At 53.2% G+C, this 71,057-nt stretch overlaps 1 protein-coding gene across 1 annotated transcript; it reads right to left on the bottom strand.

The window, feature by feature from the left end:
- Positions 1-51,011: 51,011 nt before the first annotated feature.
- On the bottom strand, positions 51,012-70,809 carry TENT5C (terminal nucleotidyltransferase 5C). Its single transcript, XM_079761747.1, has 2 exons — positions 70,715-70,809; positions 51,012-56,515 (listed from the first exon to the last, which is right to left on the bottom strand). The coding sequence occupies exon 2, from the start codon at positions 56,487-56,489 to the stop codon at positions 55,314-55,316; it is 1,176 nt and encodes a 391-aa protein (XP_079617873.1). The 5' UTR covers positions 56,490-56,515; positions 70,715-70,809; the 3' UTR covers positions 51,012-55,313.
- Between the last annotated feature and the right edge of the window lie 248 nt (positions 70,810-71,057).

The following is a 71,057-nucleotide window of genomic DNA, read 5'->3' as shown; positions in this document are numbered from 1 at the left end:
ATTTCTAATTTTCTTGCATACGTTGTTAGAGAACATAACCTGAATGAGGCTGATTCTGGTGGCTTCTTTAAGGACTTAATACGCGGGCAGGTTTGTAAACATCCCAGGTGTGCTCAGCAGCGCTATCTCTCGGTGCTTTACATCGTCGATGGCGAAGGCTAGACACAGGTGGATCTTATGTCTCTTCCTCACCAGCAGGGAAAGCAGGTCTTTATTGTTTTTAAAAAATATTTTTATTGATTTTAGAAAGGAAAAGATAGAGATAAAAACATCAATGATGAGAGAGAATCATTGATGGGCTGCCTCCTGCATGCCCCCCACTGGGGATTGAGCCTGCAACCCGGGCATGTGCCCTGACCAGGATAGAACCGTGACCTCCTGGTTCATAGGTAGATGCTCAACCACTGAGCCACACCGGCCAGACAAAAGCAGGTTTATGGGAAGATGTGGAGCTGGGCTCAGTTGGCACCTGGCATCCCTTTTGCCATCAGAGTTTTCCAACTTTCTAGCGGGAGGGGATTCACGTCTTCAATGAAGGTCAGAGGTCAGAGAGCAGAGCACAGGAGTGCAGAGGGTCCAGGCTTGAATTCTGTGTGTAGGGCTGTTCTCAAGAGGGTCCCTGCTCACTTATAACCTCCGGCAACTTCCTTTCTCTCCCTGAGCCCGTGTTCTGAACTGTAAAAACTGGGATAATTTTATCTGCCCAACCTAAATACCAGGGCTGTGTGGGTCCCCAGGGAGGGTGTGTGTGTGAAAAAAACAGAAACGGGGCCAGACTGTAGCCAGGCCGCAGTCTCTCTCCACACGCCTTCGTTCCGGGCACTCGGTTGAAGAGGTGCGACCCAGGCCTTAGGCACCGTGTGGTGGAAGCAGAAGCTCGGCTGTGGAGCTCTGGGTTTTTCTGGGTCTGAGGCCGTCTGCTCCCTTCCCGCTTGCTGTGGGTTTGGGTCTGCTCGGCTCTGCTGAGCACGGGCCTCTTTGAATGATTATCATGTTTGAAGGATATTTTATTTAATGACGTGTAAGCTGGACTGGGATTTAGCTGCTAATGTCTCCAATGTTTTTTACAGTTGCTGTTAAGAATTTTATAACCAGTTTTATGCTTTTAATAATATTCTCTCTCTACGTCTAGAAGGGCAGCCCAATATCTGATGTCAGGCCTTCTGTGCATCTCAGTCTTGGGCAGTAGGAGGAGGAGGAGGAGGAGGAGGAAGAGGAGGAAAGAGAATATGAATATGGTTGAGTCTTTACGGAACTCCTGTATATGAAATTTCATTCACACCAGTTGAGTCCAAGCACATTCTTAGGTTCTGAAGGAAAGAGACACACTAGCTGTTCACGCTGCTTTTCCCAGGAAACGCACTTAGCAGTTCATTTGCTTCGCCATTTGCGAGTGTGTTCAGGCTAATATCCATACAGGCAGCCCCTGAGGCATAGACACCGAATTCATCAACGACTCTTCCCTAAGAGTGGCCACCACAACATCCAGCTGCCCTCCCGCTGCCCCAGACACTCCTGAACTGTCCCAGGTCCCCGGGCCGGTCGTGTATTCATTCAACACACACGGTAAGAGCAGCCGGTCCAGCTCCACAGGCAGTGTGGGCCGCGCCTGAGGTTGTGGGTTCTGGGCCTATCGTTGGGGTCGACATTCTGGCTGAGCAGCTGTGAGACCTTGGATAAGTGGCTCTTCGAAGACCGACTGGAAATACCCCCTTTTTATCTTAGTTCTGCAAATAGCTGTACTTCTCCCTTGAACTTGATACTCTACAGACACGAGGCATCTTGAAAATGGGGTGACTTTCCCCTTGCTGTTGATGACCAAACAAAAGCTCTGAGCTGACTAGGCATGTGGCTTCTCTCTGGTAACCGGGACTCCCTGACAGCGATCCGTTAGCAATGCTGTACGTGGTGGTACAGACATGCACTGATGGAGTCACCACTCCCGCTGTCCCCAGAGCCCAGCTTGGTCTCTACAGCTGCTTGGAGAGGTTATGTCTGTTTGTCCAGCCTCAGTGTCGTCGGGGAATGGGAGGAGGTAGCCACCATGAGGACTTCAACCGGAAAACTGCCTGCGCCCTAGGTGTACACGCTTCGTGGCCCAGCTCTAGTTCACACACGTAGCCTTGTCCCCCGCCCTCCAAGACGCGCCAGTTGGGTGAGAGTCAAGATGGAGTCCCCTGTCAGCTACACGCTGTGTCTAGAATCAGCACTTTCCTTCATTGGCTCTGTCTCTTCCCACCTCCTTCTTTGGTGGAGTGTTTCTTTGTGGGGCTCCCCCCGCTCCCCCACCACCATTGCCTTTCCTGCTATCTGGCCTCAGCCAAGCCTACCTTAGTTCATCAAACAAGCCTTCGTTATTTTGAAAGTTCAGGAAAAGAGGGTGCAATGCCAACACCTTTCCCCCCAGGCCCTTGCAAAGTCATGGATACTCCAGGCTCCATTTGACAGTAGCTGAAACCCGATGTCAAAGACGTGTTACAACGCGGTGATGTCTAACCCTCACTTCTCCAGCATCTCAGCAGCAGGCTGCTGCCCGGCCAAAGGCCCTGCCTCACTTCTTCCCCGGGAAGGCTCACTCACTGAACCCAACCACAACCATTCTTGTGTGTCTTCAACACCCGGCACGATGCTCAGGTCTGATGGCCTCCAAGCCCACATTCAGCTCGCCTGTCTGCTCATGAGGTATAGCCCTCAGAGCAGGTTACCCCTGGAGCCCCCTGGCATTGCCGGGGAGTCTGCTGACCCAGGCAATACAAGCCCAGGACTGGGCCCAGAAAGCTCAGCGGGGTGGGGGTGGGGGTCAGGGAGGAAAGGCACAGGTGTGCCCCCTGGAGGGAGAGCTCTGGGTCCTCCTCTTAGGGTTCTAAGGGCGGAGATTTTAGGGGAGGTCCCAGGGGGAAGATCTCAATAGAATCTTCAGCAGCTTTCCAGGTGTGTCCATTCAGGGTGTGGTCTCCACTGACTGATTGGCCAGCAGCAGGGCAGCGGGTCATTATTCCATGCAGCTGGGCCTGGTGGCTGGTTTTATTGCTTAACTGGGCCTGGGGCTGAAATACCACTGAGGCCTAGATGTTATCTCTAGGGAGGGAAGGTCACCCTACAATTGACTGTCCATTGCTAGGATGGCCTGTCCCACCAGGAAGTAAAACATGGACTCAGGAACCGGCTCCTGACGTGGGCTGTCAGATTTGACAAATAAAAATGCAGGCTGCCCAGTTAGACTTGAATTTCAGATAAACAACACATGCATTTTAGGATAAGCGTGGCCGGTGTGGTGTTTGAGCTTGGCGTGATGTGTCAGGCCACCCTGTCCCCAGGCCTAGGAGCTGCTGCTGCCGAGCCCACGTGGCACTCAAGGGAGCCGCAGACCTGCCGGGTGCTCAGGGTCTGTTCCCCAGCCTGGCGCCTGAGAGGCAGGCCCGGGTCACACACCACCTCCTTGTGGGCTGCGTGGACGTGCAGCACCCCCTTGGGGAGGAGAACCCGAGTCAACAGCCCCGGGCTTTCCAGGAAGAGAGGAGAGGAGAGGATGCTGGCTCCTGCTTTTATGAGCGAGTGCAAGATCTTGGCTCCAGGTCTCCCCCGTGTTTTTCTTGGACAATCACACCGGGAAGCGCTGCTCTGGGGCATGTGTGCTCTCGGAAGAAATGGGAAGCTGTTCTCCCTCAGAGGATCACTTTATAGAGTGGTTTCATCGCTCTAAACTCTAAATGTGTTTGTTAAAGGAAAAGGAGGCGCAAGCTGGAGAGGAGCCGCCAGCCCAGGAGCCCAGGAGCCCAGGAGGCGGCCGTCCAAGGGCTTTGGCTGCGGCCGCCTGGAGGGAGGTCGCTGACCCGAGCAGCCTCCCGGAGCCCGGGACAGGGACTGGCAGAGATTTCAGGTCCTTTCAGGCCCAAATGATGCAGAAAGGAATGATAATAAAAATTCCTTCCACTTCAAAGCGGACAAAGCGTTTTTTATAGACATTCTCAGTAGCCCTTCTAGCAGGTGTGAGGCAGGGAGCCCGAGGAGAGGGAGCCGTGACTTCCCTGGAATGAGGAGTCTGTGAGGAATGGAGCCGGGACTCAAACCCAGGCGCCTGGGCCTCAGTCCAGAGACCTTTCCAAGGTGGTCAGATGCCTCGTTGTGTTGTAGGCAGCGAGAACGGGCCCATGTGGCTGACCAAACCTGGCTTCAGCAACCATAGTTCTTGGGTTCTAGCTAGGAAAGGATTCAGAGCCAGACCCAAACTGTAAGAGAACACAGTTTGGGTAAGTCACAGAGGCAGAAGAAGTAATTCCGAGAAGCAATGGGCTTAGGAAACGAGTTATGGAGGTGCAGGAAGGGCCATCGAGGCTTGGGAGTGAGAAGCTAATGGTAAGGAGCCTGGTGGGGAGGGAGAGGAAGGAGAAAGCACTGGCGTGCTTGCTGCAGGGAGCGCAGTGGGCCTCGCTCCTTAGGGGTTTTAAGGGCGGAGAGTTTAGGGGCGGTCCCAGGGAAAGCTCTCGATAGAATAGTTCAGCAGCTTTCCAGGTGTGTCTTTTTAGGGTTGTGGTCTCCACTGATGGATCGGCCTGCACCAGGGCAGAGGGGGGCTGGGGGGTCATTATTCCTTGCAGCTGGGCCTGAGGTCAGCCGTGGCTGGTTTTATTGTTTATCTGGGCCTGGAGCTGAAATACAACCTAGAGATAGATGTTATCTCTAGGGAGGAAAGGTCAGGGGGTCCCACCCGCATGACCAGGGAAATGCTGGGGGAGGAGAAGTCACCCTCGGGGCACGGTTCCACCCTACAATTGATTGTCCATGGCTAGGCACCTGGGCTTTCCACTCCGATGACCTTCTGTGCCTGCCCCATTGTCCTTGCTCTGCTCAGGTCTGTCTAACTGCCTGCTGCAGTTGTTTCTCCCAGGTGGCTGGGACAGCTGTCCAAGCTCTGAGCATGGTGACCAGATGCCTGGTTTATTCAGGGACCAGGGCTTTCCCGGGATGTGGGACTTTTAGTGCTAAAATCAAGGCCGCTCTGGACAAACAGGGGTGGCTGGTGACTTACTTGTGAGGCAGCAGGGGCTCCCCCCTCCTGATGGGGCCTTGGCCTGGGACAAGCAGGAAAGAAGGCGGTGGGACTTGAGAGCCATGGAGTGTCACTTCTGTCTCTGCCCAACTGACCTTCTACCTGGCGTCCCCTGCCTTCCCCATGGCTCTCTTCCATCCCTCATTCACTTACCTCTTCAGCTCCCTTCAGATCTCCTGACAGGAGCACCCCAGCCTCCCTGAGGTGGTGGTAGGCACCCCGTACACTCCCAGTGTATAATGACTTCACCACAGAATTTTGTGTTGAATTTGCTTATTTGCCCAGCGTCTCCCCGAAAAACGCCTCTGTGAGGGCAGGGGCTGCATCTTCATGCGTTAATTAATTCCACAAACACTGAGGGACTGCCTACCGTGGGTCAGGAACGAGGGGATACAGTGTATCCCGGGGGGTACAGCGACAGCAAACACAAGCTCAGTCCTGCCCTCAGGGAGCTTGTGGTCCGTTGGGTGAGACAGGTGTTAATCAAATACCCATGTGAGTAAAAGCAAAATTACAACTATGTCAGTAACCGTCTGATCTGATGGCCATGCAATAAGAACCCAACAGGAGCCGTACCCCACAGGAGGAGAGCTCAGGATGGGGGGCCAGAGAGGCTTCTCCTGAGGACGTGCTGGTGGCATGGGGACTGGAGGCCAAGAAGAGGTTAACTAGGAACAGGGGCCAGACCCAGAGAGAGCTGCAGGCAGAGGGGGCCGCCTGTTCCCTCGTTTCAGGAGAGAAGACAGAACTGCACAGGGAAGGTTCTCAGTGGGGGTAGTAGACTTTGCCCCCCAGGGAACACTTGACCATGTCGGGAAATATTTGTGTGTCACAACTTGGGGGAAGAGTTGCTGCTGACCTTGAGTAGGCAGAAGTCGGAGATGGTGCCCGTTACCCTACCATGCACGGGACAAGCCCCTACAACAAAGGATGATCTGATTTGAAATGCCAATGTTGTCCCTGGTGGAGCAGAGAGCAAAGGGGAATGGGCTGTGAGCGGAGGCTGGCCGCCCTGCAGGTGTGGTAGGCGCGCTGACACGATCCCATGAGCGTTTTGGAAAGGTCCGTTTGGCTGTCGTGTCAAACGGACAGGAGTGGATGGGAGTGGGGAGGCCAGTCATGGACAAGTGTAGTAGTCCAGTTGGCAGGTGATGGTGGCTTGGACCAGGGCTTTGGGCATGAAGGGGGAGAGCGCGGAATGGAGGAGGTAATAGAACAGGACGCGGGGGAGAAGGAGCTATCAGAGCTGACACCTGGCTTTCTGCATGGGCGGTGAGAGTGGCGAGCACACGCCAACATGTTGTAGGCAGCAGGAACGGCATCATGACTGGTCAGACCAAACCTGGGTTCAGCAACCTCGGTACTTGGGTTCTGGCTCGGAAAGGTTTCAGAGCAAGAGCCAAACAGTAAGAGAACGCGGGCTGGGTGAATGACAGAGGTAGAAGTAAATCCTAGAAGAAATGGGCTTAGAAAACAAGTCATAGAGGTAAAGGAAGCGCTCCTAGAGCTTGGGAGTGGGGAAGCTCAAGGCAACAGCCTGCGGGCGGGGGGAGGGAAAGGCACAGCGTGCGTCAGGATCCTGGGTCCTCTGGGTCCTCCGTCCTAAGGGCTTTAGGGGTGGCGATTTTAGGGGAGATCTGAGGGGAAAGATCTTAATATTCAGCAGTTTTCCAGGTGTGTCCTTTTAGGTCTCCACTGATTGATTGGCCGACAGCAGCGCAGGGGGTCATTATGCGATGCAGCTGGCCCTGAGGTCAGCCATGGCTGTGTTTATTGCTTATCTGGGCCTGGAGCTGAAATACAACCGAGGGATAGATGTTATCTCTAGGGAGGAAAGGTCAAGGGTTCCAAACTGCATGACCAGCGAAGTGCTAGGGGAGGGAAGGTCACCCTGGAGGCAAAGTCCCCCCTATAATTGATTGCCCATCGCTAGGCACCTGGACTTTCCATCCTGGTGACCTTCTGTACCTGGCCCATCGACCTTGCTCTGCTCATGTCTGTCTAACTGCCTATAGCACATTCATGCTATTGCAAAAGGGTAAGAGAGCCTTCTTTTTTACAACTGCATCGTATTCCACTGTGTACATGGACCACTGCTTTTTTTATCCACTCATCTCCTGATGGGCACTTGGCGTGTTTTCAGATCTTATTTACATTTTCACAGTTTACCCTGGCCGCCATGAGTGGAAGGAGAGAAGCCAGTTAGGAGGACCGCAAGTCCAGTGACGAGTTTCTTGTCATAATGGCGGTACATGCTGAGGCTGCAGAAAGAGGGATGGTGCCCAATGATTGAGCTCTTGGCTCCGGGTCTCCTGGGCTGAGTCAATTGTACCGAGAGACAGTTATTGCATGAGCACTAGGTTCCCTATAAGAACAAAGTGGCAGAGTGGAAAGTATAAAATAATGATTCCTGAATGGCTCAAGAAACAAAGCCAATTGCTCCCCACCCCCAGTGCCCACGCTTCCCTAACCCAGCAGAGATGAGGCCCCAGCTCCAGTTTGACCGTAGCTGAGATGCAGGAGTCTAGTCGTTGGACAGTGGAGGACGCATGAGAGGGGACACAAATCGACCAGAGCAGGCTCGGGGGAAGCACGTGCTGTGGTGGGCCAGGGGCCAATCTGACAAGATCAAAACTGCATGAGAGTGAACTGTGAGATACAGAGATGGATTTGATGGACAAGCCTCAGCAGGAAGACAAGATGCCTTAAGGATGTGGCAATACCATACTGAATAAGCTTCCTGAACCTGAACAGGACAACGGTGGCCCCACAGATTCTGTTAAAGAACAAGAAATAAAGTATGTGGACTTGGCTTTATGGAGCCTCCAAGAGAACGTCCCTTACATCGAAAGCTGATGCCTGTCTTTTTTGTGGACGAATTTTTAAAAAATACAAAGAGATAAACTATTATACTTCAGGTTCCCAATTCAAATCTTTTAGTGTTAAGTCAACAGTCAAAAAGGTACTCCCTTGCCCGGCTGGTGTGGGCCAGTTGGTGGGGAATAGTCTCATGCACCAAGAGGTTGCTGGTTCAATTCACATGCCTGGGTTTTGGGCTCAATCCCCAGAAGGGGGCATGCAGGAGGCACCTGATCCATATTTCTCTCTCATTGATGTTTCTGTCTCTCCCTGTCCCCTTCCTCTCTCTCTAAAAATCAATAAAAACTTTTTTTTTTTTTACAAAAGGTACGCCCACTTGGTTTGTGGCAGCAAAGTGCAATGTGAAAATGTCCACCAGAATGAGAAACTGATTAGATTTCTCAGGAATGCAGAATATTTGGCTCTTGGAGACTCACACTCCTCATTTACTAGCTGGTGTGTGAACAGGATGGCTTCGACATCTGCCTTGAGCTCTGATTTTGCTTTGCTGCCAGAGTTGACCCCTGCCCAACTACCCGTCCGTGTCCTGGGATACCAGGTGATCGGAGTCAGGAGAGAGAAGGGCAAAGAGCGAGGCCGCTGGGCATAAGGAGAAGGACTGACTTCTCATTTACCCCCGGGGAAGCGTGCTGAGTGGGTGCCTGGGAGCCTGTCTATGCAGATAGCTAGCCCTCTCACTGATTACTGGGATTCCTAAGATTCCTCAAGGTATTTTCAAGCTTTGAATACGTTCACAGATTAAGAAGTTATCTGACAGCTAAAAAAAGAGTCAAGCAGAGTCCTAGAGAGAAGGGCTTCGGAAACACTGCTCCTGGGCTCAGCCCTGACAGCTGCCAGGCCCCGCGGGAATTCTGCTCCTCAGAAGTTAATCCCCGCGTCCCACCACCACTTTCGTCTTCAGAGGAGTGCAATACGCCACGTCTGTGCCCTTCTTACTTATCTACTTGTAAACCATTCCCCCAGAAAAGGGAGGTCTTTCCAGTTCAGTGCGGAACGGCTCCTTTACCCTGTTAATTAAGAAAAAAGCTGGTCAGAGTCTCTTTAAGTCATTTTCTTTCCTTCCAGTTACTAGATGAAAACAAACCTCCTAGTTGTCACAGGCTCCTCTCTCTCCCTTGCTTCCCACTCCCAGTGGGCTGCCAAGCGTCGTGGGTGCTGCCCTCCCTACGTCTCTTACATCCGTCCCGCCTCTTCTCTCCCTCCCGCTGCTGCTTCCCTAGTTGGCCTCCTGGTTTCCTGTCTGGCCTCCTCCACGGTGTCGTTGCCATCCACATGACAGACGTGTTCATCTTTATTCAGTGCCTGGGGTCCAGGAGGGGCTTAGGATATGGTCCCCAGATTCTGAATTTTCTACCATCTTATTCAGAACTCTACAGGCATCCCTGGACCCTGCACATGAAGTCTGAGCTCTTTGGCCTGCCCCCGGAAGCCCACCCTAATCTGACCCAGCCCATCTGTCATTGTCCCCCTCATGGATCTTCCATTCCGGCCACACTGAGGGACAGTTTCTTGTCCTTTGTTCAGGCTCCTCTTTCTCGACGTGCGATGCTCTGTCTCCCTAATGCTGCCTGTTCTTCAAGCCCAGGCTCGGGGTCCCCTTCCTTCTTGAAGCTGTTCCCGATCCGGTGCAGCCAGACACACCGTTTCCACGCTCTCCACTCACTGAGCACTTACTTGGCTCTTTCTTGTGTAGAACTCACTGCCATTTAAGCACATGTTGTCTGAGATTGTGCACATTTTGAGAGTGACACCTGGGTCTTCACGCAACAGCGTATGTAAGGTGCACATCAGGATGTCTGGCACTAGCAGGTATTCAGGGAATGCTGGTCTCCCCTTTTGCATCGAGCTTTTTCCAAGATGACCCACTAAAATCCCTGCAGGACAACTGCTTTTCTTGAGAAACCCAGGGGTTTCACAATTGAGGCTCTCTGCTTACATTAGGGCCAGTGGCATGAGGTAGCAGAACACGTCAGACCTGGGTCTGTCACGCAGTACCTCAGTGATCTTAGAAAATTTGCTTAACTTATTCATTTTCCTTCCAAGTAGAATAGCTCTAATAAGATAGACGTTTAATGTCCTTTTATGTAATGACCCATTGGTGGGCAGGTGGTTGAGGACAGCTAGGAGACTGTTCTCTGAGGCCAGCCAGGGACCCAGGTTCTTTTTGCCTCATTACTCTAATGCTGTGCAGGTGAACTAAAGCTTACTCACCAGCCCTTTAGCCACATCTATTTCCAATTCCCAGGAAGGTGGGGGAGAGAGGAAATAGCTCCCTTAGTAAGGGCTTCACCTCAAAATTGCACGTATCAGTTTAGTTCCAATCCTGTCGACTAGAACTTAGTCACATAACCACACCTAGCTGCAAGGGAGGCTTAGGAAATATTTACCAGACCTGAGTATCTGATTCTTCCATCATCCTATTAAAAAATATTTTGGAAGAAGGAATATGGAGGGGACAAGTACCAGTTTTTGCCACATCTACTTTACAAAGTTGTTGCAAAGTGTAAATGCAAAGATTGGGAAAGCACCCAAGATTATGTGCAGCAAAATCAATATTTGTTCCTCCTAATTTGTCTCAGTATTTCCTACTTGCCTAGCAGCCTTCCATATAGCAAGCAAGTTCTCACTATATTTTTGATGACCGAATGCTTAAATGAATGAGTTCATTTTGCAGGCCCATCATTTCTAACTACATAAAGCCATTTGTAATTTGCTTATTTATTGCTGTTGGATGAAAGCTTGCTGCTCAAGTAGTGTACTGATTAATGGATAAAGAGCTTTCTGTCTACATCAACCATATGCCAAACTAATAGAATTATCCTGAATACCTCTAAGCCTTAAAAATTCCCAAATGAGAAGGACTACGTTATTAAGGATTTGTGACTTAGTGTGAGATTGCTAAACTCCATTTTATGTGGGTGCCTGCTGTTTCTCTAGAGAGCAGATAGAAAGAAGTGATCCACACCAGCCCCTCACATTCTTCCGTTTGAGTGCTCAGGCTTGGACTGTCTCCAGAGACTAGGATGGAGAAGTGGATGGGCAGAAGGTCCTAGGATCATGGTCGGCAAACTGTGGCTCGAGAGCCACATGTGGCTCTTTGGCCCCTTGAGTGTGGCTCTTCCACAAAATACCATGGCCTGGGCAAGTCTATTTTGAAGAAGTGGCGTTAGAAGAAGTTTAAGTTTAAAATATTTGGCTCTCAAAAGAAATTTCAATCGTTGTACTGTTGATATTTGGCTCTGTTGACTAATGAGTTTGCCGACCACTGTCCTAGGAGAAGCTGAGCGGGACTGTGGAGTGCTCTAGCTGAAGGTCACGGCGGCCTGTGAATCCCGGGAAAAGCACCAGATGGGAAGTGGGAAGCTCACCTGGCAGGAATAACCCTGGAGATCAGCTGCGGTGAGTTTGAGCCTGTGGCTTTAGTTAGAGGAGTCCCAGACTCCTTTGCAGGAATGTGCTTAAGCAGTGACTCAGCAAATGACAGAATGCCCGGGAATTGTCATTAAAAGCAACCCCTAGGGCTCTGGAACACTGAGCGGCCTAAATAGAAAAGCAGCTTCTGGATGTCTAGAGGGAAGCAACTACTGTTTCACTAGACACATGGTCCAGAGGAAGCGCTGGAAACCTGCACCCCACCCTGTGAGAGTCAGGGCAGCCTCCCCTGGGGGGCCTCAGTCAGGGGCCCATTAGGGGTGGCCAGCCAATCAGCACCAAGGTGCTAACAGTCCAGATTCCCAGGACTCCCCTGGCGACTTTCTCTCTCACTCTTCTGCATTATCTCCTCCCTGGAGACAACTTCCCACTCCCTCCTCCAGTCCTTCCAAGTTGCTGAGTTAATGTCTTCTCTGGAAACCTCAGAGTTTGTATATTGAAATATTTCCTGAAATTGGATGCTGTGGAATCATATGTGTGTGCGCACGTATATGTGTGTATGTTTAGGGATTTCTCGAAACATTTATTTACTCAAATAATGTTTTTGGGTGCGTTCTATGCCAAGGCATTGTGATACCAAGACCCAGCAGTAAATAAAACAGACTATGTACCTACCTTGATGAGCAAAGAAATATTACATGGTGTGTGGGTGTCTATATATACACTGTGTGTACACACACACACACACACAGTGACTGTCACATAGTGAGTACCCAATAATTAGGTGACCAATAAAAATGAGAGTTAATGTGTATTGAGTACTCATATGTGCCAAGTGCTCTTTAGATCTTTAATAACCCTAAAAGATAGGAACTATTATCTTCATTTACAGATGGGAGACTGAGGCACAGAGAAAGAACACAGGTAAGAATTAGTAATGTGAGATTTAAGCCCCAACATTGTCTCCAAAGCCTGAATCCTTTTACTTCCTCTTGAAAATGGGCTGTCTTTACTCAAAGGCAGACTGCAGATACTCTAAATCTGCCATGCTACTCTAAGAAGAGCAAGCTTCAGGAAAAAGTCTGGGGAGAGAGAAGCGTGGAGGTGGGTGGGGACAGGACTGTGAGACTGACTGAGGGCCTGCGATGTGACTCTCCTCGTCCAGTTTTGCTTGTCTCCGACAGCGATGCTTCTGAGTGCCTCGGAACACCTACTGCAAACTCAGTCCCAGAGACCTTCCCTGTAGGCCTAAATCCAAAGCCAAGGTCTTCATGTGATCCCACTCGCTATTGGTCTGAAACCACTAAAAACCAAGTTCAGAAACTGATATTCCAGACAATTGCATTTATGAACTCACTAGGTTTCGTACATGATCAGGGAAAAATGGGATCCTGGCAGAGGAAGCTGTGACATACAGGAGGAGCTATAGAGGGACTGGTGTACCTAAGTCTTCAAGCCTCTCTGGAACATTCCTCCCTGCACCCCACTCCCACCCACTGGAGGAAACCCACCATCTACCCTACTGGGCTCCACCGCTAGCAAGGCCCACTCTATGGCAAGCATTTGAACTCCATGCGGTCTGGAGGGCGTTATGTGGAATTAACGTAGAGAAGAAAGAAGTTGTACACAAGAACTGGCTGAGGGTTACTGCTAAGATGAGAGAAATTGTGTTGGTGTAGACTTTGAGGATGGGGTGTGTTATTACTGGCTTTGTTTGTTAGTCTGATGACTATCAGCTGGGATCTCAATCTAACTAGCGAAGCAATGGAGAACATGGCCCCGTGGCATCCCCTTGGATGCAGCAGCTAATGTAACTTTGCTCAGAGCCCTTTGCATTTGTGGTTGTCTGTGGGCGTGTCAGATCATGTTGGGCAGGAGGACATATGGGTTGAAGTGAACTCTGTGTGTGTGTGTTCTATGCTAAGCAACTAAGGGGGAGAATGTAATAGACACCACGTGGAGCAGTTACCTAAGTCATAACAGCGCCCCCTTCTCTGAGTACAGCCCCGAAAACTCAGGGTGGGCCATGACGTCTTTGTCTCTATCACCCACCAACACGCTCCACCAGCACCAGTAGCTGCATGCCGTGGTGTGCCAACGGCTGGGCAAGGGGAGAAACCTTCCTGGGTGCCGGCAATGAGGAAGTCGGTACGGAATTGAAAAGCAATAATATAACTAACTGAAGTCAATGTGCTTTTTATTACCACCATGTGCTGGCAATGCCAAACAACGTCCATGATAAAGAGCCCCTTCCTGAAAAAAATCCTTTGTTGGCCTAAGTTCTAAACAATTGCCACCCTGCTGCTGTGTTTTAATCATATGTATCTAGCTTCCAATTAGCACATTTTTATTACTTACCTTTAGAACTTACATTCTACATGAAAGCTAATTGCAGGACTCCCACTTGCTCAGTCACGCAGTACGCAGATCCAGCCACACAGCTTGTTTCAAGTACGTCCTCAACAGTTGGGAATCATTCAAGCCCACTCTGTGTGCCCAGCGCTGCAGTGCTACCAACTCCTTATCTCACTGCAGACTCAAAAGAAGCGATAATAGCACAGTGATTACCAACAGGAAGAAACAGGACTTGAATTACTTTAATTTTGTCCTGTTGTGAATGCCAAGAGGAAAGATGTTGGTCTTACAAGACAGAAGAAATCCAAAGGGCCGTGTTTGAAAGGCTTGATCGTGACCACCAAGAACGGGATGCCTAATATAAAGCAATGAATGGGTCAAATAAGGTTAATGTTTGCTATTATTCAGACATTTACTCTGATTTATGTGAAACAAGAACGTTGGGAGATTTAATGAAAAATGATTAAGATGTTTGATGACATTTCTATTTTACTGGAAAAATTTTCAACTGTGTCAAATTTGAAAGCTCCTAGAATTAATACCTAAGACACAGACGTGAATAGTATTGCAATTCCTTGAATTTATTGTGAAATGGGATTTTTGGGGATCTTTGCTAAATTTATCCTTATTTTATATATTACTTCATATGAAAGAAAAATTTTAAATTAAAATTAATAAAAACTGTATTTTGGTCAACCATGAGCAAAGATAGATGGACCTATCTTACACTGCCTGTTGAACATGAATATGCAAATATTAATTTTTGACAAAATTACTTACAAGTTTATGAAAGTTACAACTGAAAAGAAATACTGAAATATTATTACTCATCACTGGTGACAGACCAATATGCAAGTACAAATTTATTTTCCTTTTTTCCAAAAAGCACAGTAATGTAATAAAGAGTACTATTTCATTATCTTTTTTCTTTTATTACACTGCAGTAGGTATTTTAGTTTGCATCTTGCTTTTAAAATTACATTTTATTAGCATGAATACACATACCAAGTTCAATAATAAACCTTTTTCACTGTGCTTCTTTTATGCTATTACTATTACTAGCTGTATGTCATGATTATTACTGAAAATAACTTTGTTGAGGAGGATGTTAAAAATGATCCACTCCACCCTGGCCTGGTGAGGCTCAGTGGGTAGAGTGTTGGCCCTCACACTGAAGGGTCTTGGGCTCCGGTTCAATTTCCTGTCAAGGGCACATAAATGGGTTGCAGGGTCAGTACCCCCATCTCCCCCTCCCCATTTGGGTACCAATTCATGTCTCTCTCTCACCTCTCTCTCTCTCTCTCTCTCTCTCTCTCTCTCTCTCTCTCTCTCTCTCTCTCTCCCCTCCCTTGTTCCCTTCCATTCTCTCTAAAAATCAATGGAAAAAATATCCGCAGGTGAGGAGAAATAAAAATAAATAAAAAGATCTACTCCAAGTGTCTAAGATGCCAAGAAAATCACTGACCGGTTGGTCTGAGGCACGTACCTGAGCCGGCTGGGACCAATCAGTGCTGGCAATGTGACCTGTGGGCTGAGCGTTAGACATGGGGTTAGAGACATGGATGCTGAGCTGGGTGAGAACCACACCAGAGTTCAAGTGCATGAACTGCTCCGGAGTTCAAGAGCTGCCCTGCTCTGCCCGTCCCACAGCTTCCTGGGATCGTGCGAGAGACCCGGCATCATTCCCGCAAACCTCCCGTGCGCCTTCTCAGTGTCTACACCTGGGACAACTGTCTTCATTACTGAGCCTTCCGGGCGGGGACCCAAACCAAGGTCCTTCTGCCCAGAGCCCTCGGCGCCAACAGAGTGAGACAACTCGCTAAAGCAGAGCAGAAAGGAGGTGCTGGCCCAGGAGTGGAGACAGGGAGCTCACGCTCTCCGGGCACCTTCTCCGGCCGGGGCTGGAGTGATCACACTCTTTTGGGCCCTTCGGCACACGAGGCCCCACTGCCGTGTTGGGCTGTGCGCTCCGCACCTGGCGCTTTGCGCCCCGCCCTCTTGGTTCCCAGGGGGGAACCCTTTGCAGTTCCTGTAAGCAGGCGCAGCTCCTGACGTAGGGCGTAGGGCGGCACTGAGAAACAATGGGATCTTTTGGATAACAGCCCAGTGACATTTTCACACAAGGCAGGGCCGAAGGCAGAGGAGGAGAGGAAAGATGGGAAAGCCACTGCCGCCAGGATGTGAAACATCCTCCCCGTCCCCTCTCTCACCCCCCGCCCCCCCTTTCCCTGCTCACTCTGCTCCCAGTTATAGGTCTCATCCTCAGAGTGGGGTTCAGGGACTGGCCCTGCCAGAGGATCCCACAGACCTCCTGCAGCTCCAGGCTGATTGCCACTCTCTATCCCTCTGCCTCACCACCCCCTCAGGACTTGCCTGTCCCAGAGAAGGGGTTCCTCTGCTGCGTGTGGGGTCCGAGGGGAGGAGAAGGGAACAGCACCTCTCTGTGGGACATCTCCTGTAATCCCGACAGTCACCGCGCGAGGCAGGGATTGTCAGCCTCCTTATTCCTCCTGCTTCTCTTGTGTCTGAAAAAGAAAGCAAAAAAGCAGCAGCAGCCTTGGCAGTCGTGGCTCCCTCCCCCTCCCGCCCGCCCCCCCCCCCCCCCCCCCCCCCCCGCCAGCCGCCTGCACTGGGGCCTTGTTTTCTACACCAGAACAGCACGGACAGGAAGCCAGCTACTGCTGGTCCCCAAATACAAGACGCCAGGGAAAGGCTCTATTTTCATACCAAACCCGGTTTCCTGGTGGGCACACAAATTGTTGCCTGTTAAAATAGCAGCTCGGGCGGAAACGTCTCCATCTGCTTGGATGTGCGTCCCATCAGGAGCTGGCCCTGCAGTCAAACCACTGATGCTTCTAATGAACTGGAAAAAGAGCTCCCTTTACGGCTCCCAGCCTTCGGCCCGGGATCATCAGCTCAACCAGAAGCCGGGGGCCTTTGGCTGTGTCCACCCTGCCCTCTCCATCACTCTTCCTCACTCGTTTCCAGTCTGCAGTCCAGGACTCCTGCTCTTACACCTGCCCACGGGCCCTCATTAGTAGTGATGGATGGCATCGGTCAAGCCCAGGCCTGGGGGGCATGGTCCCTGGCCCTCCCTCAAGAAGAGGAGATAGACACAGCTCTCGGGCTAATTCTTTTGCACTGTCCATGCTCCTATCCGCACCCCACCGCCCCTGCCCTTTCCAGTCAAGATCAGAATCACTGGACCGGCTTCCACGGCCTCTGTCCACAAAAGTGAATAGCAGTGTCACAACTCAAAGGCCTCCGGGGACCAGACAGGTAGCAATAAAAATAGCTGCCCCGAGCTCCCCTTGGCTCACGCTTCACCCCCCTGGAGTCTTGTGGAGGCCTTCTTCTCAGCGGGGTCTCCCTGACTGGCCTTTTCAAATTGCACCCCCAGCGTTCTCCACCCCATTCCCTGATTTATCTGCCTCCACGGCGTTTGTCATGATGTTTACTATATAATCTATTAAAAAAATAATCCTCACCTGAGGATATGTTTCCACTGGTTTTGAGAGAGAGAGAGAGAGGGAGAGAGAGAGAGAGAGAGAAACATCAATGTGAGAGAGAAACATGGATTGGTTGCCTCCTCTGTGTGCTCCAACTGGGGATTGAACCTGCAATCTTTTGGTGCACAGAACAAAGCCCCAACCAACGGAGCCACTTGGCCAGGGCTATAATCTACTTTTTTATTTTCTGTCCCCCACTCTGCCCCCATATGGGTGCCATAAGGGCAAAGATTTGTCTGTTTTGTTCCCTGGTGTATCCCCCATACTATTGGCCCTAGTACATGCCCAGTAAATACTCACTGTATAACCCAAGGCCAGGCACTGCACTAAACACTTAGATGTACTAACGCAGTAATCCTCACAACACACCTATGAGATATTTATTATTATCTCCACTTTGCAGGTGAAAAGGCTGGAGAACAGAGAGCTGAGGGGTGGACCCAGGGCTCAGACACAGGCGGTGTGGCCATGCTCCCGGCCACTTGCCTGCTTCTAACACACTCTGTACAACATGGGAGGGGCCGGTGGGAACTGGGACAACTGGAAAAGGCTTATCTTGCCTGAAAGCATTTCATAAGAAAAAAAAAAAAATCGTGTTCTGGACCAAAAAAAAAAAAAAGAGTCCGTTGACCTTAGTTAGCCCTTAGGCCACCAGTTAGATGAGGATCGCCCTAAAGTAGAATTGTAGACAAAAATAGACTTTTATCGGGTGGGGAGGGACCAGAGATTTACGGTAAAGAGATTACCCAACCAAACCTTGGTGTTGGAGAATCCACAGGTGTGTTTTCCTTGGCTGTTGGCCTCTGTCAAGGGGTCTGTGCAAGGGACGCTCACGGGGAGCTGTTTGAGCAGCAATCTCCCTGTGGCCCGGCGGACCCTCCCGGGAGAGCCAACCCCAGGGCCACCCCAATGACAGGCCCGCTGCTGATTGTCAAGGTTGGTCTCCTGGGACGGAGCAGCCTCACAGAGGACCGAGCCGCAGAGCCACAGACACGTCCATTATCTTGGCATCTCACATGGCCCCGAGGCACCTTCCTCTGTGTCCTCCGGCACATCCCCAAATCCTCAGTTTCCTTAGCAGGTGGGCGGGTGTGGCTAAGATACCAAGACGCCTCAGCTGGCGCAGACCCCCAGCCATCTCACACTCGGTGTCCAGTTCAGGGGGGCCAGGGCCCCAAAGCCTCCAGAAATGCCTTCAAGCAACAATACTCGGAGGCCACAAATATTCGCTGGATACCAGAGGCCACACTGACGTCATGACCCGGACTGTAGGAAAAATGAAGAGAAACTTTTCTCTTTTGTGAGGCAGCTGTGGCCACATAATAACCAGCCCAGTCTCTCCATGCAACTAAGACTGGCTAGAAGTCACCAGTTCCTTCAACACGTGCTCATGACCACTGGCCGAGCCCCTCGTGGTGCGGTAATGTGCTAGAGGATGGTATAGGCCTATACTATAGGCAGGCACGAGACAGGTCTAAGCGATGCACCAGATGTGCGGGCAGAAGAGGCACCACACCCCGTCCGGGATATGTTGGTTTTGGGGGGACAAAAAAGCAAACCAGAGCCGCGTTGGGCGGGGTGGTGTTGGAGGAAAAGATCCCCCGATGGGATGCAGGTGGGCAAGTTACAGGAGGATTCCTCGCAGACGGGAAGGGCTGTGGGACTGTCCGAGTCCAGCCCTGGGGCGGGTTGGCCCACGGTGCCGAGAGTGCCCCGGAGCCCAAATGCACTTGGGCAGAGCCCCGTTCTCCATTCACGTGGGCTGGGGTGGAAGGAGCCTGCGTGGGGCAAACGCGAGTCGCCTCCACCGTGGATGCCGGCACTCACCTCTGGCACGCTGCGTCTCACGGAGCCTGAGCCCCTGTGAGTGGGTGCCGCCAGCGTCTCCGTGCCCAAGATTGGGCGCAGGCCCTAAGGTCAGAGGCACCCGCTCTGCCACGTCCTGGCTGTGGGGGCCGCTCACAGTTTAGTGACTCTTCTGGAGTCTCCGTCTCCTTGTCAGCAGAATGGCATGGCGTCTAGCTTGGAGGATTACTGGGAGAATGAGATGGGAACAGGCGATTATAGAACAACACAGACCGTGTTAGCGCAGAGTCTCCAATAGGGTTATCTCTTCGGAAAAGTGCCTTGCAAACGGTGAAGGCCCATGCACGTCCGTCGGGATGATATCTGTTAAATGAAAGCTCCATGAGAGCAGGGAGTTTTGTCTGTTTTGTCCACAGCTGTACCTCCGGAGCCTAGGGCCGTGCCCGGCATACAGCAGGCACCCAGTAACACTTGTGGCAAAAGTGAGTGAACGCGCCCTAACCGGTTTGGCTCAGTGGATAGAGCGTCGGCCTGCGGACTGAAAGGTCCCGGGATCGATTCCGGTCAAGGGCATGTACCTTGGTTGCGGGCACATCCCCAGTAGGAGGTGTGCAGGAGGCAGCTGATCGATGTTTCTCTCTCATCGATGTTTCTAACTCTCTATCCCTCTCCCTTCCTCTCTGTAAAAAATCAATAAAATATATATATTTTTTAAAAAAGTGAGTGAACGCTGGCCCAGAAGGAGGTACACCAGCTGGGAACTCAGCAGGCGGAGCCGAGCTCCTTTTCTTGGCCAGGACTGGAAGCTGCAGGTCCATACGGGGCAGCCCCCCAACTCCCTGCCAGTCGGCCAGCTCATGCGGGGGGGGGGGGGGGGGTGCACCCCTGGCTGCCTCTCTGGGGCTCAGCCTCAACCCCTAGACCTAACCCTTCCAGACCCTCTCTAGCTCAGCTGCAGGCTAGGTGGCGCCATCCCAGCGGGTCCCAGCACCACCCCCAGGATCTGAGGGTGTCAGGAGCAGGAAAGAACCAGCCTTGGATGTTGTAGCTGAGACACGGGCAGAGAGCACTGGGTACTCCCCACACGTCTACGCCGGAGCCTGAAATAGCTGTGAGGCTGAAGAGGATCTCAGAATAGCTTTCGGCTCCACCACAATTCCAGGCTGGGCACAGGAGGGCCAGCGAGGCAGCCCGCAGCGTGGGAAAGTCCTTGGGGAAGAAAAATGAAAATCCCGATATAAAACCCCAGGCTTGTCCTTGTTCGGGGAAGAGGGACAGCATCTTCAGTGGCTCCAACGGTCCAGCCAATGGATGGTGAGCAGCGTGGCGAGGTCGTGGAGCCAGCACTGAGGCCTTAGCGGTGGATGCTGAGCCCTGGAGAGCCCTGAGGCAGGAGCTTCCGAAGGCCCGGAGGCTCCGAGAAGTATTCCCCTCATCAGGATGTGACCGGAGGCTCCGAGAAGTATTCCCCTCATCAGGATGTGACCGGAGGCTCCGAGAAGTATTCCCCTCATCAGGATGTGACCGGAGGCTCCGAGAAGTATTCCCCTCATCAGGATGTGACCGGAGGCTCCGAGAAGTATTCCCCTCATCAGGATGTGACCGGAGGCTCCAAGAAGTATTCCCCTCATCAGGATGTGACCGGCCGGCAGGGGCCTTCCGCCACAGCGCCACGTGTGCCCGGCCACGTGTGCCTGGCCACGTGTGCCCGCGCTGGGCGTGCATCTCAAAGACCTTACCCTACTGAGTTCTCGCCACACATCTGCACAAAAGGCACGCAAAAGGCATGGAACTGGGATTTGAATGCTGGTCTGTGTGATTCCAAAGTGCATTTTAGCTGGGGCCTCTGATTGGGGCCAGGGTAGGGAGGGGACACGGCTCCAGCCCTCAGGTGGTTCAGAACTGCCTCTGGGACGGCAGACCGCACCATCGCCCGCACCACCATGGCCCGCACCACCATGGCCCGCACCACCATGGCCCGCACCACCATCGCCCGCACCACCATGGCCCGCACCGATGCTGCAACACGGACGGGGACGGCTGGAGAACCTGAGTTCTCCGGTGCCTTCTGGTCCAGACCCTGCTCCTGGGCAGGCACCCTCTCTTGCATCCTTGAGAGGTGGGAGGGGCAGGCCCTGGGGGAAGTGGGGGGTATCCAGAAGGAGACAAGGGGAAGCCAGGAGGCTGCCCAACCCCCTGCAGGGCTCACACCACTTGTTGCTTCTGCCTGTGGATCCCTTCTTTTCTGTCCCCATCACCCCCTCCAGGAGGTGCCGCATCTGAGACTCTTCCAGGGTCTGAGACTCTTCCTCAAGGAGGGACATGGTGCTGCTTTTCCACAGTAACCAGGGTGCCCTCAGGCGTGGCTTTGGAACACAAAAAGGGTCAGGTGAGAGAAAGAGCTCAGCCTTAACCACATCCACGGTGATCCCAGCCCCATTCCTAACCTGCTGCCCAAGACCCTCAACCCCGTGGTGGTGCCCACCGCCCTGTTGCTGCCCTCTTCTCCCTCACCCTCCCAGCAGAGGCCGGCCCCTCTACAACTACAGAAAGAAGGTGGACGCAGGGTGTGGTGAGGAGACTGCCACCAGGGGGCAGTGTGGAGCAAAACCCCCATCTGCCATCTCCCCAAGAGTCCCAGGACCAAAGGGCCACCCTTGGACGTATTCCTCGAGCTCTGTATGGAGAATCTTTACACTCATTGTATTAATTTCCATGATGAGTTAAAGTATACGCACATGCTGAGTTACCCACAATACCTTGTCACTGAGGACTGAGCTTCAAGGCCGACCTTGACATTTGGCAGCAAGTAGCAGTACGTTCATTGGCATAAACGAAGGAGTGAAGAGCAGAGGAACATGGAATACGGGAATGATGTGACTGTTCTGCGTGGAGGCCGGTGATACCTTCTCACTGAGGCTCCTCAGTTCTTCCAGGGGACCCCCCCCTCCACCCCCCACCCCCCGGGGGGCAGCATCCGGCAAGCCAGGTGCAAAAGACCCTGAGCCATGGTTGCTGTTTGATGAGAGGCAACCGACTCGCAGCCAAACCACCTCCTCTACTCCAGTCCATTAGACACTTTGGACTTCGTTGTGTTTCTTTGATGATATTTAACCTGTACATTTACTTTAGATTTCGGGTTGTGTGATCTAGCAGTTTATACGTACTAAATTTGTGTACATATTTAAGTAACATTATAAAATATAACTCAGCCCAGCTGGCGTGGCTCAGTGGTTGAGCATCGACCTATGAGCCAGGAGGTCACGGTTCAATTCCCGGGCAGGGCACATGCCGGGGTTGCAGTTTATAAAAAAATGTTCACATCTTTTTATTTGATCATCAGTATAAAGAACTCTGAGAGAAAGAACCCATGACACAGAAAATAACACGTCTGAAAACATGGTTATAAAGTGGACACTCGAGACCCAAATCCAGACATTTGGACCCGAGGCCCTTGCTCGTCCCAACCCACGTGCTGTTTGCACTTGCACAGGGAAATTTTGCAGCTGGCACCGCCTTCGGGACACTTCCAATCTCAGATGTTCGGCATTAACTTCCCATGTAGCCACAAGGTACCAGGACGCGCCTCAGAGTCACCCAGAGCTCTGACTCATGAATGCTCCTTGGTTTGGTTTTGACTGAAGAGAATGAACTTGGAGAGTTCCGGCCTTAGTTTCTGTTCCTCCTCTTGCTCGTCACTGTGACGTTCCTTGAAGAGGGCAAACGTGTTCATTCCACCGCAGGCACTCAGTCCTTTCCAGAGGGAGGGGCTGGGTGGGAGCGCTACGCATGAGACAACAGGGACTCGAGACGGAGGGAGGAAGCAGGTGACCTGGCAAACTTTACCTCCTTCACAGCTGCCTTGAGTATGTGAAATGCATACAATCCGGGGACGGGACACATTGCTGATTCTCAAATGTTTTGTTTTAAAACAGAGAAACTTCCTTTCCAAGTGAAGTATGCCCTGGCCGGTGTGGCTCAGCTGGTGGGGTATCGTCCCGTGCACCCAAAGCTCGCCATTCGAGGCACATGCCTGGGCTGTGGCTTTGATCTCTGGTCGGAGCGCATAGGGGAGGCAACCAACTGATGTCTCTCTCTCTCTCTCTCACACACACACACACACACACACACACACACAAATAAAAACAAACAAAAATAAATAAAATCAATAAAAACATATAAAGAAATAAAATCTCACGTGGAAACCCAATGCTTAAGCAAGAACAAGCAGAGATTCTCTTATTAACAAGGAAGAGTGGGGAGGCCTGGAGTAGCACCTACCGCACCCCCAGCCACCCCCTCCTTCTGAGGCTCCTCGCGGCACAGGTGAGCACCGTTGGAGAATCACCTGGCCAGATCATTTGCCAGCTGGGCTCGAGGAAGACAGCGACGAACAGCCGGCACCCAGGCCCCAGCGATGCGCTTTTAGGTCATTTCAACACCAGGTGCCAGGGGCTGTGACAAAGGGCTGGCTATTTTTAAGAAAGGCCCACCGCATGCAAAACGCCACTCTTCTCGATAAAGTGATGCTGGCATTTCCAGAAGCAGTGGGCACCGACCGACCCGGCCTCGACCACCGCAGGTCACGCGCACAGCTGGCGTGTGGTCAATGATTACCGACACGGCTTATGTATCTTGCCTTCCAGTTGGAACATGTGCCTATTTCCTAGTCAGCGTTCATGGCGTACTTCTTGGTGCCACAGACATTTGTTTCTGATGGATCTGGGTGGCTCCCAGGAGGAACATTGTACAGGAAAAGCAGTCGTATGGTTCTCCACCGGCCTGAACCAGATGAGCAAATAGACACAGGACTTCAAAGGGAAGGTGCCCCCCGGCCTGTGATCGCTCCAGGAATGTTGGAGGAGAGCTTTGACGGGTGAAACAAGGGCTTTGGAGCAGCCTAATCGGAGTTATCGGAGGACTATCGCCAACTAGTTTCAGAGGGGCAAACACTGCCTCTTATCCTGGTTTTCCTTATCTGGACGTTGCCCCGCCCTCGCTGGCCACCTGGAGGGAGCTGGCAGTTTTCTAACTGGCAAATCCGTCCTGAAGGGCCCCGAGAGCCCGGCGGGCAGAACAGAGCACACCTGGGCGGCTCGGCTCCGCTCTTGGCTCCTCCCAGAGCAGCCGGGGCTGGCCTTCCCACCGGAGACGTCCGAGTGACTCCCACTGAGCTGAGCCCTTATGGTAGATGGAACCCCAAACTAGGGAACTGGACCCTGGCCAGAGGAGCTGTGGTGGGTGCCAAATCCGGCCAACAGACCCTCCATTTCCCAGAGAAGGTGAACAGGAGACTAGAAGAGTGGTGGGTGCTGTTCCAGCAGCAAGGGGGGCAGGGGGGAGGGGTTAGAGTGTGCAGGCCAGCCAGGGTCACGTAGGCCTGCGGAGGGAGCCCAGGGGGAGGTAAAGGCTGGGAGGAACTGTAGCTTCCTATTCTTGTCTTGGCCGGATCTTTTTTTAAATATATTGTTATTGATTTCAGAGAGGAAGGAAGTGGGAGAGAGAGATAGAAACATCAGTGATGAGGGAGAATCATTGATCGGCTGCCTCCTGCACACAACCTGGGCATGTGCCCTGACTGAAAATTGAACCATGACCTCCTGGTTCATAGGTCAACGCTCAACCACTGAGCCACGCCGGCCGGGCTTGGCGGGATCTAATGGCTGGAAACTCACAAGGCCTCTGTCCCCTTGGAGGACTGCGGCTGCTGCAGGGCAAACCCAGCCTTGGCCACGGCGTTGATCGCGCCCATCTGCCCCAGACCGCCTGAATAATCAGTGCTTCAACCTCCCTGGTTTCTTACAACTCTAGGGTGAGGCCCAGGGCCATTGTTATCCTAGTTTTACTGCTCGTCTCAAGGCTGTTGGAGACTGGCTCCGGGTCACACAGCTCATCAGAGGCACATTGACTTTGAAATCGGATCTTGTAGCTCAGAAGTCCCTCTCTTTCCAACATTCACTGCATCTTGCCCACCCAACCCCCAGACAAGCCTCATTTATAACGGAGGTCACTGTTCACAACCTGCCTTGTGAATCCTGGTGTCCTTGTGTGAGATGCGCTGTCACTCGATCTGTAGGACAAATGAACTCATGAGGCTCGGAGAGGCTAAATGGCCGGGCCAGCGTCGCATAGCAGAGTCAGGGGTCAACTCCAACGTGTGCACCTGCTCTCAGGAATCCTGAAGAAGGTGCTCAGGAGGCAAAGGGTTTAACAAACTTCTGCCTCTGCCTTGCTGTATGCAACCCAGCTCTCTGATGTGGGAAAATGCATCTTATCTCTGGAGGCAAAAAAAAAAAAAGAAAAAAAAGAGCAAAAGCATGCTCTCTTGGAGGCTGAGGAAGGCCCTACAGGGGTGAGGGTCATCCTGACAACCCGCACCGGGGCAGTGTCTGTCCTGGGTGGCCATGGCTCCAGCGGGTGAGAAGGGTGGAAGTGATTGTCTGACATGGGGCCAACAGTAAAAATCTTTTAAGGAAATGAAAACATTTTCATTTTCTTCAAGGATGACGTGAGTTCATTAGACTACTCAGCTTTATAAAGAAGGTGGGTAAGCAGCTACTTTTATTATGATTTTTTTTTTTTGTGGGAACAAAACGAAAAGGCTTAATAAAGCAGAAGTTATTCACTCAAGAGGCCCCAAAGGGAGGTCACTCATGACATAGCATCCCTGGCTGTGGGGGTGACAGAAGCAGCACTGGATTCGGAGTCCAGAGCTATGGGCTGTGTGATCTTGGGCAAGTCAGTTAACCTCTCTGAGCTTCAGCATCCTCCTCCATAGATGCCGAGGAGTGACGGGGAGTGACGGTGCCGAGCACGCGATGCACCGTGTGTTCCAGGGGAAAGGGCAGTGGGTCCCGCCACCCCCACCCAGAGCACCGTGCCCACCGCGTTATCCCAGCACTCGTTCCTGCGGTGCAGCTTCCTGCTTGCCTCCCGGCTTCTCTCCTGACCCCCCCCCCCCCCCCCACCTGCCACATTGTGGTGCTCCATGCATGTCCCATGACGGCGCGAACAAAAGAATGGCCGACTTCGGCATTGTTGTTTTAAATACAGATACACACATGAATCACAATGCAACGAAACTGACTTGGACGTGGAGAAGCAGAAGAGGCGTGTGGTGCGCAGGGCACGTCGGACCCATCGTTTTCATCCTGGGGGTGTTTTGAATAGAAATACTTTAAATTGGAATTCCATAAACTTTCATGAATGTTTGTTAAGCAGGTATTTTCCAGCATAAACTCCGTCGAGCCAATTTATTTTGTTCGTCAATCTTTCCATACGATGCAGTTACACTACTTCCTAGTTCTCCTTGCTCTTGTGTGACCAGAATTATTTTTGCATCTATTCTTGCTTTTATTATGCAGTGCACAGCAGAGGTTTCACTCACGGGTCTGTTTATTTCATTCACATCCAACCGTACTGATGAAGGCTTTGCCATCAGGAGGTGCGGGCCCTTATTTCTGCCAGCTTTGACATTCCTGGGTCAAATTGTATATAAGTTAATGTGGTCTAGGAGACCTTATTATTATTATTATTATTTTTGTGTGTGTGTGTTAAAAAACAATTTTACCAAGTACGATTTTTGCCATGCTTGCTTTTATTCTGTTTTGATTTTTTTTCTACCGGGAATATAAATTGAGTCAACGACTGAGTATTTCTGTTTCTTAGATGGTCTTTGCTTTTTTTTGTTTTGTTTGTTTTTTAGAGAAGAATGAGTGAATTTGTGAGACACACGGAGAGACAGGTGGAGCGGGAGAACGCACCAGAGGCGGGACTCAGAGAGACACGCTGCCAAACCCACACACAAGTCTGTCTCCCTTGTTTGGAGAGCAAAACTCACCACCCTTTCAAGGGGGACAAGGACACCCTGGCTCCCTACAGGGTCATTCACAAAGTCCAGGGCACAGCAGAACATTCCTAGACACGTGAAGAAGCAGAACAGTGCAACCTGTGGCCAGGGGAAAGCGGTAAGTGGTTCCCAATGGAAAACTTTAAATGGGCGAAACGGCATCCGTTGTCCGTTTGAGAAGGACCACTCAGGTAGCCAGAGACCTGAGGACCCTGACTAAGGATGGCCTCGGAAGAGACAGCGTGTCCTGTCAGCAGAATCTCCTCGTGGCTCCAGAGGAAGACGATGGAGATAGAGACCAGGGTTCTGCAGGTCTGTGAGATTTGTGGCTGCACTCAGGTCAAGGACTCGGAGAGGATGGGTACCTTTCCTGAGGTCCCACAGACCTTTCCAAGCCTCACCGGGACCAGAGGCCCCGCCTCATAACTTTCCTGTATCACAGGGCCTCCCTCTGACTGCCTTGTGCTAAAACAGGGTCCCTGATATGACTAACCGTGCGTGTCCTCACAGGGGGAAATCCCAACCGCGGCTTCTAAGACGGCACCGTCATTTCTTCTTTCTGCCATGTAGGGTGAGGAGGTTTCCAGGAAGCTGTCAGGTAGCGGCATAGTCATCACAAACCAGGCACTAATGCCCACTTACATAAGAGGCTTCTGAGACCAGATATCTAGAAATGTGTTTGAAATTCACACTTGAAACGGCCTAGTTCTTGCCCAGAAGCAACATGAGGGGGCTGCGACTGGGGCTTGGATCCATGGTCGTGCCCCGTTAATGTCATCCGGAGGAAAAGGAAAATACATCCCGTGACCTCAGTCAGCACTTGTGAATGAGGTTGTTGGCGACACACAGCACCAAGTGAAGGGCTACAGTGGACAGACCGTGTCCTCTTCCTGATCCTGGGACCCACACAAGGCACCAGCAGGTCTTCCCCTCCCAAGACAGCCTCCACCCTCACCCACAACCCATCCCTGGGGGCTCTGGACCAATCTTTCAGAAAGTAGTTTGTCTGACAACAAAATGGGCTCCCTCCTGTAGACTAAGTTCCTTCCTAGGCCTTAGAGCTGCTCAAGCCTGGGGTCTTGAGGGCTGAATGACCAGAGGGTTCCATCCAATGGGGTCTTACAACCCTTCCCGGAGGCTGCTACTGGCCGGGACTTGGTGCTGGTGGGCCGGCAGGTGCTAATGGGGGAGAGGAGCATGAACAAATGCTAAGAGGACCCGAGTGACCCAGGTGGGGGTAGGCTATGGCTTCTGCAGCCACGGTGGGCCAGGGAGGTAGAGTTGGTTTTATACATATCATTTTATTTAATCCTAACCTAGCCCTGTGATGCAGGCATCCTCATGCCCCCTGTTTTTTCTAATCAGGAGGCTCCAGATGTTAGCATAGGCAGCTAGTTAGGTATTAACAAAAGAGAAGAGAGAGAGCTGACTAAGCTACAGCTTCCACACACCCCAGGGGGCAGCAGCATCCCCAACCTCCAAGCAGGCAGGAAAAACCGTCTTTCTTTAGATATCTATTGATTTCAGAGAGGAAGGAAGAGGGAAAGAAAGATAGAAACATCAGTGATGAGAGAGAATCACTGACTGGTTGCCTCCTGCACGCCCCACACCGGGGATCAAGCCTGCAACTCGGGCATGTGCCCTGACTGGGAATCGAACCATGACCTCCTGGTTCATGGGTCAACGCTCAACCACTGAGCCACGCTGGCCGGGCAGAACCAGTTTTCCAATCTAGCAGGGAGCCAACCCATGCTCCCCCAGATTACCAGGGGGAGGGCGACCCAATAAAGGGGAAATGCCTCTGCTGGGGCATGCACAGTAGACACCAAGATGGCGACCTAAAGGGGAGGAGTCTAACCTGGGAAAATCTGGGAAAAGGATTGGATAGGATAAGATTAGGAATCCCCAAAGATCCAGGAAAGGGATTGGATTGGGGGAGGGCCTAGCACAAGCCCAGGAAGAAAGAAAGCCTGCTCTCTCCCAAACCCAAGGAAACATAGGGAAAGTGTAACAAAGGCCTGAGGTTCATCTGTTCACGCTCCTCTCCCCCACTGGCAGCGCATGCGTGGCCTGGAGTGCAATGCCTATCCTGGTCCCAGCACCACAGAGCCCTGGCAGTGACGTAGATGGGGAAAGAGACGCAGAGAAGTTCCACATCTCTGGGTCCTGGTCCTCCTGGGCTTGGTGAGGACACGCGTGGGCCTGAGGCCCCAGAGGCTGGGCTTCTGCAGCCAGACAGAGCCGAGCCACCTGGTCATGGATGTGACGCCGGGCACTGGGGACAGTCCTTTATTTTCCCTCCAATAAACCTGTACCATTGCTCACATCCTCCTCTGTGTGGGTCCCCAAAAGCTTTTCTTGTGACTCCGTGGAAGAATCCTATTTCCACTGACAACACAGAGATCAAGTCTTGGCCCACGGTCACGCAGCTCAAGTCCAAATCCCTTTGACTTCAAAGGCTGTGCCCCAGCTGCCACAGCACAGCACAGCACAGCACAGGAGGAACACGCCCCATGGGAAGCGCCTTGTTCTAGTAAATTTGTGATTGAGTGTATTCATGCCGTGTACCTGGCCCATACGTACCGGAAGGAAGTCTGGGGAAACAAAAATATGTTCATGAGAAGTAGCGGCTACTTGAGTATTTCCAACCCACAAGTGGGATATTCAAATCTTTACAGATCAACCATGGCAGATGGTCAGAAACCAGGGTAGAAGTTGAGGGTGTATGTGCGTGGTTGTGTGTGTGTGTCCGCTCAGGTATGGGCATGTGCATCAGCCTGTGTGATGACGGTCTCTCCACACACAAGGTGTGTATGTGTATGAACAGATTGGGCAAGCATACTTCCACAGGTAAACAATTTTCTTATTTCATTTTTCAAAGCACAAAAAACCGAAACAAAAAACTTCTACTTTTAGTTACAAGACAGTCTTCAAAGATCTCTGTGACTGGTAATGTTAACTTTTTCTGGGATTGCAAACCATTTATTTAGCTGTTTAAAGTGCATGCAGTGGCAAACTTTGAGTTTTAAGAACCAAGCACAAGGAAACATACACCATGACTTACCCAAATGAGTAGTAACTCTTGCTAGTCAGGTTCTCTGAAAATTCTTATCTAGGGATTGCACGTGTTGGGGCCAGGGAAAACAGACCTGCCCAGTGAGCTTAGGGCGGGGCTGGGTGAGGGGAAGGCAGACAAGGGGGTAGATTTCAAGGACCTTCTGCCTTATTTATTTGCTTCTTCTGGAACTGCCAGAACCTAGCAAGACCCAGGGGGCAACCAGCATATTTTTATTTTTTAATATATAAGTATTTTTTATTGATTTCAGAGAGGAAGGGAGAGGGAGAGAGAGATAGAAACACCAATGATGAGAGAGAATCATTGATTGGCTGCCTCCCTGCACACCCCACACTGGGGATTGAGCCCACAACCCAGGCATGTGCCCTTGACTGGAATCGAACCTGGGATGCTCTATCCACTAAGCCAAACCAGCTAGGGCGCAGCCTATTTTTAGAAAGTGCTTTAATCCTCACCAGGATACACCGGGGTGAAGAGAAGAGGTACCGCCTATCAAAGCTGCCAGCATCCCCTGGGGGAACCAAGAGAACTGAGTACAGAGGGGAGAAGGGCCATCTGTCAGGGCTGATAGCCTGGGGTAAAGATTTCTGCAAAGGGCTGAGCAAGACGGACCTGGCCTAGGATTTCCTCACCCAACTCCTCTGCAACCCGGAAGCATGCTGGTGACCTCCAGCAGACTTCTCCGGCTCCCCGAGCAGGGAGGCACCTTGGTGGCCCTCAACCTCAGCAGAGAGGGGGCCTCCCTTCTGCCCGCCAGCCCCAGCTGTTGGAAACCCAACAGAAAGCTGTTGAATGAATGAAGGCATCTCTATCCCCTACTTCCTGCTCACCCCACAGCAAGATTTCCTGGGAAAACTCAGAAGGCAATTGTCTCTTTTGATGTGTCAGGCCATTCGAGGAAGTGTGGGTTCTACTGGACAGTCAAGAGGAGAGACGTTCTAGCCCTGGCCAGTTTGGCTCAGTGGATAGAGTGTCTGCCCACGGACTGAAGGGTCCCAGGTTCAATTCTGGTCAAGGGCACATACTTTGGTTACAGGCTTAACCCCCAGGATGCATGTGGGAGGCAACCAATCAAGGTGTCTCTCTCACATCGATGTTTCTCTTTCTCTGTCTCTCTCCCTCCCTTCCACTCTCTCTAATAATCAATGGAAAAATATTCTCGGGTGAAGATTAACAACAACAAAAAACAACAGCAAAAAATGAAGTTCTAGGTAGATTCATTTTCACTCAACAAACATTTATCAAGCTCCCACACACTGCACGTGACACTGGGCAACTCCAGGGAACTAAAACTGAAGGGGTGGGTCTAGGTGGAGTGTTTCCAAACTCCCGGTGAGAAAGTCTCTCGGGAACTTCAAAATGCACCAGCCTCCCAGCCTCTGCCTTGGAGATTCTGACCCTGGAGGCCTGGAATGGGGCCTGGGTGGGAGTCTGTCATTTAAATAAGTACCTCAGGTCATTCTTTAAAAAACAAAAAACAAGCAAAAAATATATATTGGGGTGGCCTGTAGAGCAGCGATTTTCAACCTTTTTCATCTCACGACACAGATAAACTCATTCCTAAAATCTGTGGCACACCAAAAAATATACCTTTTGATCTGACAAAGAAACATACAAAAGATATATTGACTGATTTCAGAGAGGAAGGGAGAGGGAGAGAGGGATAGAAGCATCAATGATGAGAGAGAATCATTGATTGTCTGACTCCTGCATGCCCCACACTGGAGCTTGAGCCCACAGCCTGAGCATGTGCCCTGACCAGGAGTCAAACTGTGACCTCCTGGTTCATAGGTCGACGCTCAACCACTGAGCCACCCTGGCCGGCCCTCAGGTCATTCTTGATGTCCAAGTGGTTTGGGAAATCCTGGGCTCCGTGAGCTCTCAGGTTCTTTAGACTGTGCGAGTCCTGCACACGTCGGCCCACAACCATACCAAGTGTGTGTGTGAGAGAGAGAGACAGAGACACAGAGAGACACAGAGAGGGCATGTCTTCAGGGCTCATGAAACTGTCACCTGGCCCTTACACTTCAAACACATAGTAGGCTGTCAGCTTTCGAGAATGAGTCACCGCAAGATCATCCTGATGCCCAGGCAGCCAGCGTGCAGACGTCACCTGTTTGTCTCTGTCTCTGACTCACGTTTGCTTTCCTCTTGAAACCTCTGTCCCTTCTGAGCAGAGCAGTGGGCCAGGGCCTGCAACTGGGGTGCGTCCCTCTCAGTCATTCTCGAAAGATGCACTTTTATGAGTTTCTAGAACACTCTCCTTCCTTCCAGCCCCTCTCCACACAGGCAGGGCTCCAAAAGGCCGAGTTTGAGGGACATGAGCATGAGCAGCCTGAATTGCTCTCTCCACACCCCCACCCCCACCCCCCAGGCAGGGGCCAGGTGCCAGAGGCAAGAGGCAGAGCTGATGGGGGCAGTGAGGAGGATGTGGCTTGGGCATCGGAAAGCCGAGTGGGTCTGAGCCCACATCTGTCCCTGACAATTGCATGCCTGGGAGGAAGTCACTTTACATGTCCCGTCTGCTTCCCCACCTGTGAACACCTCCGCACAGGGCTGTTGTGAGGGTTAAAGGAGACCCTCAGTGAGCTGTTCTGTAAGGGACACACTGCCCTGCCCCACCCCCTGCCCCAAGCCATCTTCCCAGTCGCTATTTCCAGGTCTCTTGAAAGCTGCACCTGCCAACCACCAAGTTTCTAGTGACCAGACCTGGTTTTTCTTAGCCCCGCGGACTGCGCAGATGCAAATAGCTGCATACCTGGGAGGCACTGAAATTATTCTCACTACCCAAGCCCTGTCTTTGACCTCAGAGAGCAGGCATGAAATCCCGGGGCCCCAATACACAGCCTGGGGGTCAGCGGAGACGGGAGAGACCCTGAGGGTGACGGCCCCGGGATCAGGGAGATGAGGGTGAACACTCCAGGCTGTGGACTGTGTGCTGGTAGATGTCTGTGCACATGTGTGTTTGTCTTTGTATCTGTGAATCTGAAGCTGTATTTGGTGCGCGTGTGTGTGTGTGTGTGTGTGTGTGTGTGTGTGTGTGTGTTGGGGTGGTGTACACACTGTGTGTGTGTTCACGTGGCCTGTAGAGCAGCGATTTTCAACCTTTTTCATCTCACGGCACACATAAACTCCTTACTAAAATCTGCAGCACACCAAAAGATATATTTTTTGCCGATCTGACAAAAACACACACAAAAGGTATAATTTTGATTCATTCACACCAGACAGCTATTGTTGTGTTGGCTGTTATCATTTTCAATTTGACAATCTAAGGGAAAATAGATCAGTGCCCCTGACTAAATAGTCAGGAATTGCACGTTTTCGAACTTCGGTGGTACACAGGTTAAAAATCTCTCTGTAGAGTACTCATTCTCCAGAAGTAGACTTACTACTGGCCTAACAATGGTGTTAGAATCACTACTTACTGGGTTTTGATTCTGACTGTCCCCTCCCAGCTCCTGCCCACTAGGTCACCAGTGGGGACTGGGGGCCCCAGGGGTGAGTGGGCCTCCCCTCCTCCACCATGGCCTGCAGCCTCCTCCCGTGCCCCCTCACTGCCTCAAGTCCTCCCACAGGCACTGCCCAGCGAATCCTTGTCTCGACCTGGACGGACGCTGGAGTTACAGAGTGACAGGTTGCCGGAGCTGAAAGAGCTCTTAGAGATGCATAGTCCGCCTTCCATACTGCAGACGGGAAAACTCTGACACCCAGAGAGGTCCAGTGGCCAGTCCCAGGTCACAGAGCCAGTTGTTGATAGTTGTTGAAATTTATTCCTCATTTATTCACGGACAAACATTCATTGAGTTTCTATTATGTGCCTGGAGCTGGATAACCAGGGAGGGCAGGTGGGGAGCGGGGAGGGGAGGTGTCAGAAGAGACTTTAGGAAGTGGCACTGAATGTACTTGTTTAATCCTCTCTCCTGAGTGTGGGCAGGACATATGACTCGCTTCTAACCAACGAAACACTACAAAGGTGATGGGATGTCATTTCTATGATTAATTCACAAACTCCACCCACAATGGACATCTCATTCTTGTGTGAACACACCAGCAATACCCACACCTCATGTTTCCCTGCAGTGTCCCCAAGTTCTCCACCCCTCCTCTTTTCAAGAGGCGGAGCCTGAGACCCCTTCCCTGCAGTGTGGGCTGGATTGGGACTCCCTTCTGAAAAACAGAATAATGTAGACATGACAAGAGGTGACCTCAGAGACTAGGTCCTCAAATGCACTGTGGCTTCCTGCTTGTGCTGTCTCTCTCATCACTCACTGTCAGGGCCAGTTGAAATGTCACGGAAACAGTCAAGAAGCCGATGGAGAGGCCCATGGGGGAGGAACTGAGGCCTCCAGCCAGCAGCCATGTGGGTATGAAGGCGGATCCCCACTGCCCACTGTGAGTGCGGGGAAGCAATTCTCCAACCTCAGCAAGGCCTCAGGTGACTGCAGACCCAGATAGCATCTCGATGGCAATCTCGGGGGGAGGGGGGTGGCGGTGGGGGGAGGACTCTGCCAGGTCCATCCAGCTAGGACACTTCTGAGCTCCTGCCCCACAGATGGTGTGAGATAATAAATGTTTTGCGCCTCAGCAGTAGATAACTAATACATGCCTGCCCTTCCCGGAACTTAAATACCCCCCTCTCTACCTGGCAGGCGTTTCCTCATTCTTCCAATCGCCATGGAAATGCCACTCCCTCTGCATCACCTTCTGTGGTGCCCGGGCCCCAGGGAACCCCCGTTTCTCCGGGACTTCTTAGGCAGGTGTGTGAACCTCCATGTCAGCCCTTCCGGTATTGAATTACAGATATCTGCTTATTGTCTTTCTTGATTGGAATCGGAGCGCCTTGGGGGGTTGCGTCTTATTCATATTTATATCACTAATGTCTACGACAATGGTAACAGCCAATTACTATTTAATGACTTTAATCAATGAATGCAGAGACAGGCTGCGTGGCATGGCGCTCTCTTCTTTTTTAATTTATGAAAACATTTATCTGAGAAATAAATAGAGTTGATTTGTTATACTATTTACTAATGGATGATGCTGCTAACGTCTTTCTATGGCTTTCATATTTTTATACATCATTAATTAGCTTAGTCAACAGGGGTTCCCTGGTTGTCTCTTTGGTCTGGGGACTGGGAGGGAGGACACTGTGACAGGGAGATCTCTTGGAACTGAGCTACCCAATACATCAATCACTAGCCACTTAAAGTGAAATCGAAAGCTAGTTTCTAAGTCGCACGAGCCACATGGTAAGTGCTCAAGAGCCACATGTGGCCATGGCTACCATATTGGACAGTGCAGATAGAGAAGTGGCTATTATTGCTCTAAGTGCTATTGGACAGAGCTGACTTAGAAGACTCTCGAGAGAGATTATCGACGGTAGAAGTGATAAGCGGAAGCAATGACCATGTGATGGAGGGGAAAGTTCTCTCCGAGACACAATGTGATTCAGAGGGAGGGCAGGTGGGTGCCATAGGAGCCTTCTGGGTTTCTCCCGGGGGTACATGAGTGGATGATGCAGTCATTCACTTACATAGTGCCCGTAGGAGAAGAGGCAGGGTGTGGGGCAAAGGGACACAATCAGACTTGGACCCAGGGAGTGAGAGATCACATGGAGACAGGCCAGAGGTGCCTGGGAGGCTGCTGGAGCTCCGAATGTGGTCTGTGAGTCGGGGAGGAGCGGGAGCCGGGAGCAGGGCTGGAGCTGTGCGCTGGGGCGAGGGCGCTCGGGGGAGCGTAGGCAGCATGACATGGCCGGTGGAACATCGGGGCCTGGAAGCATGGGCTTCGGGCAAGGTTTTCAAACTGTGGGTGGGTCATAAACCGAGGAAGTGTCCACCGGCATTGCAAGTATTCCTGCGCTGTGCACATCATCCCGGTCAAGATCTTGCCCTGAGATGTTTGTTGGGAGTCCATCCACATGCCTGTGTGCACACTAGGTTGCAAGGTTGTGGTCCGATTCATTTGAATGTCACCGATGATAAAACGAGCAGCACAGACTGTCACATGGGCATGGACACTGGGACAATGTCCTTTTGCTCATCATCGCCCGATACCCCGGCATATGGGAGACACTCAGTAAAGCCATAGCGCACGAAGGAATGCTGCTAGCGGCACTCAGAGACGGAGCAGGTGACTTCTCTGAGAATTGAATCCAGGCGGTGGCCTGGGAGGCGCTTCCGCCCACAGCGGGCAGAGGGGCATGGGCTGTTCCGTGGCTCCTTCGGGCACCGCCTCCGTGAGCTTTCTCTCATTTTGTAGGGATTTCAGAGCCTGGCCCCTGGGCTCTGTGGAGGGGTGGAGGGCTTCCCGAGGGAGCAGCAAGCAACTGAGCGGGCCCTCTGGCCCCACATCTGGTCGCACAGCTGCTCGGCTTCCAGCTGCGTCACAGATCGGGCACCCACAGCGATTCATTTCAACAACGGCTCTGATGCTCAAAGGAACATGCAGGAAACCCCCGCGGTATCAGTCCTCTCCAATACTAAGTAACAGACATCGTCTTTAGAAATACTAGAATTACTTTCTTTTTCTTTCATCTCTATTCCAGACTATTCTTTAAGACAACTTGCTTCAGGCCTCCCTCTGGACACCGGGCCCTGAGGGCCCCAGTTTTGCTCCCCACCCCCACCCCCTTCCGACCCCTCCCCGACTTCCGTGCTGGGGAAAAGGCTGCTTCCTTGGTGAACATCAGCCAGTTCCAGCGACGCTGGCTCACGTGTTCTTCTCCAGGGGAGGCTTCCAGAGGTGGAGTCCTACCGGGCAGGGGGCACAGCTGGGCCTCAGGGCAAAGAAATGGGGACCCCCGGCAGCCACTGCAGCCTGGGTCCCACGGGGCTAAGCTGTGTGCTGCCCGATCTGACGTCCCTGCTCTGGACATGTCTGCTGGGCGCCGGGCACTCTGACCTCTGGCCTCCTGTCTGACCTGCTGGCCCCACAGCTGCTGACACAGGAGCCCTTCGCTGTGCAGGCTGCCTGGTCCCTGCGGGAGTGAGCTGGGCACGGGGCAGCAGTCATGTGACGGCCGGGAGCCAGGCATCAGCAAGCCCAGGCCAGGCCAGCAGGGTGGAGGGGGCGAGCTCAGGGCTGCCCAGAACGGTGGGAACATGAGTCCGTGAGTGGGAAGCTTGCTGGGCTCCAGCCCCAGCCCAGCCGCTCACCCTGCAGAGAACGAGCTCCCTCCAGAGAAAGGGGCCCAACTCTGAGACTAAGTTCAAAGTCGTGGACAGCATGGATCATGTGACCAAAGGCAACTGTTCCTCTCGGCCGCAGTCCAGAACTTCGTTATTAAAAACAGCTAAGACATTTCCCGAGTTATTACTACATTCCAGACATTCTGCTAAGTGCTTTCTGTGTATACCTGGGTCAAACTACCTAAATTGTAAGGATGTTCCCCACCACACTCCTCATGCTCCCAGATCCCCATGCTCCCCATCAATCTCCCCACCTTCATTTCCTAGGGGCACCTGCCTGGCTTATGTCTGCAGACTCTCAAGAAGAGCAAATGTTACAACACAGGGTCCTCAGTGAGTCCCCAAGGAAAGTTCTAACTTGGGGGACCCCAGGACAGTTCTCAAACTTCAAGGACCTTCTATATGTGTGTCTACATTTGTGGCTACAGTCCAATATTTGATGGTCCTAGCGATATCTCTGAGTTATCAAGGACATAAAATTATGCTCTGTGACCTGGGTCCTCCCTGCATGTTATTTTTAAAAAAAAATAGGTGTTAGAGGGAGAGAAAAAGAGAAGGAGAGGAAGAGAGAGAGGGAGAGGGAGAGGGAGAGGGAGAGGGAGAGGGAGAGGGAAAGGGAGAGGGAGAGGGAGAGGGAGAGGGAGAGGGAGAGGGAGAGGGAGAGGGAGAGGGAGAGGGAGAGGGAGAGATGAGCATCAACATTGATTGGCTGCCTCCTGCATGGCCCCTATTGGGGATCAAGCCTGCAACCTGGGCACATGCCTTGACCAGGAATCAAACTGGTGACCTCTCGTTTCATGGGTTGATACTCAACCACCGAGTGTGTTATTTTTGATATTTTCATTTTATTTCTCTTACCAAGGCAGGAAAGAATGCAATGAATTTTAGAAGTAATTCTATCAAGAAGGTAAACTTCTGGAAGTGCTGGCATTCAAGGGCTAATCTGGTCTGTGAGAACCAGGCTGGCCCAGCGCCACTCAGCGTCTGAGCTGCAGGATAACCCAGGGTGCAGCACCAGGAGGCCCCCAGAGGCAAGAGATAAAGGAGTGGGGAGTCAGTCCGTTAGCCTGATCTTTCTCGAATTGCCAAAATAGATTCCCTCGTTAGCAATACTCCTCTTTCTAGGTCTTAAAGAGATTGAGCAACAAACCAATGAAGCTTTTTTAACTAGAAACACAGCATTGATATTATAATCTCTTTCTCCAATAATTTCATTGCTCCTCACCCCCACCCTTCTGCTACTTTTTCCAAAGACAGAACCTGGCCTCTGGCCTTCGGTGACATCGAATACAGCCGCCACTGCCGAGCCACTGGCTCCGTCCTCACAGGCCCCGTCCTGGAGAGGGAGTGGGTCGATGGCATGGACCTCCTGGGCGGCTCCACCAAACTCAACCCAGCCACAGACTGCAGAGTTGTGCTGGGTACATCTCATTTCACAACCACAGGTGCTGTAGATCCTACCTATTCTGACCACGGTATGAATGGAGATTTGATTTTATTAATAATTGGTTCAGCCCTAACCGGTTTGGCTCAGTGGATAGAGCGTTGGCCTGAGGACTGAAAGGTCCCAGGTTTGATTCCGGTCAAGGGCATGTACCTTGGTTGCAGGCACATCCTCAGTAGGAGGTGTGCAGGAGGCAGCTGATCAATGTTTCTAACTCTCTATCCCTCTACTTTCCTCTCTGTAAAAAAAATCAATAAAATATATTTAAAAATAATAATAATAATAATTGGTTCAATTCAAAAGAGACCTTCCATACATGTAAAGATACTACAAAAATCTGAACGTATGCAACAAAATGACGTGCACCTGAAATGATAATTACATGGCTAAATATGTTGCCTTTTTTCTTATTATCTAAATCTCTTCAAAATAAATCTTCGGGGAGGAGGGTGAGAGAACAAACACTGGGTAGTCACACAAGGCAGACGAAACAGGACAAGTTTCTCTGCCTTCACTTCAACCCCAACAACAATGACAGAAAAAGAGTAAAAACAGCAAATGTATGATGACCGTGAGGATGGGAGAATGACAGCTGGTGGGAGTGACCCACACACATTGGGAAGCTGGGGAGAGTCAGGCGAGCAGTGAGTGAGCGAGCAGATTGAGGAAGCTGACATCAGAGTTAGGACGGCGAGGAACGCCCCAGAAGCAGGTCAACAGGAGCCTCAGAGCCCCAGAAAGGCTTAGGAAGTAGAGGCACCAGATGCCTGCGCAAGCCACAACGTGGGCCGGACCGAAAGCCCGGGGATCTGTAAAAAGTCTTCTTAAAGAGCTGCTACACCCCATAACTCCTTCCCAAGCCCGCGCTGCCTGGCGACGGCCTCTGCCTCGCCCGGTGGATTTGGGAGGTGAACTGGCAAGGCTCTGGATTTGGGGATATCAAACCCAGCTATGGCATGCCTGAGCCTCCTTTCTGAAAGTGGAGATTAAGTGAAAATCCATACACTTTACCGTGATCCAGGCTGGTACCTCCAGACACGCGTACAGCTGGAAGGTTCCTTTTGAGAACACTGACCAGCGCAAGAGAAAATACCTACAGATGTCCACGTGGGGCAGGGGGGCTCCCACCAAAGCATAGCTGAGCATCAGCCTAATCCCCCAAAGAGGAGGCTGGACGCCTGGCAAGGACTAGCGCGTCTCATGAATTTAAAGTGACCCCTTCCAAAATAAGAGTGCCGGCCAAGAGTGGAGCACCTTCTGAAGCCGGCACCCCCTCACCTCCGGGATAAGAGATGGGGTGAAACACATACACAGAGGGAAGGAAGTTGGGGAACCTGAGAACACATCAGCAAGCCTTCCGGGTGCTATCCTCAGAGTGACAGCGGGTTGTGCCTCACCCGCTCAGCAGAGGAAGAGGGACAGAAAGTGGCAGGTAGGAAAAGGAAGCTACAGAAGGAGCCTGCAGAAGAGAACTTTTAAAAGGCAAGAACTTGATAGTAAATATTAAAAATCCAATGGGAAGTGCAGAAAGTGTGTTCAGGCTGCCACTTGGAAAGTTCAAGAAAAGGAGACAGAGATGAAGGAAGAGAGTGAAGGGGGGTGGGGTGGGAGGGAGAGGGATTGATTTTGATTGAAAAGCAGAGAGAAACAATAACATTCAGCGATTAGCCCAGAAGATCCAATCTCTGAATAATCAAAATCCAGAAAGAGAAAAGGAGGAAAACATTTAAAAAGAAACAATAAAGGAAGAACCGAAGGACATGACTTTCAGATGGAAATGGCCCGTGCAGTGCCCAGCACAGGGGATGTGAACACACACACACACACACACACACACACACACACACACCCAAGGCACTTAGTCATGGAATTTCAGAAACCCAGAAATAAAGAGGGGACCCTAAAAGGGCAGGGAATGGGGACAGGTCACATGCAAAGTATAGGGGCTGGTGTGGCATCAGACTTCTCAACAGCAATACTTGACGCCAAAGAACAATGAAAGATTTTAAAACTCGATGACTCTGAGCCCAGAGGTGTATGTCCAGCTACATCCAGCCGCCGCTGAGGGCAGAATCAAGTATCTGTCACCAGCCTGAGCAAGGGTCCTGCATCGGGTCAGGCCTCCTCTGGGCACCCACGTCCTTCCCAGCTGCTCTGAGGCACAAAGGCCCCGTGGCGCCGGCTGGGCGTGGTGCTGGGGGCTGAGACCCCACAGACGGGCTAGCCCAGCGTCTGCATTTTGCTGATGAGGAAGCCGAGGCCTAGGGGGGCCCGTGCCTTGCCTAAAGCCACCTGGTCACACACGCTGGGAAGGGACATGGTCTCCTGGACTCCAGGCCAGTGTCCCGCCGGCTCTCGCCCCGGAGTGATGGGAGCAGTGGGAAACGGGCGCCTGTTTTACAGATGAGGGGAGCGCCTCCCCACACTGTCGTCCATGCCCACCACCATGGAAGCTCTCCTGGAGGCCGTGGGGTGGGGGATGGCAGACGGGCTGGAAGGTGATTTGAGGCGGAGGGAGGAGGTCCTGAGCCTGTCCCCAGGCAATGATCTTGCAGGATCTGAGAACAAGCTGATTGGAGCAGGGCTTCGGACTGGATGGAGGCGGGACAGGAGGCCTCGGGGACCAGTGCTCCCGCCGCCATGAGGGAGCGTCCCGGATTTATGAACGCAGGGCCAGTGGTGTCCAGGTGTGCCCCACCCGCTCAGCAAGGTCCTTGCTGGGACCTCTCTCAGCAGATGTAAAACTTGAAGGGGAAGATCCTGGATGTGGAGCAGCAGGGGCTCTGTCCTTGGATGCTGTGGTCTGACCCCAGGAAGGGTCAAGAGGTCACGGAGGTGGCCTTGGAGCAGCTGTGACGGTGACGGTTATCTTGGTCCCACCAGTGGAGGCCGAGGTGTGGAGCCAGGCCCAGGCGCTGGAGCACAGTGTTGACTGCTGGGAGGACCGGGACTGGAGCCTGTGGCCTGGCCACCAAGGGAGCATCAGGGGCCAAGACTCTGGGCATGGCCCTCTGTTTATAACTCTTGTCCTTTCTATATTTACTTTCCTTTTGTTCTCCTTTAAAATTTAGTAAAATGTCTTTTTAAAAATCCAGGGAACTGAGGGTACTTAGTGGTGGCCCTGCCGGGGGGTGGGGGGGATAAGGAGGAGCAGCCCCCAGGCCAATGGAGTAGCAGGGCCAATGGAGTAGCAGGGCCATGAGAGTGAAGGCCCCAGAGGGGCAGGGAGAGCTGCTGGGTCACGTGCCCTTCCCACTGGAAGATTCTCCTTTCACAATGAAAACCCTCAAGACTGGGGACTTTATTACAGGAAGTAAAACCTCTCACCAATACCCTCTGAGCGGACTTCAATTTTTGGGCTGTTTTGTTCTACAAATCACAAATTTCCTTGATTTTAATACCACTCAGTACACAGTTCCTCCTCAGGCACAATGACTTCCCCCCCTTTAAAATGTGAAGTAAAAATGCAATGGTTTAACAATAGTCAAGTCAAACCACAAAAACAAAACCACCCTTCTGTCCTCTGCTCCAGCGGTCGTCCACCGGGGTCTGCGAGGTCCGAGAGGTCGGCGACCGCCGGTCTAAGGAACGGCAGGCAGACTGGTTTCTCACTGAGTCCGCGTGGGCAATCCCTTCGCAATCCAAGCCCATTCCAGGCGTAGACACCTGGCCTCTTGGTCTGATGCTTCTGCTCCCCCTTTTTCCTTGTTGAAAACTGTGACACGTGATCCCACCTTCAAGTATTTTCAGGATGTCACCTTCTGAGACAGGGTCCCCCGTTTTCCAGCTCCTGAAGGCCCCCCGGCGGTCCCTGCTCCCATGGGTGTCCAAAGTCTAGAGGTTCATTTGGGCATGAGTCCCTGGCCCTATCCCTGACCTAGTGAATCCCAACATTAGGGTGACATCCTGTGACCCTGAATGTTTAACTAGCACTGCGGGTGATTTCAATGGGGCAAAAGGGCCACAATGAAGCCCATTTCTTTCCTGGTGTGTTTAAACACACACACACACACACACACACACACACACACACACACACACAGAAGCTATCATTCATTAACCATCTAGTTAGTACTCGGGTCTTTACTAACGTTATCTCTTTTAATCCTTACACCAACCATACCAGGGAAGCATCCTCATTTTTACAGCCAAGGAAACAGGTCAAATAACGCACCGAAGGTCACAGCGTTGGGAAATGGCAGTGCAGAGTCCACCGGACTCCTCACCCACATCTCATCTCGCCACCTGATTCCTCTGCAGGAAGCTTAGTGTCCTTACGGTACTTTTTTTTTTTTTTTAATCTCAGAGAGAAAGAGAGAGGGAGAGAGAAAGAGAACCATCAGTGATGAGAGAGAATCATTGATCGGCTGCCTCCTGCACTGGGGATCGAGCCCACAACCTGGGCATGTGCCTTGGCTGGGAATTGAACCCGTGACCTCCTGGTTTACAAGTCGACGATCAACCACTGAGCCACTCCGGCTGGGCCAGACACTTTCTTCCTGGCTTGAGCCTTCCTGACAGAACTTTGCCAAGGTCGCGCTCTCTCGCTGTGGTCCCTCCATCACCCTGTCCCTGGAGTGGCTTGTAGAGCCACCCTCCTATCCCCCTCCTTGGGAAGAACCTCCATAGTTTCCACATCTGGAACCTCCATCCTTCTTGAGCATCTGGTATCGTTTCTCCAAACCTCTGGCAACCTGGGTGCCTGCTGTGGAACAGACACTGGGTTCCCGGGGCAGGGAGGGGAGAGCCCCGGGGGGACAGACCCTGCTGGACACGCCCAGCCTGGGGGGACAGTCAGTGCCTGACTTTCAAAAGCCCCAGGACATTTACGAGAAGGGGTGAAGGCCTGGAGTCTGGAAGTCAGTCCCCAGGACACAACAGACCTGCCTGAGCCTCCGTGGAGCTCTCCAGAGAGTCTTTGACTCATCGCTGACGGGTACGCGTCAAAAGCCCCCAGCAAAGTGCCCCAAGCTCTTTGGTAGGAGTTTTAAGGAGCAGAACCAGCCTGCCTGGAGAAGGTGTACTATTTGGGGGCTCTATAAAGACCCGAGAGGAGAGTCCACCTTCCTGGGAACGTAGAAGAAATCTCGCTGGGAAGAGGAGCTTCCCGAGCTGGGCAGAGGAGCGGCGGAAGTGGGGCCAGGAGGGCCATCTGGGCCAGAGGGCAGCGATGCCACGTGGCTGGAACCTGCAGTCCCCGTTTCAGGGTCATGGTGACAGCAACTCACGCCAGCAGGTGCAGCCGCAGCCACACCTGGACCCCGAGGGCTCAGGGAGAGGCAGCCAGCAGGAGGCCGGTGACACATAGGGACCAGGGCTGGCCATCAGCTCCACCTGCCTGAGGGACATCCTGGGGGTGGGGGGGGGAGGGGCAGGCAAGGAAGAGGAAGAGTTTTGCTCTGAATCGGTCCATCTTCTAGGCAAGAACTGGCCTGTGTTCACCTGCAGTCGGCGAGAACGGATTTTACCCTCTCAATGGTTGGGAAAATCAAAAGAGTATTTTGTGATGCATGAACATGACACAAACTTCCAATTTTAGCACCCCTAAATAAAATCCTATTGGCTCTGGCCGGTGTGGCTCAATGGTATAGTGTTGGCCCCCACACCAAAGGGTTGAGGGCCCTGGTTGGGGCATGTGTGAGAGGCAACCAATCAATGTCTCTCTCACATCGATGTGTGTGTGTGTGTGTCTCTTTCTTTCTCATTCCTCCCCTCCCTCCTTTCCTCCTTCCCTCCCTTCCTCCCTTCCACTCTCTCTTAAAAAAATCAATGACAAAAATATCCTTGGGTGAGGATTAACAAAAACAAATAAAATAATAAAATTTTATTGGAACAGTCATTCCTAAAAGTTTATTTATGTGTTTTCGTGCTGTTTTCATGACAGCGGAGTCCCAACCTGTGAAGGAGACTGTACAGACGCAAAGCTTGTCCCTTAGGAAAAGATTCCTGGCCCTGGAGCCAGAAGAACCCTTACAACGTCCCCAGTAAGTCATGTAGCGAATCGGTTCCGGTGATGGCTGGATGAGAAACTCGTCCGAGCTGCCCCACGTGGCGCAGCGTCTACCTGCGGTCCCCATAGGTCCTGGCTGCCTTCGCTGCTGGAGGCCCTGCCTGCTCCTGGGGTGGGGTGGGGTGGGGGGAGGCCCTTGTCTGGCGGAGAAAACTCAACCCTGTGGAGTGTGGACGTGTCCTGCCTCAGGCAGGCAAAGGCCCGTCGCCCTCCAGTCCGACCCCTCCGGGTTTGGGGACTGGCCCCGGGGCTCAGGCTGGGGAGGAATGTCTGAAACAGCAGCTTTGGAGAGAGAACCGCCCTTCCCTGCAAAGTCCTCTTTGTTTATCAACACCGCGATGAGAAATGTGCACATCCCAGCAGAACCCGCAGGTCACACATTCACCACCGAGCCTGGGGGTGGGGGGGAGGGGGGCTGGGGCCTCGTCAGCCCGCAGGCCCTAATTCCGGGGTCAGGGAATTGTCCAGTGAAAGAACAAGGTGACTTCACTGTACAGCCAGTGCCCGGGGTGGGGACACTGGGCTGAGGTTCTGGGGAACTGTGTGAGTTGGCAGCACCTCGGGAGTGAGGCTAATTGGCTGTTAGTGGGAATTAGGATGATATTGCAACCCTTGGGCCAACGGGCAAGGGGGCAGGCGGCCAGGACACAGCCCTGGCCGGAGCCCAGGCTCGCAGCCCAGCTGCTGGGCATGGTCCACACCCTCTGGCTCCAGGCAGGACACTGCTCAGCCCAGGCTGTGTGGGGGCAGCGTGCGGCTGGCCATCTCTGAGCCCTGGCTCCTTGTCTGTTAAGTGGGAGGTGGGGCGGGGGGAGAAACTGCTACCACCGACCTGGCGGAGTGGGCCTGAGCCTGGGCCCTAGCACAGGTGACAGACCCTTACCTGGCCTGAAGGCTTCAACAAAGCGTAGCTCGTGTCACGGGTGCTGTCTAACGGGGCTGATGAATCTGTGCACATGTGCTAGCGCCTTTAAGACCATATGGCTGCTCTTAGCTCTCTGAGGAGGCTGTGAACTCCGAGGGCAGAGGAGAGGAGGTGAGATCCACCTGGGAGCACCTGGGAGTGGGCTTGGGGCTTTATATCAAATACCTTGCCCTTAAATCCCCGGCAACACGGCTGATCGGCCTGAGCGTGAGCGAGCCTGCCGGGAGTCAGGGGGCTGCGCTGGGACCTCTGGCTTCCAAGTGCCCGCTGTCCTCACTGCCTAGGGCGCTCTGCCCCTCTGGAGCCCTCCTCCCTCCGACCCCTCGCACCCTGCTGGGTGCACAGCTGGCGCTCAGGCAAGAGCTGGAAGTGTAACTCTCGGGGGCGGGGGGAGGGGGGGTGAGGGGGAGCGCGCCCACGGAGCCCAGAACCGCGCTATCCAGCCTCTGGGTTGACATCTGCTGAAACAGGGGCTGCGCCCGATTCAGCAGCAGCAACATTCAACAGGCACAGACAGACGCGTTCTCCTTGCAGTAGAATCTAGAGGAGGATGGGAACTGGAGCTGGAAAAGCTGCCTCTGCTGCCAGGGCTGAGAGAGGGGCGCTCTCCTGCCCCCTGTGGGTCCTGGGAGGACCAGGGACACCGAGCCCTCCCTCGGGGCAGGGACAAAGGGCGCAGGACCACCGGTACACGGCGTGGGCCCGCGAGGATGGAAGAACCACAGGGCACAGCCGACCGACCGCGTCTGCATGGGTCCTGAGACAGCAGGGGTGGCAGAGAAGCCCACGCTGCCAGGAGGCACACCTAGCTGCCCGGACGCACGCCTCCCAGCCTCCGGCTCCCAGGGCCCATGCAAAGATGCTCTAAACAAGCATCGCTGTGGTGTTGATTCAGGGACAAGACGACCCAACTCCTACTGCATTTAGCGCATGGAAACCCACAGGTGTGCGATTCTAGGCCTGCCTGGGTTTTGCTCTTAGCTTTGCGTCCCCCTCCCTCTCGGTTTCGTTGTCTGCACCTGGGCGAGCACGGCCTCCAACCCTCTCAGCTGCAGGGGTGTCAACACCCCTCTATCCTGTAACCTCCCTCTTGGGGAAAGGGGGTGCTGTTTCCATGTACATCCTAGCTCAGTTGTTTGTTTTTTTAAAAATGTATATATAGTTTTATTGATTTCAGAGAGGAAGGGAGAGGGAGAGATAGAAACATCAATGATGACAGAGAATCATTGATTGGCTGCCTCCTGCATGGGGTCTACTGGGGATCAAGCCCACAACCTGCCGGAATCGAACCCAGAACCCTTCAGTCCACAGGCCGATGCTCCATCTACTGAGCCAAACTGGCTAGGGCAGTGGTAGGCAAACTGCGTCTCGCGAGCCACATGTGGCTCTTTGGCCCCTTGGGTGTGGCTCTTCCACAAAATACCACGGCCTGGGCGAGTGAGTCTATTTTGAAGAAGTGGCGTTAGAAGAAGTTTAAGTTTAAAAAATTTGGCTCTCAAATGAAATTTCAATCGTTGTACTGTTGATATCTGGCTGTGTTGACTAATGAGTTTGCCGACCAGGGGGCTAGGGCATAGCTGTTTTTGACTAATCAGTTGAGCCAGTCCATTGGCCTCCGTCGTAACACTGTTTCCCAACCACCGATGGTTAGTCTCTGTCGGAAGGTGGATGTTTGCTCTTTTGTGTCTCATCCATGTGCTGCCCTGTAAAATACACGTGGAGCTTGAGCCCCGACATCAGACAGCCCACGGCCCGGTCCTGGCTGCCACCCGATGACACGCTGGTTTCCCCTGGACACGCGACGGTCCCACCTCCGCGGAGCTGGGAGATTAGATGCTGGTGCCGAGCACAGGGCCTGGCGCCTGTGAGAGTCCCCAAACACGTGAGCGTGAGCGAGCCTGCAGCAGGTCCCTGGCCCGGGCCCCCATCACAAAGGAGGGCTGTATGAGAGGGCCGCTGGCCTGTCCAAGGAATTCCTTCCCGTAGGAGGGGAAGCGGATCTATTACCAGCAACTCAACACCTCTCTGGCCTGAGAGGGGCTGGCGTAACAATGAACTTCTATCTGCGTGGGGAGTTAGGTGCAGAGAGCGCCTTCGAGGCTACGGCCGTGGGGAGAACGGGCCTGGGGTCCGGTCGTGATGCACAGGTTGACCTCTCACGAGACACACAGCTCAGGAGACCCTGGGGTGCTCAGAGCCCCTGGGGGTCCCCTTGTCTGTGGGAGCACTGCTACCCACTGCCCAGGTTTCTGAGGCCTGCAAGCCTCACACACACACACACACACATACACACACACACACACCACCACCACCACCACTCCAGAGCCCTCCCTCCAGGTGAGCATCTGAAAGAAGGCGGGTGACACTCCCAGGACCACTTTTGAGGAACATCCCCGCCGTGAAAGGCAGCCCGAGTGGTGATGTGCTTTGATGGGAGGCCTGGCATGGTCAGACCTGCGCCGTGGTCGTGGCTGCCAGGGGTCAGCGACTGCTGGGAGCTCGGTGAGGAATTACCTCCCTGGGCCTGAAACGGAGCTTCCCAACATGGCCCAGGTCCCCCGGCTTTCCGACAGGACAGCACTCAGACACCTGCTCCGGAGAGGGGTGCCCTGCGGCTCCTCAGCCCGGCCAGCGCGTCTCCGCCTCCACCCCCACCCCCACCCCCACCCCCGGGAGAGGGACACAGCCCGGGACAGGAGGAAGCCTGGGACCGGGCGGCAAGAAGCCAGCACCACGGGCCCAGCTCTGCTGTGGTCACCTGGGACAGCGGTCACTTGACCTCACCAGCATCCCCTCAGCCTGTGAGCAGGGGTGGCAGGTGGACCAGGTGCTGACCACAGTGCCAGCCAACGCCTCACTGTATCTCAGACGGGGCTCCACCCTTGACCTGCCTCTCCTTGACCTCGCTTGTTCGGAAAACCCTCTGAGGTCCTGTGAATGCTCTTGGCATCTTCCCGCAGATGATGACCCCAAATGACAACCAAAGTGCGTGGGTACCCCAGCCAAGTCCCCACTCACACGGAGGAGCAGCGATTGCCCCCTAATTGCAAATACACGGGAATCCTGGAGAGCCTGGTGCTCACGGCTGCACCGCTCCGCTGCTGAGGCGTTAACCCGGGGGGTGACATGGGAGAAGCTGCTCTAGAAACCCCGAAGGGAAAGTCTGTTGCAGGTATTGGGGGGTGGGGGTTCAGAAGAAGGCCCGGGAGTGTGAGGGCTGCAGCCGCAAGCCCGGGCCTCCTTCAGGAGGTCAAGAGCCGGTGACCCGCCGTGTCACTGTCCAGGAGGTGACTCCCATTCCGGGGAACTGAGCACCACCGCTTCCCACGCATGTTGACTGCGCGTCAATATTGGCCTGGACAATGCCTGGGCCGGAATGTTTCCTGGCACTGCGGGGAGCTTTACAACACACCCCGGTCAACAGCCAGCACTCAGCCTCCCGGGGGCCGGGGCCCCAGGCCAAGTCCTCCAGGGACCAAGACGCCCAGCTCAACATTTGAAGCGGCAAAGCGCTGCCGGTTGTGTGGGGGGGCGGGGAGGGGCCATGAAACACGCAGGTGTTCCCAATGGGGGGTGGGAGGGGAGAGCTGCTGCGACCCAGGAAGTGCCCCGACAGAAACAGCGGGCAGGAGAAGGCGGGGTGGAAGCCAGAGAAGGAGGGACTCGCCACGGGGTGCCTGGGGGCTTCTCCGCATGGCGGGGTGCACGAAGGACCTGTGGGCGCTGGAGGCCTGCTCAGTGGAGTAGGTAAAGGGCTGGGAAGGTGGACTGGAGCGAGCTGTGCCCGACGCCTCGTATTTTTAGGTCTGACACCTGCCCTCGCACAGAAAGGTCTTCCGGAGGTTTTACTGTATGGGCGGGCACAGGAACATCGGTTTTATTTTTTATTTTTTAAAATGTATTTTTATTGATTTCAGAGAGGAAGGGAATGGGAGAGAGAGACAGAGAAACATCAATGACGACAGAATCATTGATCGGCTGCCTCCTGCACACCCCACGCTGGGGGATCGAGCCCACAACCTAGGCCCGTGCCCTGACCGGGAGTCAAACCCGGGACCCTTCAGTCTGCAGGCCGACACTCTATCTGCTGAGCCAAGCTGGCTAGGGTCACATCTGTTTTAGAAAGAGCCCAAAAATGAGTCAAGAAAAATAAGAGGCAAAGTGACAAGCCTCATGAAGGAGCCCACGCAAGTGCTGCAGGCAACACCACAGGGCAGAGTGAGGAACACTGCGGAGGGCACAGGCAGTCCAGGGGAGGAGGGAAAGGAACTGGGAGCTGGCTCACAGGCGAACATAACAGGATCGTAAAACTGCTCTTTGATTTGGGCCCAATTCTGTGATCATGGAGGGAGGAGAGAGTGTCACCCCAACCTTCCTGAGCTGTTCTGGATCCAAAGTCCAGCCACTGCGAGGAGAGGACGACGACGGAGGAAGTCAACTCTAGGGGTGAAGACAGCGGGGATGGTGCGGGCTGGCTTCCGAGGAGAAGGGTCATCGAAGGGACACCCCAAAGAAGTGACCTGGAGGCGGACTCCACGCCTGCTGCCCTCGAGGATGCTCGTCTCAGACGGAAAGGTTTGAGGAGAACAGGCAGGCTGAAGACGGCGGTGAAGCCTTTTTACACAAAGACGGACATTTTTCTTTTTTGTTATTATTCCTCTCCTGAGGATATTTTCCCCTTGATTTTTAGGGAGAGTGGAAGAGAGAGGGAAAGACAGAGAGAGAAACATCAATGTGAGAGAAACACATCTATTGGTTGCTGCCTGCACGTGCCCCAACCAGGGCCCAGGCCAGGGAGGAGCCTGCAACCAAGGTACCTTGCCCTTGACCGGAATCGAACCTGGGACCTTTTGGTCCGCAGGCCAATACTCTATCCACTGAGCCAAACCAGCTAGGGCAAGACATACATTTTTTTTATGGCAGTTACAAGAAATACTGTGCGAGTTCAAGAAAGAACAGCATGGAAGAGAGGCCATGGCCCGGGCAGAGCTGGGTGCAGAGGGTCAGGAGGCAAGCTGGTCACCTTGCACGATCTACAGTCTCTGTACCCTCCAGACACCTATCAACTATCACTCGTTCACTCTTACACTTCCTTTACAATGTGAAGAAACCACAGTAGCCATGGTATACAGCAAAGTTATTTTGGCTCTTATTGAGAGGGGTTTGGGGCCAAGGTCAAGCTCAGACCCACCCAGCTTTTAGCACGAAATCCAACAAGGTGCCTGTGAAGGGAGATTTCAAGACCACACCAGCGGCATGGGCATCCGCTGAGGGCTGTGGTCAATAACCAGGCTCGGTTTCATCAGTCGGGCGCCTTGGAGAAGAGTCCAGATGGGAAGGGAGCGGTGCGCCCCGAGGTAATGCGCGTCCCCCCCCCACCCCCCCAGAAAGCACCATCCTTCGGAGCAGCACCCTGGGTTGCTTTCGACAACCACCCACCCCCACGCAGCGTCTTCCCGGAAACCTAAAATAAGTTCCCCGCCGAAGAGACACATAAAGAACTGAGCAGTCAGGTCGCATAACGGACAAGGTGTTTGTTTAAATATACGTTTATTTCTCAAACTCAAAGCGCTATTTCATCAAGTTCTAATACATTTTGCATTGACAAGTGACTTTACCTGCTTCACGTAGGAAGGTCAGCGACCATTACACCAAAGAGGAAACCTCACCCATCCTAGGCACCACTAGCAAATTAACATTTCCAAGGTTATGCAAATCTAGAGGAACGAAAACTTTCAATTTAGTCTAATGGGTGTCTTACTTTTACCTACATGAATTTGGAAGTTAAAGGATATAAACTCTCAATTTTCCTAAAGCAGTTTTTTTTTTTTAAATCCATAAAAAAAAAAAAAAAATCCAGATGGCTTGGAGTTTTAAAACACCCACAGATCCATATTATTTAACGACTTCCTCTTTGGTGGATGGTCTCCTCACCTCCTATGCAAACATGAAAATTTGCACCAACTCTCACCAGCCCAGGCAAAAATCCAAGCATTTCTTTTGCTGACACTTAACCTATTTTTTGGTAAGTGATAGGTCAACAAGATTTAGAACTTGAACTCACACAAAAAAGCATTTTCGTTCCTGATCCTCACCTTGGCAGTCTCCACAAATAATCCTGAAAAGTTGCCAGATCTTTTTAAATATACGGCTGCCCCCCCCCCCCGCCTCCCTGACCCCCCAAAACACACACACACACACTTCCCCTGGTCCTCTGAATGGCACCGGCTGGATCTGAGTATGTTCCAAAGTCAGCTGTGACATTCTGGTCTCTGCCAGGTTAAGGGTACAAATGTAACCTTGGCAACTCAAAGTTCCGTCACCGCACTGACCCCCCCCCCGAAGGGTTCGCCCTAGTGTGGAGCCCCAATCTGACACCCCAGACGTAACGGCACAGGTGAGCTTTGGGGTCTCTCCTCACACCTGGATAACTGCCATTTGTTTTCCGAAAGAGAACAGAGAAGCTCAGAATAGCTGCCCCCTAAAACAAGGCCCCCGTCCCAGAAGGCTCACTAGAGAGGAGGCACTCCCAGAGTCGGCAAGTTGCTTTTGATTGGCACCATTTCCCGCAGTTAAGAAAGCGGTACTAGTTCAAATCCTCCCCACCGGAAGGAAGGGAAGGGGCCAGGGCCCGCGGAGAGGCTGCGGGACACGCAGTGCGGGGCTTTCGCCGTTTGTTTATTAATGCATCGTCACAAAACAAAACCGCACAGACACACAAACCCACGCAGAAAGCCCACAGGTTCACCGGCAGCTCACCGATACCTCAAATCTCCAGGGAAAAAGTCAAACTGGGGGGAAAAAACCTTAAATGCCAAACCACATTCGCTGCCCTGTATCAGGAACCCGGCTTTGCTCCTCCCCGACTCCCCCATCTGCCAGGCCCCCGGGTGTGGCTCCGGCCACAGCCCACAGGCTGTCGGCAGGAACCCTGATTTAAGGTGGTGGTGATAGGGAGTTTAGTTTCCGAGTTGGAGTTATGGAGTGAGGAAGAGCGTCTCCCTGCCAAGGTGAGGTCTGAGGGGAGACGGAAGCGCAGGGCCAGGAACTTAGTGCGTGCCCTTCTGCCAGCACAGGGGAGAGCTCCTGCTTTCATCCCTGCCGCTCAGCCTGGTTCCCTGCAGCAGCCGGGAGGAAGCCTCGGAGAGCTGTCCCCAGGAGCCAAGGGGGCTGCTGAAATGCACAGAGAACTTGCACTTGAACATTAGTGCCCTTGGCCGCTGCCGAGTTTCATGTTACTCAACACGCAGAGAAGACCCGCTGGACCCAGAGCGAGTTCAGAGTGCCTGGTGCTTGTGAGCAGCACGAAAGGCAGGCTGCGGCTGGAATTTCCAGACACCGGAGCCCAAGGTTCCCGGGGCTGATCTGAGGCAGGCAAGCCCAGGGTCCCTGCAGCTTTCCCCCCGGGGGCTCTCCAACAAACTCCTCTCAAACTCCAAAGCAGCCGGGCTGCCTGAGACTCCAGGTGAAGAGACTGTACCGAGCCGGCCGTCCTGCAGGGGTGGCCAAGAACTGGGGGCGGGGAGGCTGGGAATTTCTAGCATCTTCTGTGCCTCCCCTCAAAGGACTAGTACCAGCTAGGAAAAAACAATGAGCAGAAAGAACGCCAAGGCCACACTGAAATGTAATTCCTTGGTGGGGTTCCGGCCCTACCTTCCTCGGGAGCCTTGCACCCCATCCCCAAGCCTCCTGGGTGCGTGCAGGACTGACTTCTGTTTGCAAGGGCTTGAGCTGGCAGCTTCGTCACAGTTAACCTTTGGTTAAGCAGATCTGCCATGTGGGGGGCAAACATGCTGCCATCTGACCACCATGGATGACCGCCTGGTTTTTAAAGTCGGGATTCACTCTTCGTTGTCCCCCTTTTCACACTGAAGCGCCCCGCCCCCGCCCCTCCAATGTTGATGGGCCTTGGCTCACAGCCAGTGAATTTACATGTGACTGGCACCCAGGGAAACAGGAGCTGGTTATGCTAAGAAGTGGCTCCTGTCCACCTAACACAGCACAACCTGGAGACCAGGTAAGCCTTGGGGTTCATCGGTTTTAAGAGGACCAAAACATCACATTCTAGAAGAAAACAAAACAAAAAACCTGACAATATAATCTTCAGAAAAAGGCAAACCACTCCTTTTCTATGAAGCATTTTTGCATCAAGGTAACTTCATTGCTTATTAAAGCAAGGAGAAAGCAATCACTCGGGGTTTGGGGGTTTTCTGGCCACGGGAGAAATTTAACATCAGGGCCACGGGGTTAGATTAAATCACTTTAGACACCAGGCTGGCTGGCATTATTGAATTTCTTTGCCCTTGACACCCTGAAGTGATGCTTGCTAAGAGATCGTACATCATGTTTCAACACACAAAATCCCTTCTTTAATCTACTGGGAAAGCAACAGCCTGGAACTCTCCCATTGACTAAGCTTGCTTTAGACTAGAGGTTAATACTGTTTTCCTTCTAAAGTGCAGAATACAAACAGGTCTGGTCAAATCTACCGGAATAAGGAAGATTATTCTTGATTCACTCAATTCTTCCCCAGGCACACCAGAATCGGTCCTTGTCAGGGGCCTCCGCACGGCTGGTGCACACCAGGCCTGGCTGGACACGCTCAGCCCCCACCTGATGCTCCACCACCTCCCCTCGCACAGCGCGGCGTGGGGACAGCAGTCCATTCTAAAGCAACTGAGAGCCAAAGAACTCCGCCCACAGGGGCAGGTCCTCCCACAGGTCACGCAGGTCTACGGGAATTCCTGAATTCATTTGCTGTCCAACAAAACCTGGAGGAGAAAATCTCTACTTTTGAAAAACAACAACAACAAAAAATCAGCCCAAGTACTCCAGAACAAAACAGCTTGTCATACTTGGAATGTGATCAAAGTGGGTTTCCAATTAAAGCGTGGGAGACCCCCACACGCCAGTCACCACCATGACCCTAGACACACAACCCTTCGTCTCAGGAAGAGAAAAACAAAAGTGATGAGTTGATGAGGAAACGAGAAGTGTCATTCCAGAGAATTCCTTAAAGAAAAAAAAAATGGAACATTCATGTTTCCTATTTACAATCACCCCCCACCACCATAATTCTATTTTAACATTAGGTTCCACATTTTATTTTGTTTTCAAGTTATAGTTCACGACAAGGCCTTTTTTTTTTTTTTTTCCTTTTTCTTTTTTCCTCAGCAATATCTCACACAATTCCTCAGGAGAGCACAGCATCTAAACCATATACCACTTCCAACCAGACCTCGATTCTCCAGCGATTGGCTTTGGTTTATTGATGAAAGCAATCCTCAGCTCTGCTGACAGGGAATAAACATAAACCATGTAGTCCTCTGAACAAAAAGGAGCACCCTCGTGTTTACAATGGCATGCCTAGCTAAAGCTGATACAAGAAAATAGACTATCAGCACAACTTTCATGTCACTGAGAATCCCGAGCGAGCGAGCGAGTGAGCGAGGGCCAGCACAGCCTACTCCAGGCTCCAGGGAGACGAGCAGCTTCGCCCCTCTCGTCGGCTGCCCACGCGTTCCCCAGTCCCAATGACCGCACAGAGCTCGGGCCCCGGCACTGCCATTCGGGACGTGACGTGTTGGCGTCTGTCTTGAAAAGAAGTGGATAGGCCATACTTCCTACAGCATTTTCCAAAGTGGCACTGCAATACCGGGTCCCTTCAGGGTTGGCTCATGATACACTGCAGACCCATTCCAATGGGTCCACAAAGAAAAAAAAAGCAAAATCAGAGCTGAGTTCCCCTTTAAAAGCCAAACACCTACATCTAGAAGGAGGCTCCCCTACCTGAGAGCCCTTGCCCTCTGGGGGTTCCCACTGAGAAAACCCTCAGGTCTCAAGGTTAGTTACAGGGCAGCCAGGTGGGGTAGGGCTGGCTGTAGGTCACGGGAGGTTGGGCCACGTAGTAGTTGTTGAAGTTGCCATCGCTGACATACGGAGCCGGCTGGTAGTAACAGGTGACGTTGGTGGCGCTGGGGATGATGTTCTGTTCGGCCAGCACGCGCAAGGCCAGGAGGGAGATGAGGTTCAGGGTCTGCCTGCGCTCGTGCCCCATGAGGCACACGGTGCTCTCGTTCACGACCCTGCGCAGGATCATGAGGTAGTCGTACTTGCTCCTCTCCTCCTCGGCGAAGTGGTTCTGAAGGTAGGTCTCCAGCTTCCGCTGCTGCTCCAGGATGTCCGGGAAGTCGATGAAGAACCTGGAGCACATGTAGCGCTCCAGCGTCTTGATCTCCTCCTGGTCGGTGGGCCTGAAGTCCCGCACGAGGAGGTTGCTGTACTTGAGCAGGCCCCCGCCCCGGATCTCTTCGGGGTTCTTGGTGGCGATCAGCCTGTTCTGCAGGTGGTCCAAGGCTTCCTCGAAGTCCCCGTACATGCTCTCCCCGATCACCGTGGGGTGCAGGTGCTCAGAGATGGGCTGGCTGGAGCAGTCGTAGAAGACGAGCAGGGAGTCCAGGATGATCTGGAAGGAGTCCACGCTGAACTCAAACTGGCGCCGGATGGAGTCGACGAACTTGAGCTCCACGTTCCTCCCGTTCTTGTTGGAGAGGGAGATGAGGCTCCAGCGGTCGGTGTCCGTGCACACCTTCACCAGCTTCTGCACGTAGGCCTCCTTCAGGGTGACCGGGCTGATCTTGAGCTTGTTCACGCCCTCCGGCAGGAAGTTCAGGAGGGAGCACAGGACCACGTCCCGGACCAGGTGGAATTCTACCTCGGTGGGAAGAGGCACGTGAAAGATGAGGTCCAGGTCTTTGCAGCCCAAGCCGTTGTCTTTGACCAAGACGTGGCCAGCGGCAGAGCCGTTCAGACGGACGTCCTGCACTTGGATGCCTGCCTCCTCCAGGCGGCCGCGCACGGTCTGGACGATGTCCTTCAGGGTGATCTCCAAGGTGGGGAAGTTGCCTCGCCCGTGCACGGGCACGACCTCGTTCAGGACCTCGTGCAGCCGGCTCACCTGGTCCCAGCTGAGCACGCTGCAGGACGCGCAGTCCCCGCGACTGCTGCTCTCCTCTGCCATCGTGGGGGACGTTCTTGCCAGGGAAACTGAAAGTGGGGGGTGAGAAACAGAGTTAGGGTTCACGTCTACGTGGCAAAGCAGCTCCAGGGACTCAGGGGTGATGTTTCTCTGAACACTTCCTGTGAAACAGGGATACATGGCACCTACTGCTGGGTGTTGCTGTGAGGACTGAAGTACATAAAGAACAGTGTCTCCAGGAAGTACGGACAAAGCACACACGTGGGCCCTCTCCCACACCGGGTGGCTTCACAGCTTTGCTCAATGCTTGTTCTGCTTGCTTGTTCCGTCTGAGTGGGGGCAGGGTGGGCGGACTGGATTGGTTTGTGTGATGAGAAGGAGACAAACTCATTACACCAAGCAGCCTGAGCACATCATTAGTTGCTAGAGGGCCTACAGGTTTTGCTAAGTGTCCTTGCTTTCTGTGGACGTTACCTCTCCTGCTCCCCAACTGCATCTTAACTGGTTGCTACCAACGCCGCACACAGCACACAGGAGCCCCAAGGAAAGCCCTCCTTCACCCCGTGAACAGATGACTTCTCAAGTCGGGGCTGTAACCGCCCACGAGGAGGGAGTGGGGTCAGTCCCATCAGGGGCAGTGCCCTGCGGTCCTGTTAGCAACAACCCCGTGTCCTTGTGCTTGTGGGAGGGGTCGGCCCTGGGAGGTGACAAAAGTCCTAGGCGACAAAGGGCTAGGCCAGCCGTGCGGGGACAGCTCTGCCCGCCAGGAGGCCCGCACAGCCAGTAGGAAACTTCCTCAGGGGAGCGTCATCTTCCAGCGGTGGTTTGAAAACCAGCACCTTGGCCCAGCACCTTGGCGCTATCTGAGGAGGAGGCAGCTTGCATTGTCAGTCTTGCCCTGGGGCCAGGGATCCTTGCCTTACCCATCAATGGGGTGGTTGTCAGGGTTGGGGCGCCACTGGACAGAGTGAACCGAGCTTTCCAGGAGCTGGTCATTAAGAAGGTGGGTGTGACAGACAGAAAATGTACTCGGAGGGTAGGAGAAAGAAGTGTCCTTTGATTGGGGTGAAGAGGAAGACCACTTATGGGGATGGGACACAAGACGACTGAAAGGCAACACGAGCTTGAGGCTGGAATTGAGGGGCAGAGGCAGCACGCAGCCATGACCTGGCCACGTCCATCTGGCCTTTATGCACCTCTCCTCAAGCCAATCAGAAACAATACATGCACCCCATGTTCACAGCAGTGTTAGTTACAACAGCTGAGATCTGGAAACAGCCCAAGTTGCCCATCAGTAGGTGAGTGGATTTTAAAAATGTGGTACATTCACACACTGGAATACTACGTGGCTGTAAAAAGGAGGAAACTCTTACCTTTTGAGATAGCAATGATGGACCTGAAGAGGATTATGCTAAGCAAAATAAGCCAGTCAGAGAAAGACAAACACCATGTGATCACATTTATATGTGGAAACTAATGAACAAAATAAACAAATGAAACAGAGCCAGAGGCATGGATACATGGGACAGACTTCAAATGTCACAGGGGAATGACTAGATGGAAGAAAGTGAAGAGATTAGCCAAAGAACATGTATGCAAAGCCCATGACAGAGACAACAATGTGGTGAGGGCCAGGAGGGGAGGGCGAGGTCTGGGTGGAGGTGGGAAAAGGGGGAAAAATGGGGACATCTGTAATAGTATTAACTAAAAAAAAAAACAAAAAAAAACAACACCTTAAGTATAAAATATGGAACCCTAAGAGTACTAGGAAAAAAACATGGTATCCTTTCTACATCATATAAAACCCCAAAGTCACAAAAATCGATACATTTGCCTATATAAAAATTAAAGTTCTACATGGTGAAAACATCATGAAGAAGTCAGAAGACAAAGAAAAATATTTGTAACATTAGGCAAATATTCATTTCCTTAATAAATAACAAGCTTCTACAGATCAGAAATTCTCCAACCCTAATAGAAGAAGGGTCAAAGGGCATGGACAGTGGCTCAGATGCACAACATTCAACCTTCCCTTAAAGGGATGGGCGGATGAAGACTTCAGTGTATCCGTCTGCCCTATCAGATCGGCAAAGATCCAGCAGCAAGTCACCTTGGGTACATGCCCGGGGTTCTCTCTAGCACTCTCAGTTTGCAGAGGCCATATCCTTGGACACCGCAGTTCTATTTCCAGGAAGTCTACTTGGGGTTTTACCCCATGGACATGCCTGCAATTATGTACAAAACTTGGAGAATTATTTATAAAGCTACAAGTACCAACGCATGCAGTTGTCCGAAAGAAGCGTGACAGCTCTCACTGAATGAACATGAAATGCTCATCAAGATTTATTAACAGAAAAGCAAGTGCAAAACTGTGTACATGAGTACACGTCTATGCTTATGCAGTCTGAAACGTCTGGAAGGACACGCAGTTCGGCCCACACCAAATACCACCACAAGCTGGCAGTCAGAGGACGAAGAAAAATGTATTTTATCCCTTTTGGATTTAGAACCTATACATGTGTTAGTTGGAAAAAAGCTAAAATCTTACTATCCGTGTTCTAAAATCTTCCCCCATCAGCCTCTGCTCATCTGCTACCTCACTGAGTTCCTTCAGTGCCTTTCCTGTCCCCTTCCCACCCCCCCACCCCCCAACCATGTGCCAAAGTCAAACACACGTAGAAGCTTCCCCTCCGAGCCTTCAGTGCTGATCTCCAGGGCGTGGGCGGGGGAGGGGGGACCATTTCTCCTCCAGGCTGGCTTTCAGTCACGTTTCTACTTATGTTCTGTGTAAAAGAAGATGCCTACTGTTTACCAAAACAAAACAAAAAAACCACACTACAAAATAACGGATAAGCCATCTCATCTAGTTTCATTCTACGTTTGTTACCCAAATATGTATAAGAACTGCTGTTTCTCATTTCAGACACATGATAGCCACCCTCACATGACACTGTTATGTTGACTATTAGCTACAGCGGCAAGGACCTTAATAAATGCAATAACATTTTCAAGACTGTCCGATGCCTGGGGTTGGCTTCTCCAATGTCTTCTGCCACATTCGTGAATAATGGGGTCAACTTTTAGTCGTCTGTGCATGAGCACAGTGTGGGACACGACAGACACCGAGTCCGTGGTGCAGTTTCTCCTCCTCCCCATTTACCATGACTCAGAGAGGCACCCAGCTACGGAAGGCGCAGACGTAGGCTGGGTTCTGATCGCTGCTTAGTTCATTGGAGAACCCGGGATGAGGTACTGATCCCACTAGCAAGGAATCCTTTATTTCCCTCACCAATCCCAGCAATTTCAACTATCAGAAGTACATTTTCCAGTCACTTAGACAAACATTGGCATTACTAATAAATCCAAGTCATGGACCCTTAATGCTTAGAGAACACACCGGAGCTTAGTGAAACAGTTTTCATTTTAATTAACCACACGAATCAACATTGGTATAATCCCCATATGAAAGAATCACATGAAACACACATTCCCAGCTCATGAAAGGCCCTGATTAAAGGCAAATTCTAGTTCAAAAATTCACAAAACAGTGAAAAGAAATTAATTTGAAGCCTGGCAACGTCCGACGGAAGTGTTTAGATTTTCCTTTCGCTGCCCGGGAAGCATTCCCTGTATTCTGCACGGAGGCACTGGACTGGGAAGGGCAGGAACCGTGATTTCTCATGGATTTGAAAATTCAGGCACCTTTCCAGGGTGAGGATGACCAAGCTATTCAATCTTTTCGTGTCTGACTCACAATGAACAGCTCTCCTGGGTACCCTTGAACCCCCTTCTTCCATCACCTGGCTGTGACAGAGGGTAGGCTGCACACAGGAAAAGAACACAGGTTTGCAGAGGTAGCGACAGAAACGGGAGGGAACAGCCCAAGGAAGCCGGAAGGGGGACCCAAGCCCCCTGAGGACAGGCCATGTCTAACTTATGTTTGCTTCCCCCTGCCTGGGGCAGAGCCACTCCGTGCAGGATGACCTGAAACCCGTGTCTGAGCCCATTAAAGGGAGAAAAAAGCAATTTCTAGTCCTGCTCCATAGTTAATCTGCTAGTAGATCGCAGCAAGCGTGAGGGTACTCAAGGCGGGCAGGCAGGGGAACAGCTGGAGGTGAGAGCGCCTAGAACATGTACAGCACTCCCGGGTCTCAAGGTCAAAGACGTAGGTCAAACTGACACTGACTCCTACTTGTGACTGGCACGGGAGACAGACACTGTCCAGCATCCTCAGTGTGTGTGGAGACGCGCCTCCCTGAGGGAAGGCCGGTGCGTATGCAAGTCCGGGTCTGTGACAGTTGGCGGGAGAGCCCCAGGGACGCCTGTGCAGCTGCCATGGGAATACTGCAGCTCTCTTCAGCCCCTCGCCCAGCCCAGAGGCCACTGAGCCGCACCCCCACCTGCCCCTGCTGCAGGATTAAAATACAGAAGAAACCCAAACGTATTTCAGCGTTCCTTTGGTGGCGAACTTCCCTGTGCTGCTGGTTGCTTCCTCAAAAGCCTGGGCCTTCCTGGGAACACTGTCCAGGCCAGGTGAGAGCCCGGCCGTGGGCAGGGGACCGAGCCTGGGGGCGGACCCCTGGAGGTGTGTGCGCAGAGCCGACACCTGCTGGCCCTGGCCCCCGGCTGAGGGGACCTGTGCAGCGAGCTGGCACCTTCCAAACTCTCCTCTGTCCACACAGAGGACACGTGCACACGGAAGCCTGGAGAACGTAAGCAGAAGTGGCAGGGGCGGGCAGGACGCCTCATTAAACCTCCCCACCTCCCCCCGCAGCTGGCTGAGCAGGGAGAAGCCTGGGCCTGTTTGTTTCCTGGAAAAGGAAGGTGTGGAGGGGCCCGTGTAAGAGCACTTGGTCTGAGCCACTCAGTCAGTCCGCACTTCACGCTCACGCGCTCTCCGAGGAAGCTCCACTGCCCCTTTCCCACGACTCAGGGCTAAGGGCCGGGGATGACTGGGTGGCCTGTCCCCAGCTCCCCAGCTCTGGAGCCTGTGTTCTGAGTCTTGGGACTGGTGACAACCTCCACCAGTTCTCGCTGCTGCTAACGTGATCTTTTCTAAATCAGAGACTGTACTGGCCCTGTCCACAGGAGAAAGCAGCCTCCTGTTACCCACGAAACTGTGGCACCTGCCGGCCCCTGGCCCGGGCCCCACCACACACGCTGAGACAGCCACAGCGCGAGTCCGGCACCCTGCAGGGCCAGCGCAGAGCGGACTCCGCTGCGCAGAGGCGCGGTCACCTTCAGGACCCCCAGGTGGCCCGAGGGCACAGAGGCACCGTGGGGGTGACGCACTGCCCACCGTGCGGTGTGGGAACGCCCCCCTCAGGGGATGCGCGTCAGCTGTTGCATCACTGAGCCGCTCACTAACCTGCCTCTCCTTTCCCCGGGTCACGTTACCACTTGCTCCGACTCCAGCAGGCGTGACAGATGCGGGGCCCTCCGGGGCTCTGTGTGGCACAGCCATGGCCAGGGGACACCCATGTGACCAGATGTCTGGCCAGGTGTCCTCGTCTGAGCCATCAAACTCTATTTGACAACATCCCAGATGCGGGAGACACTGCTGCAGGGCTCTGTGCGGGCCACCCCATCGCCCCTTCAACACCCCTGGTGCGGGAGATACGACGGTACCTGTCCCCTTTAGGGACAGAAAACTGGGCACAAAGAGGATCCGCAAAGCTACTGCCCAGGGACTCCCCAGGGGGAAGCGGCAGAAATGGGGCTTAAGAGGCTCCCTGGAGGTGGTGCGTGGGTATATGTGTTGGGGGCGGGGAGGGCTTTGAAGACAAGCCATCTGCTCAGGTGGGTGTAGGAAAGCAGAGGACAGCAAGAGGGAGGGGGGCGGGAAGCAGGAAAGGGGAAGAAGGCGGGAGAGGGGAGGGAGGTGGGAAGGTTTCCTATCAGACGGAGGGAAAGGTGTGCTGAGCCCCCTGGGGAAGGTCAGGTGGCAGGTGCTGAAAGCAAGACAGCGCATTTAGAACTGAACTAACAACCGTCAGTACAGAACTGCACCCCTCAAACCCATCCTGGATTTGGGGTGTGTGCAGTGAGGCCAGCCACCAGAACTGAGTGTGATTACGCATAGAGACTCTAACCGTGATGCTAATGCTGTGTTAAAGGAACAGTGGAGAGGAAGGCCCAGGGTCCTCTCCTGAGGGAGCGCGAGGGTGCTGGCTGGGGGGAAAGGCAGGGATTTCAGACGAAGCAGGTGCGGAAGGGAGGACCCAGGAGGGGAGGGAGCTGGGCAGTCCGCGGGCGGGACAGGCATCAGGAAGAGAAAGTGACGGCAGGAGGGAGACTGCAGGGATGGGCTGACTCTCTGGGCACCTAAGGCACCTGCTCTGCTCACAGCATAAAGTGGCGACCGCCATGGCTCGGTCCGGGGGCTGGAAGACCCGGAGGGCCCACCTACACGACAGGACACTCCCTGCAGACAAGGAAACAACCCGACTGGAGCTGCAGGGACGAGGCCCATCGGCAAGAGTGAGCAGGACCCACGGGGGAGGGGCGGGGGGTGCGCACAGGAGGGAGGAGGCGGAAGCAGCCTGGCACAGAGCGCCCGCGTGCGCAGTGAACCTGGGACTGGACACCTGCCTCTTTTCCCACCGGCATCCAGGGTGACCCTGAGGGTCCTCCGTCCTGAGGAAAGCAGCAGGCACTGGGATGGCCATGGCTTGATATGTGCAGCGGCAGATAAGCGGGCGGGAGGGGGCAGAGCGGGGGCCAAGGTGGAGGTGGCCTTCTGAAGAGCAAACCTCCCTGACTCCTTGAATTCCTAGACGGGTGAAGGCCAGGAGTTATCTGGGACCCGGGGAAGCCTGAGCGAGCCCTTTGTCTGTCTGCTGGCTGCAGCCCCTCACCAGGGCCTGGGCCCCACCGCAGGGAGGAGAGGGGATTCTGGAGCCTTCGCCACTGCCCCCAAGCACGTTAGAAAGTTCCAGATAACCGAGGCACACCTGTGTCTAACGCACAGGACTAAACGTTTACATTAGTAGACGGCCCAAGGCAATAGGACCAGGTAAAATAATGCCTTGTTTATGAAAAGGACAATGAAATATATTGTTTCCCTTTTCCACGAAGTTATGTTTACAGCTGCCCATGCAAACACCCACAAACACATTCTCCCTCGGTTCCAATAGCTGCCCCGGGCCACCGAGCTGTGCCCAGAGCAAACATTTCTGAGTCAGTGACACAACAAACCCGCAGATGGTGTTTTCTCACTCTGGGCCCCTGGTCACACTCAGGTCTCAATCTATTTTCTCAGGGTTATCAGCATCCTCCTAGCCTCTTAACACGAGTTAGTGCACCGGGGCGGAAAAGCTCAGGCAGATTCCCACAGCGCCCGACGCTGCCTGCGCTGGAGAAAGAGATGGGCCTGGGCCGGCGCCTTGCTTTGCACCAAGTCCTTCCCTCCCAAGTCCCTCCTCCCCGATGATGCCAACACGCAGTCTTCGTGGTTATCGAGGACCAGGCTCTGTCCACAGACCCCGCCCTGAGAAGACTGGAAACAGAAAGCTCATCCCGTCAGTCAAAATAGGGTGCTTCAGCAAGCGTGGTCGGGGAGATAACACCGGGCTTCAAAACAGCACAAACAGAATCAAAACACGGCCCACGTATAACGGACACCGCAGGCCTCCAGGGCGCAAAGGGATCTGCGGAAATGACTGCAAATGCAGATATTAACAAGGTCGGAACATAGACATCTTTCGATGGAAGCTAAGCAGAGAAGCCTTGATTTTTCCAAGGTGTCAGCATTATTAAGTGCTAGCTACGCAACTTGAAATGGAACTAATCCTTGTTGCTACTGGGTGACCCACTCCCTTTCTAAGTCAGAGATGCTACTGGTCGGAACTCACTGGAAGAGATGCCCAGAGCTGGCCATACTGTTTTAGAGACTGACTAGACCGGGCAACCAGGGCCATCTCTAGGAGACCGTTCCTGTGAGGATGCCCGAGGTTACCTGCACCCACAGGGTTGGAGGGCCGACAGCCTCCAGGTTTGACCAAGGGTTGCTTCCACAGGCGACTTTACCATCCAGCTCTCCAGCTCAGAGCTCTGGTCAGCTGTCAGCTGTGCAAAGCAGGTCCTCGGTCCCCTAGCAGCCTGGTCACCACCAGCATCCCTGGGCCTTCTCAGGAAAGGCACGAGCCGTTCCCTGGTGTTCAAATGCACTTCGCATACATTAGACACATATGCACCCCCTCTCACATATGTCTACGCCCGAGCTGGCCTCCACTTCAGTGCGATGCCAACCGCGCACGAAGTTCCATCCAGGTTTTAGTTTGCACAGATCCTTCCCTGGAGTTGGCATTCGCGTAGCAGCTACCTGACCTCCGGGTCTGAGCATGGCAGCAGGCTCAGCGATCCCTCTGACCACATTCTAAATGCTGCTAAGAACAGAGATGTGGGTAAGTGTACAAAATCGGGGGTGAAGGGGTGGGATTAACGTAAAGGGGCAAAACCGTGGGGCGGTACCTATTTCTGCAACAAATGCGCTTCAGGTAGCCAAGCCACCTCACTTTGTCTTTCGTTGTGCCTACGTGTGGAGTCACACAAGACGTGACTATAACTCACTAGGATAATTACCATGACATCAGCATTTACCACACCAGGTGCTATTGTCCTTGGGCATCTCATAGAACCTTTCACTGGAAAGTTATTTCCCACCACAGTTTCAAATTTTAATTGTTGATAAATTGTGGAGTCCTGGTCCCCTCCCCCCTCAGATTTGATCTGCAATTCTTTGATTACCTTATGAGTATTTTCAACTATAGGAAAACAAAATAAGGCATGCTGGACCAGGAATCAAACATCCTGTGTTCTAGGGTCAGGCCTCATTCACAGTTGAATGATTACCAATGCGTTGGCCACCATGACTGAATTTCCTTTCATTCTTTTCAAATACGTGAGTGCCTGCTTCTGTTCCCAGTGCTGTTCTAGAAGCTTATGAGACAAAGACCTCTGACCTTGTAGAGCTTATGTCCTAGCTGACACTCTCCTTCCACAACTGTGCTGTTAACTCTTGCCTCCCACACAAGGAGAATCAGAATTGGAGAGTCAAGCATTTTTGCAGATGGTGGAGGCTGGCACCGCCCAATATTGTACCCACAACCTCATGGGGCTGCTAAGCATTAGAAATGGGGCAAGTCCAAATTCAAATGCTCTGTGAATGTAAACACACACGGGGATTTCAAGGATTCAATACAAGACAAAAAAAGTAAAACAGCTCATCAATATTTTTGTATCGTTTTAAATGGAAATGATATTGGTCATGATGGGTTAAATAAAATTATTTTCACCTGGTTATGTTTTTATGTTTGCTTTTTAATGTGACGACTAGAAGCTTCATTTGGCTCTCACATTTCTACTGGACAGTGCTGGTCTATGGTCCTTATTACGATGAAGGAACTGAGGCCTGAAGAGGTCCAGGCGCTGCCAGGGCCAGAACTCAGGTGTTGACACAGCTACGGCAGCCTCAGAGCGGGGAGGAGGTCAGGATCAAGGGCACCGAGGGCCTGGGCACGGGAGACACGCGGGTGCTCAGCGGGTGTCCCCTCATCTCTGCTCTGGATCAGTGCGCCTCCTACGCAGCTACCTCGCCGCTATCCACGTGAGTGATGGGACTGGCCAGGACCGCCCAGTCAGCTGGCCACGGAGGTCCTCACACCCACCTCTCCACTACTGCCAGCACAGGTCAGGGACAAACAGACAGGGTGTGTTTGGGGTGAGGGGTCGCCAGCCAGGCCAGGTGGAAGTCTGCCCCTTCGCCCACCCTCCTGAGGGCTAGGCCAGGTGACAGCAGCTATGTCAACACAAGGGGGTGGGAGCAGCTCAAGATTCATGGATGATGTTCTCCTCACAGGGGTTTCCAGGGAGGTAATACGGAGACAGGTATGGGACATTCTGTGTGTATCTAATTGAAGAAAAGATTTGAAAAGAGTAGAAAGTAAGGCACAAAGCAGAACTGTAGGTATTTAAGAGGAGAGGCAGGGATTGAGGGGATCCTCAGATGCGGTTAGCTCAGAAGCCTCTGAGTATGTGTCCTGGGAGGCAAGGCAGGGCAGCTGGGAAGACTCAAGAGGCAGGAGGTCGAGAATAAACAGAAGGTCAGGAAGGTTCAGGTCCTGACAAGACGCTCAGCTCAGCCTGCGGGTTATGAAGGTAGCAACCCAGGAGCTTGGGATGGAGAAGGGGGCGGGCAGGGAGAGGAGCTGACTACCGCTCTCATCGAGCTGCCGTCTGCAGGGCCCTGAACTAGGTCAGTGAAGGCAGTGGAAAACAAACAAGTCAAAAGACGAAGATTCAGCAGAACTGACCACCGAGTGCACGTGGGGAGAGAAAGGCTGCGGGTGCTGGTGCTGGGGCCCGGAGCGGGGTGGATGGGAGATGCTGAAGGGAGCAAGTTAACAGCTTGAGGGGTTTCAGCTGTGGGCCAATTAGTGGTCACAGCCTCCCAGCTCCAAACCTATACCCCTGAGGCCTCCAGTTAGAAAAAGGCCAGGAACCACTCAGCATTTTAGTGTAGGAGCTTCGGATCCCCTCAGCTCCAGCACCTTGGCCCACCTGGACCACACCTACTGAGAGCACCTCCCCCTCTGAGAGGAGGGGCCGCCATGTGCCAGCAAGCACTGGGCCCACTGAGCCTGTGTGTGCCGGGCCCTGCCCTGGGCGCCCACAGTGAGCACACATCCTGCCGGAGGACACGCAGCGGCCCAGCTCCTCCTGCATCCGGGGCAGTCCCAGGCCTTCCCACATACCGTTCCCTCGGCCTCCTCGGCACCTGGCACAAACCAGGCCTAGGAAGCACTTAACCACTTACTGGCTCAATCCCCGTCATCCATGAAACAAACACTTAAAGCGGGTCAGTGGCCAGGACCCCAAAAGGCTCGGAGACTGAAAACATCCTACAGGGAGAGCTGCTTAACACCAGCAACTGTTTCTTCGTATTAGTTTTTTCCTGTTATTCCAAGAAGTTCTGAAACAGTTCTAGAGCAGCTCCCGGGGACAGCTGTCCAAAATCTATTCACTCGAATCAATTCACAGGGCGAATTCTGACATAGTCGGTGCCAAGGTGCTTCCTCTAAACCATTTCAACTACAAATATGAACCTCCTCATAAGGCAGGCGTCCTCAAACTACGGCCCGCGGGCCACATGTGGGTGTTCTTGCCGTTTTGTTTTTTTTCTTCAAAATAAGATGTGTGCAGTGTGTGCAGTGTGCATAGGAATTTGTTCATAGTTTTTTTTAAACTATAGTCTGGCCCTCCGACAGTCTGAGGGACAGTGAACTGGCCCCCTGTTTAAAAAATTTTAGGACCCCTGTTATAAGGCATCAGTGGAAGAATAAAAAAGCCTGAGACCAGGAACCCCCGAAGCAGCACAGGTCACCAGCACCGCTGTAGCCAAGTGGCTGTAAACACACGAGCATGCCTTTACCCACAGATGTCTGCTTCATGATAATAGCGCACGCCAGCTTAACATGCTACAGTCAAGGCCCCACGTGGCAGGACCTGTTTCCCTCTACTGCCTTGTTTACTTCAGTGACTACACAATAAAGCAATGAGCCTTATCTAACCCGAGTAATATTTTATCCCAGTAACACCTCAGACTCTGCATTGCTTCCCCTTCACACACACACACACACACACACACACACACACACAACAGATCCAGCCCCGCCTGGTGTGAAACCAAGAAACCCAAGCACAGTTTAATGTAACTCCCCAAACTAGTTTGGGGCTTCCACAAGTTCCTCAGCAGCGCAAGCACGGTTGAGCGCATCCATTCCGAGCTCACGGCTTGTCATTCTCTAGTGAGTGACCCCGTGCACACAACATTTCAAAGGTGAAGACAAGGTACTACTTACTTGAGCAGTTTTTTTTTTTAAAAGTCATTTTCTAATTCTGTACCAAAAGAGTTGTCACTGGCAGAGCAGGGGCATTACAGTCCACCCCAAGTTATCTTTATTGCCGCCAGCTCCATGGACTTTCGGAAGGACGAGGACTTCTCTGTCCTCTGGTGGATGGTGCAAAATGTCCCCAGTCTGCTCCGGCCTTGACCTCTGGGCATGGAGGCTCAGGGGGGCACCGTGGGGAGAGGGGCTCTGGCAGGAGCTTCTGCAACTCGGGGTGGGATTTCCTGGAGCTTCTGGAGCTCAGACTAGAGCCGAGGAAGGAGGGGGAGCCCCTGGGGCTAGACTAGCTCACGTTCATTCTGACAACCGGGCCCAGGGCCAAGTCCTTCCCTTCAGTTACCCCGACTTAATCTCTGGAGACCAGGAAGGTGCTGCGGAAGCGAGTCCGCACGAAGGGTGTCGCTGTGTAACTCCACACGCACACACGAACTAACGTTCCTTACGAAATCAGGGACCGTTGCCTGGGGAAACGATTTAGAAGCCTCGTGGCAGAGAAAAAGTGGTTTTGTTTTTGTTGTCATATTTATGGGACTCTCCACACAGCTCCCTGAGCAGTCCTACACAGCATACTCTGAGCTGCTCTCTCAACACTCCTTGTGGAGATCGAGTGCACTCTACAGAGAGGGGTATGCCTTAAGGCACAAGTTTCAGTTATCTCAAGGAAAAGCTTGGCTCCCGAGAGATTAAGTTTTCCATCTTCACAAACAACAATGGCAAAGGACAGAATTCCTGCTGGTGCGGCTCAGACTGCTCCCCTGAAAGCGAAGAGAAAAGTCAGCATTCTCTGGTCCCCACCCCGCCCGCTTCAGCGAGCAGTCTGTGCGGGGCTCAGCTCCCCCCAATGGTACCGCTGGGGACTCGAGACTCAGCACAGTTCTCCTGGGGAAACGCTCCCACAACCCTGGCCTGGCTGCCTCGCTCGCTTCCTAGCCAAGTCCTTGCCAAGTTGCACATGTTGAAAGGTTCGTGTAGCCAACAATGGCCACTCTCATCCCCCGGGGAGGGCAGCTGGGCCGAGCCCAGAGCCTCCCTTCAGGAGAATTCAATCATCTTCCCTTCACTTCCTGGGGAGGTTCATGTTCCTAACCCACCTCCCAAATATCCTGAATACCAACTGTCACCATCCGAACGACTACACAGCCTTCCCGGAACGCTTCACGGATACCTCCAGCACTGCCTTGTTTGCATGTTATAACTCCACAAAAAACCAAAAGTTAAAAAGCAGCAGGTCCCTAATCAAGGACTCAAGCAACCCCACGGAAGCCTTCCTCCTACTCCGAACCGAAAGGAAAGGGGCGGGGGCTGAGCCGATCCCGGGGTCCAGCCCCAACCGTAGGTTCTAGTGAGGATGGGTGAAGCCCCTCCCCCACCCCCACCCCCACCCCCGTCACTGCGAGGGAGCCCCGCCGAGGCGTCTAGTCTGCAGGCTGCCAACCTGTGCCCAGGTGCGTCACCCTCCTCCCACTCCCCTCCCACCTTCGCGATCCCAACTGCGACACCTCCCCGGGCGGCAGCGCCTAGGGGCCGCCCGCGGCACCGCTAGCCGAGTCCGCTGCCTGTCATGGCTCAGAGTCTACGCAGTAAGCAAGTTTCACTTCTGAAAGGGGCGGAACCAGGTCGCAGACACCGTATTCCCGAGAAGTTTCCGAGAGAAGCGCATTCGCCCCAGTCACTCTCGCTTGGGTCCCTTGGCCGCTCACGGTGTCCACAGGCTGGTGCGAGTCCAAGAAACGTGTGCGGTTTCCGCCAGGGCCCTGGCACCGGGCCTGGGGGGGGGGGGCACCCCTCCCTCCCTGCCACCCCAGCCTGATACCAGCCCCCGGGCCGCGGCGCCTGCCAACTGCGCTTCCCCAAAACGCCGCACTCGAATTCGCGCTGCGTGGGCCGGGAGGGCGGACGCGCCGGTGGGAGCGCAGGTGCGAGCCCGAGAGGCTGCACGCGAGGAAGGGGGGGCCGGGGCGCCGGCGGACTCTGGGCGGGAGCCCCAAGGCTCCCACCGCGTACCCTGCGGCCTCCGCGCGGCGCCCGGCCAGCGCGCAGCCCGCCGGACGCGCGCGGGGCAGGAACTCGCCAAGTTTGCCAAGCCCGGGCCGAAGTCTCTGGAAAGTTGCAGCTCCGTCTCGGAGCGTCTCGCCGGGGCCCACGGGGACGGGGGGCGGAGGGCGGCTGCCAGGGAGGGAGCAGCGGGGGAAGGGGGCACCGGGTCCCGGCACCTGTCCGCACCACCCCCCGCCCCCGCGGCCCCCAGGGGCTCGGCCAGGACCTGAGCTCCGCTCGGCGGGGACGGACCCCCGAGGGCAGAGCGCGCGGGAGCCGCCGCATCCTCGCCCCTTTGGAGGAGGGGTGCCCTGGACTCACCTGAGCGGCGGGAGAGGAGACGGCAGACGCTGGTCCTTGGCGTGGGCAGCCCCCCGACAGGAGCGGCGCGGTCACCAGGGCCCCCAGGCAGCGGCACCAAGTGAGCCTCCGGGCCGCCGCCCCCTTCGTTCTTATACGGCCTGACCACGCCTCCGCCCGCCGCCCCCGCCCCTGCCCCCGCCCCTAAGCCTGCCTCCCCGGGGAGCGCGGGGCAGGGCAGGGCGGAGCCAGCGCCCACCGGATCCTTCCGCCTGGACGCTGACGGCGAGGGCCGGGCCAAAGGCGCCCTCTGATTGGCTTCTCGGCTGAATGGTTGCCTAGAGACGAGTAAATCTTCGGTGGT

Source organism: Cnephaeus nilssonii, assembly GCF_951640355.1.
Source record: "Cnephaeus nilssonii genome assembly, chromosome: 21".
Lineage (NCBI taxonomy): Eukaryota > Metazoa > Chordata > Mammalia > Chiroptera > Vespertilionidae > Cnephaeus > Cnephaeus nilssonii.
The sequence above is the reverse complement of the archived record's forward strand: the minus strand, read 5'-3'. Positions and strand labels throughout refer to the sequence as shown.

Bases quoted from the DNA above. Each gene is read 5' to 3' on its own strand.
- TENT5C (XM_079761747.1), bottom strand. From the start codon at position 56,489: ATGGCAGAGGAGAGCAGCAGTCGCGGGGACTGCGCGTCCTGCAGCGTG.